Here is a 71,896-nt window from a genome sequence, read left to right as displayed (position 1 = left end):
TTTCCAGAGAGTGTTGAACGCAGAAACCCGTAACGTGCATTTATGCGTGGTTCCAAAGACTTTTCGTTGAAAGTGGCTGCTTGAACGTGCTTTGCAAGAGGCCAGCGTGAACGTAGCTTTAGCTATAATTTACTGTACATTTACCACATGCACAAACGTGTTCGTGACATCCCTTTGGGGTGGGTGTATGAGCTTCCAGGGAGCAACAAGACACACCTGCATTGCTGCTCCAATTTACGACCCTCCACGGACCCAGACAACCCAAAAACCCACAGTACCCCTACGAATCAGCCCCCTGTGCAGGTGCATAAGACTAAGGCTTTAGATTCACTAATGAATTAAAAAAAGGTATTTTAATCATTGAGGAACAGCAGTCATGAAAAAGGATGTTTCTAGTTGTCAGCAGTGGATACAGTTGGCTTTCTTTCCAGCAGCTGTACGGATATTGTTTGTGCATTGTGAACCAAACTAACTGGTTCCACGTAGTTGCTTCCAAATTCAAGAAGAGTTGTCTTTATATCTTCACACAACTTTGCTGACTTGAACTTTCTTGTTTTATCTTCATAACTCAACCAAACATGCCATGGTGTCTGCCTCAGAAGAACATCCTGATAACAACTGTCTTTCCTGCTGCCTGAAACTGTTTCAGGTGTGGCTTCAGCGACAGAATGGCACCAGCCAGGCAGATCAGTGCTTTTGTGATTAACCATCTCCCCACACCTAAGAGGTTTTAGGTTCAAATCCCAGCTGGAGCTCTTTTGTGACTGGATGCTTCAGTGGTGATCATCCTCTGTGGTGCTCGTCTCGTTTGACTGTGCGTTTCCCTGCTATGGCGCAGTGACGATACAGAGAAACAGCATTCAGGACGCGATCACATGGGCTCTTTGGAGGCCAATTTGCAAACACATCAACTGCTAGCTGTTGGTTGATGTGTTTGTGAGGAAAAAAACTGGCAATAAACCTGGTAATTTGCTGAATGTACCATACACATTTCCACATCGGCATCACATTCTGATGTGACAGGCGTGGAGGAGTAATTGATTACATTAATAGCTAATTGCTGGCTTATAATTGGATCTGACTCAATTAAAAAAAACCTCTGGGTGATAGAAATGGTACAGCGGCTGAGCGGGTGGCGGCACTCGGTGCCACAGGCAGAAAGAGCGAGGGAGATACACCTGCAATGCTAAATCATAAGTGCTTCAGTAGATAGAGGCCGGCCTGGGAATGCTTTGTGCTGTTTTTGCACTTCCTCAATGTGGATTTATATCTTTTGCATTGGGAAAGGTTGTAATATTTCACTGAGGAAGTGCACACGGGAGGATTCGGAGTGGGGGAAGAGGAAGGGTTGCTGGAAATATGGTATCAGCATATATTGTAATTTCATTTTGATAAGGACATGCTTATAGCCCGGTATGGCCCATCTAGAGCAGAGTGAGGCAGTGTTATTTTACATATTCCCCCAGCTCAGTGACACTGAAGTGCAATCATTAGCAAAGCCGCACTAAAAGTGGATAGGATCTGCAAATTAGGACGGCTGCTCAGCTAGCTGGGCTAATGAAAGGTGCTGGAAGGCCGTGATAACACAAATCTGGACTGTAGATACTTTATTTCCCTAAATGCAGATTTTGATGATATTTATCAACAAACAGGTCGAGTTGGGTCTCTATGCAAATTGGTAGACATTAAAATTCATGCACAGGTATGTATCATGTGTCCTAATCTCCTGGCTGATTGCATATACGCATGCGGGTGTGTTTTACTGCACTTTTGGATCTCCACTCTGAAGGTCCATGAGTGTGTGTGGGGGAGTGATTCCCTACCTCCGCCGTCCTGTCAGAATTTCCCCTCGAAGCCGCCTGATCGGGTCGAGCCTCGTCAGCCTGTCAGGCAGGCCAGCGTTTCATTAGGGCTGCCGCTCTCCGTCCGTCCGCCCCGCCGAGCACAAGAGCTCCAACACATGCGCGAATTAAATCGACATCCAAACTCACTCCCATACACAAGGCAATTTAAATGATATTCATTAGAGCTATGACAAGTCCTGATGAGCCTTTCAGTGCCGCAGAAGGAGAGTGAGAGACGGAGGAATCCGTTCCTCGCGACTCTGTTTCACGGGCGCTCGGGCCGAAAGCCCATCAGCACGTCCCGTCGTGGAAAAAAAGAAGTTCTGGAAGTCTTCATATTCAGATGGAAGTCACAAAGGTTCAAATCAGCACCGCTCAGATGAGTCTGGATACCTTAAGTACTACCTGTTAAAGGTTTACCTGCAGTCTTTGCCTTACTTTAAAACATTTTCATGCATTTTTACTTTGCCAACATTAACATTTTTTCTCTGTACTGAATTTAACAGATGAAATGTGACAAAAAAGCTGCAATTTTTGTTCATTTAAATCCAGTCAAATATAAGTTTCAGGCTGGAGGTGCCATTCTAGGTTCATACAAGCTTCCACTGCACATCATACGCGTTTAAATCTGCATTTGACTTCCTTTTTAACCGACAGGGTCTGTTTGGGGAAGAGGGGACCTTTGAATAAATACAAATAAATCAAATTGTTTTTTTTACTTGTTTTGTTCAGCAGCTGAGCCAACAAAGAAAAGCTGAAGAGCAGATATTAGCGCTACAACAGGGGTTTATGCGTCTTTAGACACAAGGAGTTTATTTGTATAAACCCCTTTTGTATTTGCAAGTTCCTGCATCTAATTGAAACATCAATGTGTTTTAGAAAATATATTTGGTGAGATTGAGAGATTCTGCAATAAGGTCATTTTTGATCAAGAAGTGAAATACTAGAAAATAACTAAAGAAGAGAAAAAAATGTAATAGTTGCAGAGAATATTTGAGGGCAAACAGTGAAGAAAGTTGTGTATTTTCCTAAAGTTAACGTCAAACTAATGTCGGCTGAATTGGCTAATGATGCATTCAAAATTCAAATGTTGATCTATTTGACTTTGAATTGGTCCAAAGACTCGAGAAAAACATTTGGACTCTAATCCTTCACAGTAAGACGACTCAGAGTTTCAAAATAAGAGCTCAAACTTTGCACAAGTGGGAAAAAGAGTTTGAATTTCTTTGCACCAAGTGTTTTATTTATGTCTTTTATATTTTTATGCGCCGAGCGCATTATCAGCTTTCCTCTTTAAATGTGTTTTATCCTTTGAACGGGTTTGTCAACATTGTCAGGAAATTCAAACATCACAGCAATTCTCTCCTCTTCAGTGACTTTCTCTGCATCTTAAGGCAGGAGCCAATTAATGCAGGTCTCTCTTCACCGCCGTTAATTAACCCCTTCAGGACTGGATTCATGTCTCAGGATGGTTATTGATGCTGAGCCTAAAATTAGCCTTTGTGCTCTGTCACACTGAAAAGATTTTTAATCCCCAATTTGGATGTTGTGTGTGTGCACGTGTGCATGTGTGTGTTCAGCCATGCAGACACTTATCTTTCTTTCCTGTGTTTGTACTCAGCACCTCATGTCGCTCACATTTGCTTCCCCTCACAGACGCGCTGAACTCAATTCTTTTCTCTTCAAGTTAAACATTTTCAGCATTGCTAGAAAAATGTAAAATTTGCTCTTCGTCTCCACAAGCCTGCAGGCCCACTACACACACAGGCGCACTTACGTGCACACACACACACTGCAGTTGTAATCAATTTGTGTGGCCAGACGTTGTCTGGACGTGTGTGTTAATTAACGTTCTTGTGGGAGGAAATAATTTAACTCTGATAATGAGCTTGAAGAGAAGCAGCGAGAAGGGTGTGATCTCCGAAATATCAGCACACCTCGCCCTCCTCCTGCATATTTCCTCTGATGGTGAAGCTGAGACGAACAAAGGAATGGATCTGTACTGATTTAGGATGGAGAAGAGTTACCCTGTTCAGAGGTAAACTGCTTAAGAAAACTTTTGTTGCTTGTATTTAGTTTTAAAAAAAGCATCTACGTTCTAAAGTTTTGTTTTTAAGACATCCCATTTAGGTTTCATACTTTTATTTTGAAGAAATGTATCTCATAGTTAGGTAAGCAGCTGAGAACCCAGTTACAGGGAAGAACCTCAAAAAATATCTAAAAAAGTCCCAAGAACTTAAGGAAAAAAACAAAAACAAAACAGATAAAGTAGAATGACACAAGGAACCAGGCATGAAACAAGCAAACACTGAAGACTCAGAGAGAGGTCCTTAAATGCAGTGTGGCTGATTAGCAAAGTGCAGGCAGCTGTGACAGCTCCACAGGTTCCACAGGTGAGTGGGCGGAGTCACAGCCAGCCTGCACGGAAACTCAAGAAAAGACAAAAGTTTGAAATAAAACTAAGCAAGTAAATCCTAACAATGACACAAACTAACCCCAAACCATTGGATTCAGTACAGCAATTCCACTAAATCTGTTCAAGCGATCCATTTTAGTTGCAGAGAACTGAAGTTAGCAAACAACTTTATCCCTAAAGACAATAATTCAGATAATAATATGTAAACAAGCTCTTTATGATTGCAAACAGCTTTTTCATTTAAAGACTAGATTTCGATCGTTTCAAGACTTTTATGGAATGGGCCTTGAAGATGCTTGAGTGGACTTTTTTTAAAGGGCACATGTCATGCAAAATCTTTTTTTGAGGTTTTGAGTGGATCATAATGTCCATTTCTCATGAAAAAAAACCAAAACCTTAAGTGGTATTTTGATCCATCCACGCATTTCTATATTTTCCTAAAAGCCTGCTCTGAGCACCAGCCCCTTCCCATCCACAAAAACGACACAGATCCATGAGGAATCGCCTCCTCCAGGGAAAGTCTGTGCTGCCAGCCCCGCCCCCAGGCCAACGCACACGCCCACTTTTTCTGTGGAGCTAGCGATGTTTGGCAGAAATGTCTTTTTGTTTGCACTTTAGTTTTATGTCCACAAAATGCACATTCATCTTTGCAAAAGTTCAGATTGTTTGTTTTCATGGGGGAAACACGCTGCTGAGGCAGACTCTGGGTTGAAGTCATGAAATGGGCGGCGCCCACACCGAGCGAAAGGCGGAGCCTCAGAGAGCGAGTCGTTTTACCTCCGGGTTGGAAAAGAACTCAGGAAAATAACTAAGATTTCATAAAAAAACCTTTGTTTTGTGTGCTAACAATAATATATTATCATAAATGTAGAGATTGTTTACTATAAAAGGCTTAAGAAGAGCACAGTACAGGCCTTTTAAATCGACTGCCATTTATTTAAAACAAAAAGGCCTTGGACCAAAAGGCACAAGCTCTTCCTCGTCCACTAGCTTTTCATGTTGATCTTCAAGTCTGCTCAGATTCATGCCGTGGGCTCTTTTTTTCTTTTCTTCCATTTTTAGTGCTGACACAATTTGGTTTTTACTTTTTAGGATTCACTGAATTGCTACTCTGCATTCACACTGAAGGGAACCGCACCAATGTTCATTTGCAGGTGAAGAAAGACCCTTTCACAGAAGAGGAACAGGGTCAGCTGACCTTTTACCCCTAACAAAGTCGCCTGACCGTCAGACTGAACTCAAAAAACAGACCAAATGAATGTAGTTAAATCCCCCCCTCCAGATTTTTTTGCTCATTGCCGGACCGGATCAGCCTCAGAGTTCCCCGACCATGATGGTCCCTCTTGGTTTGACTCGCCTCTCTCAGCTGTCTCGGCTCGTTTCCCTCTGATGGGAGCATTTTCTCCAGACAAAGAACCGGTTTCTTCCACAAAATGTTGTTGTGACAAAATGACAGACGCTTGTTTGTCAAATAAAGCCGTTGATCGAATGCTTTCACTCCCATTCGTCTTTTTGATTTCAGCTCTGCACACACGTGCACACGCCAGCATTCAGATTGCACGCCTTTGTGCGGGGGACCGCCATCCCATTTGTGTCAGTGCGGTGGCTGAGCTGTGTTTGTAGTGTTTAGAGGAAATTACCCCACAAGCGAAGCCGCGGCCGCAGCAGATAGCGAGTCGACTCTCCAGGCTGCATGGCATATTGATTTCTTGTTGTGAGAAGTGCTGTTCAAGCCCCATTTACGATTTCCATCCAGCCCACAGCCCTGAGCGCGGCAGCCAGCCGTAAATTAGGGAAATTGCACATTCATCACATGCGTTATTTTAAGATACTTTATAAATGTGTGGTGTCAAAGTGAAACTACAGAGGTCCAGCTAACAAACACGGCTGATGAGCAGAACTGGAGTTCTGTAATTGATGGGTTGCTAACTTTTTATTTTTACCCTTGTAGCTGAAAAACCTCATATCTAAAAGAATGAAAACATCACATGGCTTCTTGGTTAGCCTCATTTTCATTTATAGATGGACGTTTGAGACGCCAACTATGACCTAGAACAGGACAGAGTCACACAGAAAAGCCAGAAATATTTCCATATTTTTAATCTAGGGGGATGTGGAACGGAACTATAGAGACACTGAAGAAAAATAAAGGAGTTGGCGCATGTCAGCAATCTTCAAATGATATTATTTGGTTGCAGATTTAAGACACATAATATAATAACAGATTTACGGCTGGTATTTTAGAACTTGTAAAACAAAAACAAAAATATTTGCGGCTTAGGAATGCTTATTCCTTACAAAACTCCAGTCTCAGATCAGTTCCCGAAAAGTTCTGTGACAAACTGGCAACCTGTCCAGGGTGTCCCCCAACAGCAGCCGGGACAGGCTACCCCCCCAAGGAATGTAGAGCGGGTTAAGAGAAGGAATGGATGGATGGTTCCGTCAATTCCAGCACAAATATTTGGGACAATGAGATCGCTGCTATCCGATCTTCATAAAAACAACGTTAGACTTCAAGTTTATTTGAACTAAACCTACACTACTATCAGCAGAAGCACATTTTAAAGTAAAATCATCACGTGTTTTTCGTAGATTAAAAAATGAGACGGAAGGTCAGTTTGAATGAATAAATTCTGATCAAATGATTTCATTTTAAAAATAGTCGACAATTCGAATAAAAAATGTTATGGAAATAAAATGATGAATATACAAAAGTTAGGTGATCTCTAATGACGTGGCGTGACTGTCTGGTGGTGAAGTCGTTCCGGAACGCGACTTTACAATGTTTACCCGAAGTGTCGGGACATTTTTGGAGATGAAAAGATAAAAGACTGTGAGTGTTTTCTAGTCGTTACAGAGACGTTTTTATCTAGGATTTTTCCGGATTTGTTGTGAAATGATCCACAACAACCTAAGTTTTGGTCTACTGGAGCAACAGGGCCACCGTAGCCGGTGGTCACGTGATGCAAATGGCTGAGGAATAAAGCAACTGAGGAGCCCTGGACAAAAGTAAAGCAACGATTGCTGTGATGTCATCCTAAAAGCTACCTTGCAGTTCCTTAACAGAATTCTCTTAAAGACAACGCCAAAACACCCCAAGGATGAGACACGGCAACTCTTTGAAATGTGGTCGGATGATTTCAGGCTGATCAAAACATCTGTCAACGTGACACACATTGCTTCCCACTGTTTTCCCGACAATCTATTTGTCGTAAACCTTCACAGCCGTCGTCTCCTCAGTAACTGCCCCGCATCAACAAAAAGTGTTGAGCCTGACGTTGTCACGTGATCAATTGATCAGTGAAATATAAAGTTGGAATCAGGGAATTATCCTGACATGGACTGCAGATACATTTCTGCCTCTAGATGCTTTGCCCCATCCTCGTAGGTCTTGGCCAATGACCACAGAGATCTTCAGTCATGTGGTTTTAGTTACACACTTTGGTGTGAAACAGGGAAGTCCGCGTGACGGCAGTCTGAATACAGACAGACAGCATGCAAGCTTCAGGACTCGATGGTCTTTCCTGTCTTGTGCTTTTGTCTGTGATGTTTAATTATTTTGAACTGTAAAGCGCTTTGGCCTGCATGGCATGAAAAGAGCTTTTTTTATAAATAAAGCTTGATTTGATTTGGTTTGATATGATTGGTTCTGATCTTCTGATGCAAATAAGGGTTTAAATACATAGTATTTCAATTTCTAGACATCCAGTAAAAAGAGATACTTATAACAACCATTAAAACAATATATTGAACATTAAGAATCGTGGTTTGATCTGTGAATTGTTGTCTTTTAATTTGTGAATCAAATCACCAACTAAGTAACAATCCACAGCCCAGTTTTGACCTGCAGATCACCATTACTGTGTTGATGTTAACGAAATGCTTGTTCATCTCGCTCCTGTTAGCTTACTTTTGGAGCCAGCTCTGTGGGCGGGGCTTAACATCAAAGGTGCAATAACTTTTTAACTGCGAATACCTGCACGTTAGTTTTAAAGAAGCATCTTTTCAGCCAACATCAGACCGTCCTGACCCTTCTGTGCAGTGCTACTCTGTGCATGACTCTGGGTTATGTATAATAAGTGAACCCCTGACTGTTTAAATAGATAAGTGTCTGTCTTCCTCCCACAGGCACCAAAAATAAGACTCCGAGCACAACTAGAATATGAAAGTTATCCCTTGTAAGAATTCCTTAAATATTTTATTAAAAAAAGCAAATAAATGTCACCGTTCTACCTCCGAGCTGCTTCTGATGTACGACTTTGATGTGAAACTTCCTGGTCTCTCCGCACTCGCACTCCTCATCGCCGTCTTGAGGAGTGAAGCCTAAGAAGCCGACCCAAACAGAATTTACATATGTCATTCCTATGATCTGAGACATCAGTGGCTGTACCAATGAATAACTCTCTGTAAATCAAGATATTAGCAAATCAATGCCGCGGTAATGTTACCAGAAGACTTTCTGTGGTGAATTAATGACTAAGAGGCTCGAAGACAGAGAAACCCAGAGAGAGAGCCATCTTTAGCAGCACCGCTTTGATGTTTTACATCCAAAGAAGTTCAGTTTAGTTCTTCACTGTAGAGCAAATGCTAATGCTGTGTTCAGTGAAAACTGTATTTTGTTGCTGCAGGTAAAGATACTGATCAGGAGGTTGTTATTCCACTTTTAAACCAACCTCAAACGAACACAAGCAGATTTGTTTCTGTGGGACTGGAGTCGGATTTTCTGCCAACAGCCTTGCTTTGAGGAATCCCGTCGCTCCGAAATTAAAATGAATCACTGACCATTAAAGTATTTCCACGTGTCACAATTTAACAGAGAAGCTGAACTGAAACTCTTCCCCAGTTTTCACCTCAGATGTGGACCATTTTAGATGGGATTTAACTCTGACACCAGAGATGTCACCGGCGACAGCAGAATTCCTCTTTGACTGTTTATGCAATTAACTCATTCCGACATTTTTTAACGTTACTAAAGTGTTGCAAATCAGTGTCTTCTTCTCCTTTTTTCTCTACAGTTTAACGTTCGCCACATGCAGTTTGAAGATGCTTATGGTGTGAAATGCCAAGCGGTGCTAATCTGGGGAATCTTGCTCTACGGCCTCTTCCGATATACGGTATGGAAGACTTGGTGTCATCATCCCGTCAAATTTTCAAACAGTTTGCACTTCCAAGGATTAAAGTGGACGCCATCCGTTTGTCACCACCAAATCAGAGCGCCCGATTGGTCAAAGGTCGACCCGATCTAACTTTCAGTGGTTTTGTAGGTAGAGCCTGAAAACGTAGAAACTTGCGTAGCGGCATGTAAATGGGAAAGGTTTGAACGCAGAAGCCTGAAGGACGTATTTCTGCGCGTTTGTCTAGACTTTTCATTGGAAGCGGTTGCTTGAATGCCTGGTTCTGCACATCATATGTTGCTGCGTTTCCGTTGGCTATGAAATTGAACAAATTGTATTTGCGATAATACATTTATAGAAACAGGATAATTACGAAAAAACTTGGATTTATTGAAAAAAACAATTTTTTCGCTTAAGCCATGTGACCAACATTTGGATGGCAATTCACTTCTTGGTGGGAACTGGTTGTCTCGGGTGCTTTACGACGGCGTCACACAGCTCATCAAAAGTTGACCGTGTCGTGTGGAATTGTTGGATCCACTGCTCCTCTGGAAAACCACCATTTCCTGAAATGGTTTCATCTGTAGCTGCTCTCATGTGTAAGGACCACGCCGCTCCACGGCCTGAAGAAGACGCCAACGTCTCCTTTGAAAGACGCTACCGCCACGGCAGAAATTTGAATGTATCTGCTGTAAATTAAAGTATTGTTCACATCCGTCACCATGTTTTTGAACAGCTTCTCGCGTGAGTTGGTTTGTGTTTATTCACACAGTTAGGATTTAATAGAAAGAATGTAATTACCAAAGTGTTTTTTTTTAACTTCTCTAGAATTTCGGTAAATTTAAATGCATATTATGGAAAAGCAGCTTGTGTCAAACTAAAGTCACACCGCCCTCGGCAACGCACCTTCAAGCAGCCACTTCCAGGTGGCCGCTTAGGCTAGAGCTCAAAACTCTCATGTTCACTCATAGCTATGCACGTTTTTTTGACGGTAAAATTTGAATGTGCGTTGCCGGCTTTGACCGATCAGGAATTGGTAGTGATGCAGTAGATCTAACCAAACTTAAAGTGTAGCTGGTTTATCTGGTGAACCCAGACACGGCGACGCACCTGACGGCGTCTATTTGCTTGTCAAGGTAAAGATGAATCAAGTATTTCATGTTTGCCATTGCAAGGACGTTAGCAAAGCACCAAACCGGTTCCATTCCATGACCAAATGTAGTGATTTGCTTCCCAATCCCATGATTCCTGGTTCTTCAGATCCTCAGAATGAAGACGGCTCTGACGTTTTACCGGATCTGATGGTCCATCTGCATCTCTGCAGCTTTCAGACGCGTCCAGCTGCACGTGGAGCTGCAGCTCAGACTACGGTCAGAGGCAGAGGAGCAGTAAATAAATGCAGGTCGGAGGCAGCCGCCTGGCAGAGAAAAGACTGTAATGTCTGTGTGACGCAGGCTTTGTGTTCCTGCATGGAAAAGCAGAATGGGAACAGGAACAGAGAGAAATAAAGAGAAGCCGAGGTGGTGGACAGCACGACGTGTGTGTGAAAAACGGGTTTGCTTGTACTTTGGCTCCATTCGTGTTCTGCTTTGTGATTCCATTGTGAGGAGTGGATCCTCTGAGCCTGTATTCCCACCCTCCCACCAGTCTCCTATTTTAGATAAAGCTATCTGAATCAGCAGCACACCTTCCACAAACGCCTGTGAGCGGCTTACGGCGCCGGAGGCTCTCGCCGCGCTCCTCCGGGACTCTGACGGCTGCATTGTGTGGGCTACAATGAGGGTGTGGTGTGTCGACAGCGCAGCCGCTCCTGGAGGAGTGTTGAGATGTTACAGCTTCCCGCTAAAGTCGGGTTCACGCTGTCGTCCCTTTTCATTTCAGGAAGTGAATTAAAATCCACAAAGCCAAGCTTCAGCTTCATCGCAGCAGACACTTTAAAAAAAAAAACCTTTATTACTTTAGGCTTAGATTTTCTGTGGATTTATTGTTTTATATTTAAAATCTTTTCATAATGTTTACATTTTGATTTTAATTTAACATTTTTTATGGCACTCCCATTCAGTTTCTTATTAGATTGTCATCTATAAATCCCTCCAAAAGGGAAATCTTTGTTGAAAGTTTTCATCTTTCTGCAGGTTCTTTCCTCTCACCTGTTGGCAGCCTGCACACCTGCAGCTGTTTTGTTATTGCTCAGCATTTAAATTCAGCCCAGTTTTTGGTTCTGTTTGGTTCCGTCAGACCCACTCTGTGAAGTGTGTCCCTTTTGATCAACTTCTGACTTTATTTTGAGGTGAAAATTGTTTTTGAACCTGCTAACAGGATATTTGATGACATTTATAAAACATCGGCTGGACTGAGATCTTTAAAACAAAAACTTGGAAGACGATTCCTGATGTCTGACATGTTTTTGCAGAAGTTTTGCCTTGAGATCACAGGAGTTTGATCAGTTTCAGTTCACATGAGAATTTTGCAGATTCAGTTTTTAGCAATTATAGAGGCCCACAATGATGCTGAAAGGCGCGATCATTCTTTTTATTTTAGAAAATGTCAAGATGACAAAATGGAGAGCTTAAAATGAGATTTTGTTTTAACTGCAGGTCAAAGTAGCTGTATCTGTTTTTACGGGTGTTGACCTACAACTCTATAAAATTGTTCTGATCTGTAATGATGCTCTGAGAATTATTTTAGTGTTTGTTCATTTATGATTTGGTTTTGTGTCAAATCCTGGAAGTTTTCTGACTAACTTGTAATGTTAAAGTCCTTCTCCGATCCTCTTTTCATCTATTTTCATAGCGTCCGTCGTGGTCTTTTAATCATGATGATGTTGTTTTTACCAAAACAAAAAAAGAGTTTCTACAGAGCAGCAAGAGTTCCTTAGTTGTCCTGCAGGGTTGGTGCGGAGCAACTCCTCCCTCCTTTCCCTCACCCATATCTTTACATACAATCCCACCAGCTTACAGCCCCTCACAACCCCAACCTACCATTACCGGTGCAGCAAAAATGGCAGCAATATTGGAGCCGTCCAGCCGAAGAGTTCTGATTCCAGCTCAGACGAGGAAAACAAAAACTATTTCTCTACAGGTCGATGCGTCGGAATGGAGCGGAGCAGGAAGCTTGTGGGTCGCCCAGAGTATTTTCTACGTCACAAATACGACGATTTGAAGAAGGAAATAGTCCTTAAAGCAAATTTAAGTTTAATTTTCCTAATGTCTGCGCTTCATCATCAGAAAAATGCCAAAAGAAACTGTTAAAAATACAGAAAACACCATTTGGATCAGAGTGGGTCTTTAAGAGTAGATGTTTTTGTTCCACATTACTAACTCAGAGCACTATTATTGCTAAGTTATTGACAGATATATGACAAAAGGGAGTTTAAAGTAATTTTTTTTTATTTCTTTAATTTGTTTTAATTGATGCAATTTGCTAGCAAATTGTTTAAAAAATGCAATTTTCTTCCCTGTTTGCTCTACAGTGTTTGCTTTAAATTTTTTCCAGGAAACCTATATTCTTATTGTTTGATTCAAGAACTGGTAACATCTCTTTCATTAGATTATTAGCTGTCTTTTATCTGGAGCAGATCAGGTAATCAGAACTGCTGTTACCTCCAGCTCCAGAACTCAAAGGTTTCCAGAATTTTGCTCACCTGATGAGAGGACAGGAAGACAGAAAATGGCTTTTTTTACACTTCAGCTCCATGCATATTTTCTTGGAGGCTAATGAGAGTCTTAAACACAGCGCCAGACGGGAGGCTTCACAGCTGAAGGCTGACATTTTCACAGACAGCGGCACCTTGTCACTGCATGTGGTAGACAGGCGGAAGTCCGTCTACCTGTCTGCTGCTTCTTGAATGCTTTGTGTGTTCAGTCATGAACAAAGACCTGCTCAGCTTCTCTGGCAATAATTTTTCTCCTCCGATCTTGTCAAAGCAAAGAAAAGTGTCGAGAGAAAAAAAATGAGGAGAAATTAACATTTGGTGCAGGAAACCACAAAATTTTCTAGAATCTAATTATTTCTCGTGAATTATTTTTCTGTAAAATAAAGAAGAAACTTTTACAAAAAGTAAGGATCAAATGTTTTGTTATTGAAGTCTCTTTTCTCTGCATTTATTTTAGACTCCTTTAAATATAATTTGAAGAGGCGGCGCTTGAGTTTCAGGTGAATAATTTATGCCTGAAGCAAACAATCCACCCCAAATAAAAAAAAAATCACTACAACCTTTTTTATTTACAAAAGCTCAGAGAAGAGAGTCAGAGCGGACATTTGGACGAATGCCAACTGTTGAGCACGGTGGTGGAGGGTTCATGATGTGGGATTGTTTTGCAGATGTCTCACTCAAAAACATCCAGGGTTAAACTTCTTTGAGAGTTGAAGATTAAAGTGAGCGCAGATGCTCACAAGTCCCTTTTAGCAAGTCCAAGTCAATTGCACACCTGCACAGCAAGCACACCGTTTTACCTGTCTGATGTGGAGCATCAAGGAGTCTTAACTTCTTCAGACCTGGCGTCCACATGTGTGTTTTGTTACCACAGTAGTTAATTCTGCTCAGCTGGAGCCCTGTGACTAGGTGTTTAGCTTCCATTTTACCTTAAGAGGTTAAAGCTGCAGCTTCTGATGTTCCACAGTCCACCAGCTAATCAGACAGAAACCTGCACAGATGGACGTGCAGCACCTCTTGGTCTGGTTGCTATTTGCACGACTCAGCAGAAAAAGTCAGGAAAACCTTTTTCATGCAACTTCCTTGATGCAAAGTTGCGCCTCTGATACTGCAGGCAATATCTTCTCTGAGCCTCACCTGCAGCTTCCTGCTCACCTGCGACTTATGCCATGTTCACACTGACTGAAAGGTTCAAGCAACCATTTTCAATTAAAAATCTATGCAGATGTGCGTATACGCGTGTTTTGGGCGTCTGCGTCCAAAACTTTAGCATCCATGCGCCGGTCTTTGGCTGTACAAAACGCACAGCCAGTAAACAGGCGCTGAAGGTAGAAGCAGTTGAACTTTGACCAATCAGGGACTCGGATTGGGAGGAACATTCACCAGATATGCACCAAGCCTCTTCCAGTCCAGAGTGAACACTGTGTCCCAAAAAAGCTGCTCCTGTTTGATTGAACTGCTGCATTTCTCATCACAGATTCTGCAGGAGAAACAGCCTTTTTTCTGTAGAAGCAAACCGTACCTGCGTCATCAGCCAACGGTACGGCCCAGCCCAGCCTGTCATCTTCAAACACCTTGTTAAAGCAAAACAAACTGGATTGGTTTGTGTTGTTGCTGCTTCTGAGGCAGAATGATTCAGCACAGCCTGGAATCTTCTTCGGCCTGAAGCTGCAGGGAGGCTGCGCTTTTGGCCCCGTGAGCGTTTGCATGTCTGAGCACCTGCCAGCAGGTGTGTGTTTGTGTTCCAGGCAGCCGTGCCGCTGCCACTCACTGGAAGCTGGTCTGCAGCTCGTCACCGCCAGCCGCTGACACTCTCCTCTGCTCCTAATGTGCTCGTTAGCGACTGCACAGCGCTCGGGTAATTGATGGCCGTGATGCACAGAAAACGCACACATATACGTTGCTGCGAAAAACCAAACCGTTTCCGTCTCTTTAATGCTGCAGTAGAAAAAAAAGGTTATACCAAGTCATATAATGGGGATTCATTGTCAAGAACAACAACAGAAAACCAAAGAACCCAAAAAAAACAAACAAACAAAAAAAAACACTAACAGCACAGAACACATAACCGGATCTGTGCTGTTTACATGCCGTTATTTTACACATAACTTTTATTTTTTCTCTTTTAATGCTATTTCTCTACACTGGCAGATGTCAGTTACTTCAGCAAATTAACTGCCAGAAACGTAGCTGAACTTGTCAGTCAAGAAGCCACTGTAACCATGGTTACCTTTCATATCCCAAAAAGATAAAGCTGCAGTGTGGAGTCATGGCAGAGTAATTAAACAGACCGAGAACAAAAAAAAAAGGAAAAAGATTCAGCATCTTTAAAAACAACTTATAAATAACAGTTTACAGGTGAATAATTTCATAAAGTAGCATCTTTTTGTACAACTTTTAATATCTTTTTAATATTTTAGTGTTCATACAGGGGCACAGGTATAGTAGTTGCTGATTGAAGGAAAAAAAAAACTCTTTAACCCTTTGAGCACGACTTGGAAATACATGGAGTTTAGTCTTTTTGTTTCACATCCTGTTGATAACACATTTATAAAACTTTTGTGCAAAACAAGTTTATTTGTTTTCATATACTGTTTAACCAGCATATAGTCAGGACATTTTTTAAATTAAAAATATAAAAATGATGCATAATTTAGACAGCAATTAGTTCTATTTACATATTTTACACAGACCTGAATTAATATAGGCCCCTGATCAACCAAAGTCCAATATTGTGTCCTTTTTTAAATCCTGCTTTGTTTCCACGCTTTTATTTTGTCAACAATTTTTCCAAATAATGTGATGGAGATTCTCCTCTATAAAATGTGTGTGGAAACAAGCAGTTCAGCCTCCCAATGGTAAACCTGGAGGTTCAGGGCTGCTCGGATGTAGAAATGCCTCGAGGTACCCAGAGGGTTAAACCTTCCAATGCCGATTCCAGCATAAAAATACTTTATCTTAAACAAAACAAACAAACAAAGAATATAGAACAATCAGAAGAAAACAATGTAAACCATGGAAAGTGCACCAGATTTAGTTATAAAATGTTTAACTAAACTGTTTTTTTATTAATGCATGCAGCTTATCACACCTTAGAGATGCCAAAATAGAAAACAGCGTAAATCCTTTTAACACAGAAAATGTCAGAATGTCTCAGAAGTTTTGTTCCTTTTGAGGAAAACGTCCAGTTTCAGTCAAAAGACTTGAGGGTGGAGTGAGACCGCCTCACCTTTAAAATAAAACTGCTACAAGACTGAATGTGAAACCATGTGCCCACACCCTTAGCCGTAGTTTTGTGGAATTATTGTGCGGTTCCATCGTAATCCTCTCTTTTGTTTTAAATGTCGGAGCGCTAGAAGAGTCGCGCTGAAAAGTGCTACTGTTTATCCAGTTCACACACGTACATGAGGTGGTCTTCGGGGGATTTTCCGTGAGTCTTGCTTAGGTGAAGCTTCACCGCGTGCTTGCTCGCAAAAGTCCGGTTGCAGAGCTTGCACTGGTAGATGGCCCCGCTGTCGTCGTCCTCGGGGGACGGCGGCGGGGACTTGGTCGAGGCCAAAGACGTGGTCAAGGACGAGGTCATGGAGATGGGTAAAGAGGAGGGCAGGGACGTGGCCAAAGAGGACGGTAAAGGGTGGCTGGTTGGGTGAAGGTTTGCAAAAAGTTTCTCAGTGAGTCCTTTTGTGTGACGTTGGTGGTGGTGATGCTGGGATATCTGGGTGAGCAGCTGCTCCCCCGAAAGCTTGGCCAGGTCCCGCAGACGAAAGCCTAGATGGGACTCCAGGTGGCTGACGTAAGTGGAAGGGGAGCGAATCTGTGAGGCGCAGTCGCTGCAGAAGAACACCGGGTGACCAGAATCCAGGTTCTTCAGGAACTTGGTGCCACCGGTTCTTCTCAGCTGGTACTTCACATTGGCCAACCAGTGTGAAATAGTAGTCATTGAAAGGCCAGTGAAGCGGGAGATGTGCATTCTTTCCTGTGGGCTCAAGTCGGACATCATGTACTTGCCATCATTGGTTTGTCTTAAACTAGAAGCAAACTGTGCTTGTAATATAAGGAGATGCTGGGGGTTCCAGTTAGACTGGCGACCTTTTCGTTTTTGGGCAGGAGAGATGTCTTCAGTCTCCTCCTGTGTGGCCCCTTCAATGTCGGAGCGCTCGCACTGACTGGTGGGCGTGGAGGATTTGGACGTGGCCTGGCTCTCGGTCAGGTTTCTGAGCATGTCAGAGATATCGGACAGGGCATTTTCTCTCAAAGGGGAGGTGGACATGAAGGAAGCGACAGCGGCTGAGGCTTTCGTCATTGCTACAGCAGAGGAGGGGGACACAGACGGTGTGGAGGTGGTAGAAGATAGCGCAGTGGAGCCCAAAGAGCCTCCGTTGCTGCTTTTATCGGCTACTTTTCCCTTGGTGAGATCAATGGGTTGGTCGTTGCTTATGTGCTGCTGGTAAAAGTAGTGGTCCAAGTGGTCATTGTTAGTCTTTTTGGCGTGCGCTGGTGGGGTGGAAGAAGCCACGGCGGCTTTCTCTGCTAGGCTGTTGCTCATCTTGAACAGCATGCTCATTGGGTCAAGGGAAGGCAAGGCAGGCTTGGCAGCCTTCCCCAAGTGTACGTTCATCACTGACTGTAGAGCACTCAGAGGGTTGACGAAGGGCTGTTCTGGAGGCGGATGGTCGGTGATGATGGTTGTACTGCTACCCAGAGTGGCAGGAAGGGGGGATGTTATGGCCGGGGATTCCACTCCGTTCTCTACTGGTTCCTTCATGGTTATGCTACCATTTGAATCTCTGTGGTCGGTTCCATCGTTTCCGTCTTTTCCTTGACCCCCACCGCTTCCCTTGTTGGGGGTTTCACAGTTTGCTCTGTTTTCTTTGGGCGACTCGCCTTGGGCTGCGTTCTCCGTCTCACTGTTGCAGGGCGAAGGCGTAGCGTGTCTCTGAGGAAGATCCTTCACGGCAGCACTGGCTTCTCTAGTTTTCTCTTCCACCTTGACCGCTTTCTCCGTCACCTTTTTTACCAGCTCCTCCATGGCATGGAAGTTATTTTTAGGAAGTGGAGACGTCTGGCGGCTGGGAGGTGAAAGCAGGGCTTGACTCTTCCCAGTGGGGGAGAGAATTTCAGCTCCGGGGAACATGTATTTGAGGGGGGAGCTCTTCCCGGAGTTCCCCAGAGAGAGTTTCATTATGTTTGGGAGCTGGTAGGCGGCATGAATGCTGGGATACCCACCCCAACTTGGAGCTCCATTCTGAGCTTTATTGATGGCTGACGTCACTGTGTTCTCCAAAGACTTAAGAATATCTAGACCCCCTTTTGGACTTTCGTCCAGGTCCTCCTCTGTTAGATAGGTGTACTTTGAAGAAATATCAAACTTTTCCTCAGTGTCCTCCTCCCCTCCTTCCCTCTTGTCTTTGAGTGTGTTGTTGATGATGGGTTCCTCAGTGCACCCCTCTTCCTTCTCTTCCTTCTTTATCTCCACAACCATTGCAGTGGGAGACAAGCTGGTTGGAGGAGGCACTGGGGCAGGGGGAGGGGAGAAAGTAGTGGCAGCCAGGGGAACAGACTGCACCTTCTCCTCAGTTGTTGAGTTGGACATGGGGGCCTGGGGCGACGACTCGATGACGGGTTTACCTTTCTTTATAGCAGAGTTTGTGACTTTGATAAAGTGTCCCGTCACCATCATGTGTGCAGTGAGCTCCTGCAGCGTGTCATGGGAGCTGCCACACTCCATGCACTTCAGGATTTGCGACTTCCTGGATTCAAACTGCCAGGCGTAGCTGGCGCCATTCTGGTGTCCGTAGCGGTTGTTAGGGGTGATGTAGGGGTTGTTGATCTTCTGAAGGATGTCATCATTGAGGGAAATGGGCTTGGGGGTGGTGCCTCCTGTGGAGTCAGGCGAGCTTGGGATGTCCAGGTCGATGGGGACTCTTTTTCGGGCGGAGGAGATGATCTTAGCTGCCACCGGCGTCACGGGTTCCTTCAGAGGCACTTTCTGATAGTGTTTTGTCTTGATCATGTGGACGCTCAGGTCCTGGAGAGACTCGAAGGAGTGTCCGCAGTACATGCACTTCAGAACTTTTTGTGCATCCTCCTTGCCCTCCATCTCCAGCAAGGAACGCTTCCTGGGCTTGGACCAGCGTTTGGTGCCCTCACTGTCTGTCTCATGGTTATCGTCGCGGTAGTGTCCGGTCTCATTCATGTGTACCGTGAGCTCCACGAGAGTGTCATATGCGGCGCTGCAGTCCTTGCAGCGAAACTTGCTGGCACCGGTAAATATGGAGCCGTACAGCTTGGAGCTCTGCCGGTAGAGCTGAACAGTACTAAAGAGGTTGGGCTCCGTGGACGCCGTGGAGACGGCCACCGTGGGGTGTTGAGCCATGCTCAGTCTGTTGTGGTGGTTCTGGGAGGCCTGCTGCAGAGTTTTAGCCATAGCGGTTTGATGCCAGTCATAACCTCCACTCCCACAGCTGCTGCTGCTGCTGCTACTGCTGCTGCTGCTGTGACTGCGAGGCAGCTTCTCTGCAGGCGGCTGACTCATGTTCAAGTTCAGAGTCGACCAATAGGAATTGGTCAGGAAGGAGGTGTAAATGGCCTTCATCTTCTCGAGGCTGTCGGCCACAGACCCGGTCGCAGGTATCATGGCCTCGTCACCACTCAGCGAGGTAGGAGCCGTGGCCATCATGGCAGAAGCGGACGGTGACAGCCCGTTGGAAGGTTCTTTAGAGAGGACATCTTCCTCATTTTTGATAGAGGAGCTGTCAAAGTCGGACATTCTGTCGCTGGACTCACTCAGGTGAGACTCGCTGTCCATCTCCTGACCGGAGAAATCTGCAGCGTTGGGGGAGTCGTGGATGCCGGTGGATCCTGGTCTGTCCTTGAAGAGGAAGTTCTTGACTGTCGCTTCCTCGCCTTCTTGGGCCGAGTCTTCTCCGTCGCGTTCTTCATCCAACAGGGCTGCCTCTTTCTCATCCTCGGGGACGTAAGCTGCCCAGACGGAAACAGAAAAGCACATATTAGTTATTAATTCATCCACAAGATCTTTATCATCCGTTCTTACTTTGATCTTTTACAGAAGCATTTTTTTTACTCCTGAAAGGACCCCCCCCCCCCCCCCCCGCCTGCCATTTGTTCAATACTGCAAAACGTCAGGCAACGAGAGGGAAACGGAGGGATGAAAACAGAAGGATGAAGTGAAAGAGGAAAAAAAAAGTCTCCTCAAAGAGAACTTGCCACCTTATTCTTCTCAAGGGGCAACAGCTTGAAATTAAAGCTAAATTTGAAATTAATGAAGCACATTCTGGCGGTGGCATTCGTTTCTGAAGTAATAAATTACTTGTATCAACCTCGGAGACAGCGGTTCCTGTCTGTCAATTAATATGTCTTACGCTTCTTCTGCAGACTCTAATGCATTCACTAACAGACACACTCACCATTTAAATCAAGCATGCATTTTCACTCATTACACTGCTCAGCCCTCGCCTCCGCATAAATAAAAACACGAAAAAACGCGTGTACGTTTGCATGCCACGAATCTCTCTCTGCAAAACCCATTTGCTTCAATTACCAAAGATTAGAAAAAAAATTTAAAGTTATTATTTACACTTTAGCTGCAGGGAGAAGGCTTGCAACTTTTAATTTATATTCAAATCCGTCTAGTTTAAGAAAAATAACACTGGAAATCATACAGAAGAGACGCATCAAGACGAATTGCAAGCCTGACTTCTAAATCTAAATGTTTTCTTTTGTTAAAAAGCTGTTTCACTTGAAATGATTTCCGCTCACTTTGTGATTTGGATTGCACGCACCACGGCTGAACAAATGAGTAAAATTATACAATTCTGCTTTTTTAGTGTTTATCTGCATCTGTTTGTAAAATTCTATTGACTGAAAAAGAAAACATCATCAACATGTCATATTTCACAGAACATTTATCATATTCTGCTGGTTCTGTATTGAAATTTGGGGAAACACTTGTAAAACAGACTTAAATCCATTTTTTATACACTACAAAATAGGAAATAGGAATTATCTGTGACAGTCATTACAGATTTCCATCTGATGCAATCAGTAAAAAGATACTGAAATTCATGGATTTATCAAAGTATTCTAAAATTAATGCGTAGAAATGTCTGCCACACAACATACAAAGAAGATTTAAAACAAAGGAAAAGTTGTTTTGAAGGAAGTTGAGGTTTCCTCTACCAACTTTCAGAGCAAAAACTAAAAAAAAGGCATCCAAGACACTCAATGAAAGAAACCAAATTACCTTCAAACAACGTATTCAAAAATAAAATCAAAGAACTGTGTTGCCTTATTCCAGGTACGAAATTCTTAGTCTGGGAAATTTCAAGCAAAATACTTTGATGTAAACCACAAACATACTTATATGCTATCTTGCAGAAATGTAGTCATAGGCTTAGTTAAAGTACTTTTTAAAATACCTTTATTAAAGTTATTAAAGATGCATAGGCTAAGAAAGACTATTCATTCTGAACATTTTACAAAGACTATTTATGAATTCACTTTAAAAAACATTTTTTCAAATAAGAATTAGTTCGAATGCAATGCATTGTGGTCTATTTTTGTCAATCTACTAAGCATCGATTCACTGGTTTTTCGCAGAGAATTCTCTGGAAATTTCCAGGGTACTGGATTTTGGAATTGTAGCTTCGGACACACTTAAAGTTTTTTTTAGATATAGTGTGGTGAGTATTGAGGGAATTCCTACACAACCATGGTGTTTTGTGTCACCTGAACATTGTATGTCCTGAAAAAATGCACTCATGCTAAAGCTATGACGAGCTACAAACACTGACAGAAATAAAAAAAAAGTCTGAAATGAGGGATGAAGACTTTATAGTTACTTTAAAGTAACTTCATAAACACTAAACAAGCAAAAGCAGTAGAACAAGATGTGTAAGCAAATCCTAACACTAACGGAAAAAAATCAAGGAGCTCCATCACCAAATTTATGGTGAAATGAGCTACAACTACTATTGCACTACTGAAAATAGTGCATAATAGCTTTGTAAACTATTGGTTTGACTTTTCTTAGTGCGATACTGCACTTTTTTTTTGTTTTTTTTTACAGTCGACTGTGTTCTGCATCCTGATTAGCTGTAGATCTTGTAAATGAATCTCCTTGTTGGTTGTGTAGAGAATGAGTGACGTTCAACAAATCTACAGAAATCTTTGATCGCAATCAGAGCTTTGTTTTCATTCTATAAAGTTTGAACTTTGATAGTTTATACAAGAGAGAAAATGTTTGTGTCTGTCCGATAAAAGCGTAGAAAGTGTGCAGTGAGGAGATTTATTAACCCTTGTGCTATCTTAGATGACCCCCCCCTTACATTGACATGTTCTCCCTATCATGACAAAGGTGGATGAAGGTGGAAAGATTTCATGTAATCCATAGACACCAGTGAAGATCACAAATCATTGTAGAAAAAAGGTTCAGAGCACTGTCTAGTGGGTCTAAATGACCCAACTCCCAATGTTAAAGTGCCTAGGATAGCACAAGGGTTAAAAAACCTAGACATATTGTAAAACAACAACAACAAAGGTTAGATGATGTCTAAAATAGTTTTTCTGGAGTCATGGAGTTGCCGGAGCCTATCAAACCTACAGTTGGGACACAGGTCCACACAACCACATGCACTCTAAAATCACTAATTAACGCGTGAAGTATGTTTTGGACTCTCTGGAGAAAACTCTACACAGAAATGACCCAGCTGGGATTCAAACCAGGTTCCTGTCCCTGAGAGTGCTAACCATTACGCCACAGTGCAGCCCACAAGGGGAAATGCTTGATTCCAAATCATAAATCTGAAAATCACTGCTGAATTGCCTGATTTGAGACCTTTGCTCTGGAAGTGCACAACGTTTTTAAGAATTGGAACATCCTCGATTTGAACAAAAAGCACTGTGAGCCAAAAAAGTGCGAGAATGAATCTGCTGCAGAAAAAGAGTCATCTAAACCGACAAATCCACGGCTAACATCAGTGGCTTTGATGAGGCAACACAATTCCCCTGTTCCTGTTCACTAAAAACATTTTTTTTATGTTCCATTTTGTGATAATCCTGCAGGAACCTGCCAGCCGGGTGTGTGCAGACACATGCACGCGTGTGCACGCACATGCACGCGTGTGCACGCACATGCACGCGTGTGCAGAGCATCAGCAGCAGAACAGAGAGGAGTCTTTGTCAATGTCAGGCCGTTCGTTGCCACCGGTGACGATACAACACCGCCGCAGGATAAACAGATGCAGAGAGACGCAGATATCCCAGAGCACTTTGCACGTCGCTCTGTATCGCACACACACACACAGACACACACATGGAATCAAAGTGGTGTTGTGCAGAAACTGTTTGCCACTGGAGTTCCTCTGCTGAAAGTGCAATCTGTTCCTGCTATCAGTCCACCGACAGGGTTACTGCTGAAACGCTGCGAACACGCCAGGAAAGAAAAAAAACAAAGCGTTTTTTTTCTGTAACAGACTCAAAAGCTGGCTGGATCCGTTTCTGCTGTTGGTTCTAACTGGAGATTTATCACCACGCTGCACCCCAGAGCTTCCTCGCCACCCCCTCCCCTGCTGTCTCAGACGCATCTACTGCCTGCACATACGTGCAGCTGAGTAGCCCCGTATGTACACGCCATCTGTTCTGCATCATGCCAAAGCAACAGCTGTTTAAGAGAACAATGCTGTGGGCGAGGCGCTCCATCATGGCCGACCATCGGCGGGAAATCACCTTTAGCTGAGTTTGGGTGACAGCATCGGCGTCTGAAATGCAGAGGAGCCCGGCAGGCAGGCAGACGTCCACCTACATGCAGCAGGAAGCACGTGCGCTTTTTCAGTAAGATGATGGAGAAATCTGAAGCCTAAATGTTACAGTATTGTCTGGTTTTAGAAAACATGCTTTGAATCTTATCAAACAATGCTCTCTGATTATCTTCTGATCTATTTTCAAAGCGTTCCCAGTGGTCTTTTGATTATGATCGTGCCTTTTTTTCGAGGACATAGTTTCTGCAGAGCGGCAGGAGTTCATTAGAATTTCCCCTCTAGAGTTGTGGGCAGCACAAAGCAACCCCGCCCCCCTTCCCTTTAAAATTGCCGAGAGCTCGGAGCAGGGAGCTGTCGCAAAAACAAACTTTTTTCAAACAGCATTTTTCTCATCTGCTTCTGATCAACAATGATTTGAATAAAAATAATACTATCATATGACATTTTAGGCTTAATTTTCTTAATATATGTCCTCCATCATCAGAAAAATGCAACAAGAAAATGTTAAAAACAACCAACACACCATTTTCATCTGAGTGGGTCTTTACCAGGTGATAAATTTATTCATTTACAAACTGATTGAAAAATTCATTCATGCCACCATATGTGTAGTTTTTTTTTTTTTTTTTAGAAGCATTCATCAAATGTTTTGGTCTGTAACCCACCAAACAGCCCCCCCCCCCCACACACACACACACCTCCTTATTAATCTTTCCAGCATCTGAATTTAAGAAACTAATGAAATGGATCAAGAAACGTTCAGAAATGTAAACATTTGATTAAAAAATAGGAAAACTTTCTGAACTCAAATCTTAAACTTCTGCTTAATAATATTTGTTGTAAAGGTAACATTTTTTTTGCAATGTAACTCTTTATTTTTACAATTTATTTAAGAGTCAATTCTTCCCTTTTGCCAGATGACTTAAAGTGACGTGAAGAGAAAATGTTGAGTACTGGTTTAGAATTATGTTTATGTAAACAAAAACAAAATGAACAAATGGTTTTATTCAGCAATGCTGATGTTGATCAGTATATAAAACTGTCAATAATTAAACACAAGACTGCAGCTTCGCACACATGGAAAGCTGCCCTTAACGGGGGGGGGGGGCAGACATGTTGGCGTTGGTTTCCGGGGTGCTGATGCGTTCATGGCCATCCTGGAGTTTGTCTACGAGAAATATAATCATTATTATTGTTGCCTTTTTTGTGTGAGCTCAGTTTTCCAGCCGGTGGAACCGTTGTGACCCGAAGAACCGGCGTCTGAGTTCATTCATCATTTATTCTGCATTTATTACAGCAGAAACTGCAGTGAAGCTGCGGCAGAATCCACGATGTTAGGAGAGCCAAGGAGGACTAAAGAGACACGGATTGATGTGTTATAGTGGGGGGGGGGATTCTGGAAAGAATTTAACACTGAGGCCACACGCAGACCAACACGCACACGTGCACACGTGCACACGTGCTGCTGGCTTTGGCCCAGACTCGGGGGTTCACAGCGGAGACGCAGAAACTCTGACATGAACCGGAGAAACAACAAAACTGCAGGAGCGGCGCCGGCGCCAAACACAGCGGTGATGCAGGTGCGCCTTTAATTACTGAGGAGAGAGACGGCGGAGGTTCCAGGTGAGACTGAGATGACGTGTCAGCAGGTGAGAGGAGGCGGAGCCTGAATCTGATTGGAATGATCAGAGATGGGGGATGCAAACCAGGAAGTTTTTTTTTAAACAAAATTCCTTGACGTGAAATCAACCAAGGATGACTGCAGCAGCAGCAGCAGCAGCAGCAGCAGCAGCAGCAGCAGCAGCAGCAGCAGCAGCAGCAGCAGCGATGCAGAAGTGCAAACACAGAGTTAGTCAAATACCTGAGAAGAAAAGGAAGCTGAAGCATCTCTACAGAGAAAGTGAGGAAATCCTCCTGCAACCTGCAGATGTTCTGATGTGAGGAAACAGTCTATTACGCTTATATAACCACTTTACAGACAGGCAGGCACGCCAGCGCCGTCTGTTTACACTCTGCCTCAGACTGTGTGTGTGTGGGGGGGGGGGGTGCTCTGTCCACTCCAGACTCTGCAGGCCTTTTTTCCCTGAGACTCATCTGACACGAAAAGAAAACTTCCTTCTCCAGGTTTTTTGTGCGGTCCTTGAAGGCAGCCTGAGCTGAGGGGGGATAATCTCCACGCTCGCTCCTCGCCACCGTTTGCCGTCTTTTTCCAATCAAGGGTGAAACCTGCATTTAATGAACTTAATTGAATCTTAGATCGATGCTGCTTAATTATTGTGATCTGACATGCACAGACAAATTGGTTGGATCACCTGTGTGTGTGTGTGCGCGTTTGGCGTGAATCCATCGAGCGCAGTGAGTCAGGAGGCGTGTCATTCATCCCAGAAGATGTTGGATTGATCTGGAAGGCTTCGCCAAACATGCAGAAGATGACGCCTCTTCCTCCTGCTTTGGGGAACCGTGATGTCACAAACGACCCTCATGTCTGAGCGGGATGTTTGGCTGAGTTTCTCCGCCGCTCAAACGTTTATTTTCTGCTTTATACGTCGGTAAGATTTCAGGGAAAAGGAAAGAGAAGTTCCTCTAACTTAACACAAGAAAAAGTTTCATTTTGCACGGGCGAGATCATTTTGATTGAGTTCTGTCATGTGATGATGGCAACAATGAGTATAAAGAGGCCAGAAACCAATGTTGTTCATAAAAACTATAAAGTGTAATAACACTATTAAAGTCATTCCTTCTCCTCTTTCCTGATATTTCCAGCATTAACTGCTAACAAGTGGTTGATTCACTACAGGTTTACTCAGCTTTAGACTTTTGTACTTTTGCAGCTAGTGTTGCCTCGTTAATCTGGGGAGTGGCGTCATAAACATAACGAGAGAGTATTGTTAAGTCCCACCCCCACCTGCCATTTAAAAAAAAACACGCCACTTCTATGGCACAAATTTGAACTCCAAGGACAGCAGATGACCGTTAACCCCTCCCCACACATGCTTCTCAATAAAGATATAAAACACAAACATTTTTTTTAATTCAAAGTTGGACTTTATAATGTGGGAGTCAGCTGGAAACTGCTCCTCTCTGAAAATAATGACAAATATATACATAGATAGTGAAATGACTACCATACCTGAACAAAGGTGAAACTTGGTGTCTTATGAATTAGTTCAACCGTTTACGTCATTAATGTACAGCGATTGTTTATCGCAAGAATTTTGTTCTAAAACTAACTTGTGGTAGGAAAAATCTGCAAAGTAGTTTGCTTTACAATAGTTATAGATGTTTTCAGGCATTAAAACTCCTCACTACATACTTCCTATACTGTACTTTTCTCAGACAGACATGAATATTTTCACCCTTTTCTCTCTTGCTTAAATTCTCAAAGTTAAAACCTACAAAGGAAAATAAGTCCATTTATTTATTTACTGGCTTTTTGCTTTGGTCCACAAAATAGTAAAACTGGAACATCTTCATCCAGAAGTTCCAAAGTGTCTGCAGGAAGTGTGTTTAAATTACATAAAAGTTCAGTTAAAGTAACGATAAATGTAGAATATAGGGCTAAAAGCGAAGCCGCTTCTCCTGGAGGATCACTGGATCCAGTGGGTTCTATGTGCGGTAAAATCGGTTCTATGTGCGCTAATGTCTGCCTGAGCAACTGGCGGGATTCTCCGACGTCCGCCAGGAGAAAGGTTTCTGATGGAACCAAAATCATCTGTCAATAACTGCTCTTTGTTGTATTAACTCCATTTGTTTTGGGGGGGTTTCTCGTAACATTTTGGACATTTAGCCACTTTGACGGACTACTAAACATGAAGTCTTAATCCTTTCTTTCCTGCACATATTTCCATTCTTGTTTCCTGTTAATTATTTTTTCTTCTTGAAGGTTATTTTCACATTAAAACTCATCCTGACCTGCGTGACAAAGAACAAGGTCACACCTGGAGATCCTCACCAGAGTCTGTTCATTTCTCCCACAGGCCAACAGAGACCACGAATGCGTTTGTTTCTGCTGTCATTTGTGTTACATTTTATAGAAATCCTTCAGAATTTGGAGGGAACAAGAAGAGCTGCTCGTCTACATTTGCCTTTCATGCTTCCTGTTGATCGCTTTGGATCACAGCGTTAACCTCAGGAACTGATCATGCCTGCCTGACTCTGATTAACAGATTAGATGAGATTCTGAAACCATGTGAACAAACTACAGCGTGCAAACATGAGTTACAGGAAAAATGAGTCAAAATTCAAGCTGCATTCAGAGAATCGAGAATGTTTACAATTTAAAAAAGTAATAATAAGAAAAAAGCATCCCAAATGTTCATGTTTATCAGAAATCTTGCAGAAACTAAGTTTGCAGACTTAAAAAAAATATATATATATGAATATTTTTCCCCCCACTAAACCTGACTTTTAAGTCACTTTGTAAGATCTTGGCACCAAGTTTTTAGATAATTTACTTCTTCCTTTACAAAATTTCACACACAAAAAAAAGGTTAATGAACAAAAACAGGAGGGATGAAATCTAAACCGTAGTCATCCACATCGGTCACCTCCTGGTATCGTTTGGTTATAGACGTTGGATGAGTTTGGTAAATGTGAAGCTGCTGGTCTGTGTCAAACGTATGAGCTTGTTGCATCTTAAGCTAGTGTTGGTGTGAGAATGTCCACATCCACTCACATCTCTGCAGTGTCAGTAAACTGTCCTCTGGCCGTTCTTTGTTATTCAGATGGCTGACACTGGCGCACGCCCAGAGGGCAGCCTGGAGTCATGAGCGCCGCTCTCCGGAGACGCCAGGACGCTCAGGTGTGGGGGGTTAGCCGAGCAGGGCCGAACAAGATCCATCACTCCCACTGTCTCCCATTTGTTCCTCCTCTCTCCAACAGCTCTGCCTCCTGCCTTCCAAACCCTTCGTCTCCTCGCTCCTCCTCCTCCTCAGACCTGCTCCTCACGCTTCACATGAGCGGCCTCTCCAATACCAGCCCTTTATTTTTTTCCTCATTTCCTTGATATTTTCCACATCGGTCCACAGATGCGACTCGCTAAAAGGCGGAACACAAATGGAGTTCATCGCCGCACAACAACCAGAAAACTGGGATGCATAAAACATGAAAAAGTGAGGGCAGGAATGTTTTCGGGTTCCCACACACACACACACACACACACACGCGCGTGAGCGTGCACGGAAACACACACACAGACTCAGCACCGCAGTCTGGTTAGTTGCCGGGTATCTATTACTTGCCAGTCTGCTTTGATCTCTTTGGACAGCTCTGATCAAAAGATGTCATCCAACCTACCCGAGCAGGCTCGCTGGGGAAGTTAGGACGTGTTTGTGTGTGCATGCCAGTGCATTTCAGAGTAAATCACACACTGGTCTGGGTGTAAATAAAACGACAGGATCACTTTAAGGTCCTGTCAAGTAGGCAGCAGGCGATTATGATAACGCCCGGTCTGTTCCAACGCAAACGGACACCCTTAAATTTACTGGCCGGAGGATAATATACATGATATAGCTTTTTTCCCTGTGTCTTCCTGCCTGCCTCATCCTCCTTTTGCTTTATTCTCTACCCCCATCTCCTGAGCTGGGGGGGGGGCTAGACAGGCCAAAAACAATTTCAGACGTACAAAAAGAGAGCTTGTCCTCGCTGCATTAACGCCAACATTTTGACAAAAGAAAAGCCTGAATTGGGGGGGGGGGTTAAAAGCAGAAGGGGGGTGTGGATGTAAAAGAGCCGTGGCAGAGCTCCATCCAGGCAGTAAAAGGTGTAAAATGTGAGGGCTTTTGGGAGGAAAGAAAAACGGCTTGTAATAAAGCCGGAAAATAGCACTGCTCCCAGGCAATTTAGACTGCAAAACACAAACCATTAAGTTTGTGCATTATCTTTTAATTTAATCTTGAATGATTTATAATCCATCACGCAAGGCTTCAACCATATCCAATTATTCTCTGCGGCTTGATTGACAACAAAGGTGATTTATTAAGCTAATAAAAACTGATGTGCTCTTCTTTTGCTCTGAAAATAACCAGCCGGGCGAGCATGAAGACACGCTTCACCCCGAGAGGGGGCAGGTCGATGCTCCGAATGCATTTTTAGCTCTAATTTTTGTAGGTGTAACTCTTTGGAGGAGGAGGAGGAGGGGGGCTCCACCCGGCCCTTCCTGGACGGTCGGCCCGGCGGTGCCGCCATGGCTTCTTTCTGGAGCGGGCTGAGTGATGGCATTAGGCTTTTATTCCTGCATGTACGGCTTCTGTGTCGTCTTAGTCTCAGCTTTATCTGCTAATGTTCCGCTCAATCACTTGATATTAATGAAAAACCAGGGAGCTGGCGGGCTCGGGAACGGTGGCGGCGCCGCCGACGACTGAGCGGATGAGCAGCTGGGCGGGTGGAACCCACAGTTCACACGCATATCAATGCAGGAGTGCGCCATTAAGAAATATTAGCATGTTTACAGCAGCGAGCCGTGTTTGAGGCTCGTGTAATGAGGCTTTCACGCCGCCCGTGCACGGCGCGCGCGTGAACACGAGCTGCATGCAGGAAGGCCGATCTTTTGGACAGTTGCAGCGTAAGTCCTGATCGGAAACAGATGCGCTCGCAAACGAGAGGAAGCGAATGGTTAAGAGGTCAAAGGTTAAACAATACACCTCTTCATGAACACAAACTTTAGGGATAGAAGTGAAAATAAAGCAGCGAGGAGGCGTTTATTATTATTATCATTTTTTAGATCATTTTCATTCAAATATCAAACATGTTTGGGGTTTTTCTGTACTTTCATGGTTTCTTATAACTTACTGAGAATAAACAATGTTTTTAATGTAAAGGCAGAAAATTTTTTTACCTGCTGTGAGAAACAATAAATAAAAAACTGAATCTCCAAATTGGAGAAGGGGGAGGGGGGGGTTGTTTTTTTAATGAAATTGCACACAAGATAAAAAACAGGATAAAAAAAAGATTTAAAGAAGTGAGAAAAAAAGGGTGTATACAAACATTAGTTTTAATAAAACCCTATTATGGATCATCTGCAGTATTTTGGAAATATAACAGGAGAGCTTCACATGTTTGAGTGAAACCGGGCCTGTGCGGTTCCATCCGGACTCAATCGGTTCTGCTGTTGGGAATAAAGGGACCGGATTCGAAGGTTTGGAAAAGCTTTTCAAAGTCACGCTCTGTGAAAAAATACGAGTGTTTTTTAGTACTCCAAGAAGTATTTTCTCTACTTTAAAAAAATAGATAAAAAAGAAAAAATCTGTTACTTCCAGATATATAAAAAAATAAATAAAAAATAAGGTCATAAAGGGGAAATTCCTTTTGATGGTTGAAAACTTCACACAGAAAAACTATCAAAATGCTTCTGTCCCAACCAATGTGTTGATGTGTGTACATTTACACACATTGTATACAAATACACACACACACACATTCATGTTCATCAAGTACAAGAAACACACGCGTGTATATCTGCTTAAACACACACATTCCTTCAACCGTGTGCAAATATGTTTGCATGTGAATCGGTTCCGTTGCTTGTTTAACCCTTGTGCTATCCTATGGGGTCAAGATGACCCCCCCTTCCATTGACGTGTTCTCCCTACCATGACAAAGGTGGATAAAGGTGGAAAGATTTCATATAATCCATGTACACCAGTGAAGATCACAAATCATTGAAGAAAAAAGGTTCAGAGCACTGTCTAGTGGGTCTAGATGACCCAACTCACAAGGAATTGGGTCATCTAGACCCTAGGATAGCACAGGGGTAAGGTTTTTGCTTCCAGATAAAAACAAAATAGTCAAGTAAGACTATTTTAAATGAAACACAAAGCAAAAAAAAACACATTCATGCTGATTTTTTGGTTCTTATATTGAGTTGACTTAGTCGGCTGGTTTAGCAGCCTGTCAGTTTTTTTTATTTTTAATCTTTTTTTCAAAGCACCACCTCTCTCACTTCAGAACAGTTCCAGGGAGGCCCAGACCTAAGTCTATCCAAAAGGTTCTGGTGATCTACTGCGTCAAAAGCGGCACCAGCAGAACAGAACCAGAACAGCGGTGTGTTGGTGTAAACCGCATCCCTTCATTCCCAGGGGAATTCTCCAAAACCAGGCATAAATGTCTCTTTGGATTCATTTGAATACTTTCAAATAACATGAATAGCTTTTCATTGGTGGAATGGAATTATTTGTAGTGAACAGAACATTTTAAAAAGTGACACAAAAGATTTTCAGTTTTCACGATGAAATTTGAATTTTTTATATTTTTTCAGGAAAAACTAAAATAATGACGCCAAAATATTTTTGTAAAAAGTCAGTAAATGAAATCAAATATAATCGATTTATGGCATAAAAATTTAGGTTGAGTTTAAAAATATATTAAAATAAAAACTTTCCTTGTTAAAAGGGCTTTTATTGTGAAAATTTATATTCATCAAATGTAGAGATCAAACGGTTTAGAACGGGGGTGTTCAGCCCCCGTCTTGGAACTATCCTGACCCCCCCCCCCCCATCTCCTTCCATCTGGCTCAGCAGGTGGAGCAGAAACTAGCTCCGCCCCCAGGACCCCCCCCCCCCCACACACACACAGGTTAAAAGTTTCCACATAGACGCTGCTTTTCACTACAGAAACTCTGCATTAATGCAGAACTTTGCTCTGAGAGAGAAACTCTGCTCAGTTACATATAATACCCCCCCCCCTTAGAAAAAAAAAAAAAGTTTAGCACTAACATGATACATGGAGTAACCGTGTCGTAACCAGACTTCTGTGATCTGGAACAGCTGTGAGCACCCCACCATGTGACAGCTGCACACATGTGCCCCCCCCCCCCCCCCCACACACACACACACACATACAACACGTCTGGTTGCACCAGAGAAACTGCAGCAGCGATGCAGCAAAACCAGGATGTTTGTAAAATAAATAGATAAAGAATCTGATTCACTTTGTGCCCCCCCCCCCCCAGACAGCTGAACTTCATATACTGACATGCTCTCTACCTTTTAAAGACTTCTAGAAGTATTTTCAATTTTATGCTTTGTGCACGAGCAAACAAACGCTCTCACAGGCGACGCTCATTAATTTTAATATACAAATGTTTACTTCCTGGGAGAAGTCACCTCGCAGCTGTAATTTCACAAACGCTTTCACTCTGTGTCCAGCACCCCCCCCCCCCCCCCCCCCCGTTCCCCATATTGCTTTTGTCGGGGGGGGGGGGGGGGAGGCCTCTCTCGCCAGAATCCATCAACCCGCAACAGCTGACATTCTTCACCCGCGGCGTCATGACCAAAGCGGCGAAATGGTTCCTGCAGGGGGGGTCATGTCAAATGTGGGTCAGATGACATGGGGGGAGGGGGTGGGGTTAAACTTTTAATTTAATTATTAGAACTGATAAAACGGTCTCTTATGTCTGACTTACACGTTTAAAAACGTTTCAGACTCAGAAAATCCTTTCAATAGTCAATCAATTCCATGTTAACCTGACAACAGATCATCGATTAGATCGTCACGGAAACCGACGCTGCAGCATGTCTTCTGCCGTTTGCTTCACTTCCAAGTTGCTGGATTGTGTGTGTGTGTGCACGTGTGTGCGTGTGTCAGGCAGCAGTAGTTGCTGAGTGAGACTGACTATAACCTGGAGACAGCCCGGAGGCTAAATCACTCCTGGAGGAGTGACAGAAAATGTAGAAAGCAAAATGTTAAATGCTGACTGATGCTGTGTCTGCTGCATCCATCTCCTCCGTCTCTGTTTTCTCCTTTTTTTTTCTGTCTACCTTCCTGAGGAAACACCTGCCACTCATCCGTCTCCCTCCCTGCATCTTTATCGCAGCCGCACACGTGACGGCGTCTCGCAGCGTTGAGCGCTGGCGCCTGGCCGTGCGGCCTCGGCCTGTTGCCGCGGCGAGCGAACGGTAAAGCTGCAGAGCTCAGCGTGGACCAGAACTTTGATGTTCCGACTCATCTTTGAGGACCTGAACACCAGCCGCTGAGGTTCAGCTCAGGGAAACGGATAAAAGCATCTTTTTAGAAGTCCCTCTTATTCTTTAGCGTTCATCTGCAGCTAAATAAAGAATCCTTCAAAGCTGTTTTTTTATGCACTTCCTGAATGTCAAATCAAAGCAGACGCAGCTCAAAATGAAATAAATCCACCGCTCAATGAAAAAACGGGAGTTCAGGTCCATCTTCTGTGTCATAAATGTCAGAAAAAAAGATGAGAGAACTTCAGAGGCTTGTGTCCTCACATCACACAAAAGGAACCGTGGAGATGCAGCACCTGATCGGAAAAACCAGCAAAGAGGTCAGGAGAAAAGGCAAAAGCGGTTTGATGTTCTGCAGGTGTTCATGGAAAATCTTACATGAAAACAAGCAACATAATGTGAAAATCTGAGAGTTTCAGCGGATTCACTGCTCTGCTGGTAAACTTCACACCAGGGTTCACTTGTCAGCTGTGTCGTTTTGATCCGTTCTGTTTCTCCTTGTTTTAGATTCTTCTAGGTTCAGATAGATGTAGATGCCTCTACCATCTGCTGGATCTGCTGTGCCGGGCTCTTCCAGACACGATCAGCAGGAAAGTTTACCTCATTTTTTCAGAGTTTCATTAAATATAAAGTCTGGTTTTCCAGAAACGTCAGCTGATCTGTAAGCCTGTGACTGATCAGACAAAAGTTGAGAATCTGACGCCGAATCGTCCAGAATTTTTTTAAAGTTCGACCAAATGATTCTAATTTAGCGTCAAAATGATCATCGGTTTTCCCCTCCAGCTTGAGCATTCAGGCCCATCACTTTGCTCCACAGAGCTGAGGCTGGTGATGTTCTCCTAAAACATCAGAGGGACCCTCAGCTGCTGAGCTTCCAGGCTCTCTGCAGCTGCAGGAAACGGCGTGTGACCTTCAGCGAACGCGACCTTTGCTGCTCCCAATCCAAACAAAACAAAAAAAATCGTCCTCTTCATCTGGCTGCCTCCCATGCAGCTGCTGCGTCTCTCTAAACCAGTGTTTTTCAACCAGTGTGCCGCGGCACAATAGTGTGCCGTGGGAGATGGTCAAGTGCGCCGTGGGAAATTGCCCTCATTCACTGATCTAAAAACATTTTCCATCTCCAAGAAATCAGCTCTCTGTGTATCCCAAAAAGCCCTGATAAAACACTGAGTAGTTAGGAATATAAAAGATCTTAAAATTACTTTTTCTTTGTGTTTATTTAATTCTATTAAAGACATTTTGATAAGAATCATGGTGCCGCGATTTAGCTGCAGCTATAACTGTGTAAGGAAAAGTCCCCCCCCTTTTAACTGTCTCCGCCAATCATTCTTGTAATCTTAATCACATGTCATCAGTCTGACCAATCAGAAGTGGTTAAAGTCTTCACTTCCTTGTTCTTAACTCTGCTGATAAAGATGCTCAGTTCTAACAAAAATACCAGCTAGAGCTCGTCTTTAGCTGGTGGTTCATCTCTTAGAAAAAAACAGCCGCAATTTCCTGCTTTTTCTGCCACAATTATCACAAAAATCCACGTGAGATTGCGGGGGGGGGGGGGGGGGGGGGAGCTGTCGATCAATACAGACCATGAATTTTTGCTTTTTTTTTTTTTTTTTGGGATGCTGGTGTGCCGCGGGATTTTTGTCAGGGATAAAGTGTGCCGTGGCTCAAGAAAGGTTGAAAAACACTGCTCTAAACGATCTGCTTTGGATCATGAGCTTCTGCAACTTTGCAGAAAGTCCAGATAAGGGAGAAGTGTGACGCCGGGAAACTGGCGAGGAGCAGGGAGGAGGAGGAGCCTCCAACTCCCACCAACCGAGTCAGAAAACAAACAGAAACACAAAGAGAATCGTAGAAAAAGAACTTCATTCAATGAAGTGTTGAAATTCTGATTTGTGCTCATGTAAATGTTTTCATTTGAACATTTGGATTGTTTACTTAAAATTACTTCTCAAACTTTAATGGTTTGCTCAAAAGTCGTAAAACTGTAAAGAAAAAAAAAGCGTTTTAATGACACAAAGCTGCAGTCCAGCTTTACATCAGACCGTGTCGTGTTTTATCACGGAAAAGCAACTTTCTTAAAACAAAAAGCTCAGAAAAAATCATTTATTCAAAGACTTGTTGATTTGGGAAAAGTGCTGCATTGTTTTAAAATGATGCATTGTGGGAAATCTTACCGGTAAGCAGCTTAGTGTCTGATTTTCAGACGTTTTTATGGTGGTATTTTTATAAAAACTTTAAAAAGTCCTTATTTTTACAATAATGGACCTATTTTGTTATAATTTTTGGAGGCTGTTATTCACATTTGCACCAGTATTTTGGATAAACTTAAATGTACAACTTCTAAAAAACGAATCTGACACTATTGGTCAAGTTGGAACAGTTTTAGATTAAAACAGCCTCAAAATAATCATGTTGTTGTTTATTAAAGTCCAGCTAAAAACAGTTATATAACTATAAATATATAGTTGTATAAAAATGATCATTGAGAAAAAAATCTGCGGCAGCATTTTGTAATTCAGGAAAATGACCCATGAGAGGAAATCCTGCTCAGTGATGTCTTTTTAACCTTTAACTGATGGAACATAAACTATTCCACATTTTTAAAGTGGAACCACAAGACGATTATGTTTCAGATTTATAATATTTTAGTAAAAATGTGAGTAAATTGAAAACAGAAGAACATGACAGACTAAAGATCTGTTGAGAAATGACAGCCTGTTTATCCAAAAAAGTTTCCAATTTCAGAGTTTGGAGGATAAAAAAACAAAGTGAATCTCCGATGCGGCCCGTTGATGGACAGCGATGCTGTCAAAGAAACCCAAACATCCCATAATAATGGAGACCGGGTGATTTTATTGCACCTTCATCCCTTTTCCCTCCTCAGCCCCTGCTCTGTGGGTCAGTATCAGCGTGGGGGTCGTATCTTTTTAATTATCTTTGATGAATTCATCGGCATGACAACGACTTGTTGGTAATGCCTCTCACCTGCCGCCACTGACTGACGGCCCCTCTGTCCAGCTCCAAAGCAAACAGCTGCTGCCTAGCAACCGGCCGGTGATGGATGAGCGAGAGAGATGGATGGCCGCAATAAATCACCGCGGCAGCACGAGCCACGCCGATCCGGGAGGCGGGCGGAGGAGAGGGACTTGAGTTTCACAGGCGAGTTCGGATAAAGTTCGACAAACCGGACTCATCAGGACTTCCCAGAGATTTATGTGACGTTTGAAAGGAGTTTCCCTTTCAGGAGATCTGGTCTGAAGGACGTCATGCCAACAGAAAGAGCAGAACATCTTTGGACTCACATAAACAGATTTTTTCATAATTCTGATCTCAGGAAGTCCTGTTGTTCTCTCTCACCTTTTACAAACGGAGCCCGCAGATATCAGACGTCTTTCTGTTTATGTTGGCATAAACCTGGACTGTATTTACAGAGTTAAAGGTCAAGTTTTCCTAAACCAACAGATTACTTTAGTGTGTTTTTCTGAAGCAGGAGGAGCTGTAAACCCAAACTTCTGCAATTATTCTGCCTTACAGAACATCCCATAACTTGTTTTCCTTCAAGACAAAGAAGAAAAACAAGAAAGATGAGAAAACCCTTCTGTTTTCCTCTAATCTGACTCTTCAGCTCCAAACGATCCTCTTCTGCCATCATCTTCAACATTTCGGTTTCCTAAAATCGGACCAAATGATCCTCTCCAGACGGATGTATATCTACACATCTGTGAAAAGGTCAGTTATGATCCTGATCATCTTCTGATGATGCTGATCTTTCTGGCAGATGTTTTCTCATTCAGATGTTTCAAGGATCTTCATTTCTCATTTCAACGCAGCAAAGTTTCTTCCTCTTGTCGCGGGTCGACCAAATAAGCGAGCAAACAACATTGGAGCTAAAAGAATTAAAAAGTTAGACTGTGCTCAAGAAAAAGAGATGAGATGACCACAGCTCTGATTTGAGGAGCAGCAGAGAGGATGATGGGAAAAACGAGCGCTCCCTGGTGGAGTGTTGGTAGACACTTTAAAAGGAAACGGAAAGTTCTGACAAAGACTTGAAATATTATCACAGAGAACCTTTTGCTTTAAATTCGTGGGAACTTTGACTGAACTCGATCAACTCGTGACGTTCCTGAAAGAGCGGCTCTGTTTCACCGAGAAGGAAAACTGCGTCAGGTTTGAATGAGACTTGGAGTCCAAAAATGCATCTGCAGGACGCCACGGTTCATGTCTTTCTGCAGCGGCACGTCCTCTGGAGCCGACCCGGTTCTGCGCTGTCTGTCCTCTGATCACTCTGATTTCTTCTGCTTCCGACAACAAACTCGTCAGCCATCGCAAACGTGGTCGTCCTGCCGACGTCGACCTGTACTTTTGGTGACTGGAACCCTTTGGGTCATGGAAGCTGCAGGAAATGCAGCCTCCATCCCCGAAGAGCCCAACCTTCATGCAGCTCCTTTCCTCCAGGAGGAAAGATGATCAACCTGAATCCACATCCAGGTTACTATAGCGACAAAAACTTCTCCTCGGCTGAACAACATCAACGAACGCCTCCATCCAAAAGCAGAAATATAAAAGAAAAACTAAAAAACATCACAGATGAATAGTCAGAAGAAAGGACAGAAAGGGTTTAGGGTTGGTCTGTGTGGAAACCTGCATCAGCATCACTAAAAAAGTGGACGTTTATCCTAAAGTGCATTTCTAATGCAGTAAGAAAAGCTGAGAAACCTTTAAGCTTCATCTTCTGATGTTTCTTTTTGCAGATTTACTACGAGTTCTTTGTTTGACTAATAAAGTTGTGTTTATTAAGTATTCCTCTTCGGTAAAAGGTCGTTCCAGTTCAACCTTCCCCCAAAAGTCATTGTCTTAAATGTACAAAGCTAAGAACTATGAATATTTACTGATATGAACGAAAAAGTGATGCATAAAAGATATTTATGTAATGCATAACTTCCATGCAAACTCCTGCTTTTCCCCTCTTTGAAACTCCATTCTCCAACGCTTCCTCCCTCCACCTGCCATGCCCCCCCCCCATCCGCACACACACAGCTGTGGCTCAGGTTACAGCTCTGTAGCCATGCAGTCTAAATAAAATAGCAGTGATGAATGGGGGGGCCGGATTTGTATCCATCAACGGCCTCTTTTTTTTTTTTGAGGAGCATCCATCTTCCATAAAGCCTTCCTCTGAAAGACGGGAAAGTGAGGAGAGTCCCAGAGCCCCGGCCTGAGTTTGTGCGTGTTAGATAAGACATCATGACGGATACACGCCTGTGAACGCCCCCCCTCCCCAACAGAAACCGGCTCCGAGGGGGTCGTTATTGACGGCTGATCCGAGGGGTGAAGGCTTCTCGTCTTCTGCAGTCTTTGTGTGTTTTTTTCAGCTGAATCGGGGCAGCTGATCGCTCGCTCACCCAAACCATCATCATCCTCCTCTTCCTGCCGCCTTCGTCCCCCGAGAGGGGAGGAAGAAGCGCACATATGTGCACGCCAGCACGTGCACATGTGAGGCCCTGGCAAGGCCCTGTTTGATAAATGACAGGCGTCCCGGCGTCAGAGGAGAAGGGCGGCGGCGTGATGGATGGTCAGGACGGCGAGGAGAAGGAAATCGACTGTTTGGCAGAGAGTCTGCTCCACTGCAAAGATCCCAGCGTCCGCGAACGCCCCGGGCCGGGGCTGGACGGGAAAGATCCAGATTGTTTCACAACATATTCAATTTTTTTTGTTTTTGCATCCCTTCACTTGACTGTAACTGATCCTGACTTTGCAGGAAGTGGTTTGTTGCTCCACGTCTGAAGTCACGAAACCGAACCACCTCCAAGTTACTGAAGAAACTGTTCCTGTTTGGGATCCAGTTCCTCTCTGCCCGTCGCCATCTTAACGTGGGTGGGATGCGAGAGACGGGCGGGGCTAACCTTACGGGCAACGGAAGCCCAAAAGAGCAGAAGGCCGTGAAAGAAAATTCCAGAATTTCCCAAAAATAGATCTTCCTAAATGGCAAATTCAAAAAAATCCAGTTACCACGCAGTCCTCAGCCTGGTCTGATGCAGTTGAACGTTGTGTTTTTGACTGTTTTTATTTGATTTATTTAATAACTTATTAATTTATTTTTTAAAAAACTGACCTATCAGGGGAATGCAGACGGAAATCAGCCTGTGGTTCAAATCTGGCATCTTTATATTTTAAATGTTCATTATTATGCAACATCCCTTTCCTTAATAAACATTTATTTATTTGGGGACGGGGGAGGGGGCTAGATACCTTGACCCCCACTGGGCAACACTTTTACGCTTCTGCAGGAAAACAGGACCGTCCCATGATTAAAGCAGCCAATCAGGTTCTGGTTCAGCCCAGTCCAGAAAGGCGAATATTTGAAAAGGAATCTGCAGAGCAGTTCTGAGCGATTTGTCCACGAGGACCCGGCTGTGCGGAACCAGAAGTCCTCGACCGGAACTGGAATTTCCTCAAGTTGCTCGGAAAAACGTGTATTTTAAGTAGCAACTCTAACAGTTACTTTTTTCCCTATTTAGGCTTAGGATAAATTGTATAATTTTCATTGGTTGGCCTTCTTTTCCGCATCCAGGTCCCTCTGGATTTGGCACACATGAGCCGTGCCAGAAAACACTGAAACATTGGTAGAAATCACTTTCTGACACCTTGAGAGGCTCGACTGCTCCCCCTGCTGTCCATGCTTGGAAACAGCAAAGGCTGGAAATTTTTCGGGTACAGCCGACAGTAGCGACGACGCAACGATACACTTTCCCCTCCATGCAGTTTTCTTTCGGTTCGATATTTGATTTGTGTTTGACAAAAACAAAACAACAAAGGAGTAAAAAGGGAGAAGATTCTTTGTTTTCAAATTAACAATGAAAAAAAAACTTTCGGCTGGCTTACTAAGGCTCGTGTAACGTAAAAAAAAACAACTAAAAACAATGAAATATATTTAAAAACACTTAAGAAGACATATGCAGACACATGCACACACTTTACCCACAATTTGGTAACGTACGGTGCGGATTTGAACCCAGAATTGTGAGGTCTTTAGTCGACTGTTAGTTCAGGGTTATAAAAATGGAATAAAACTTTCTTTCAGTTAAACTTCCTCGTTGCTAAAACCAAAGAATCGTTACCGTCCTTAACGGTTACGACCCAGAAACCTGGTGGAGTAAAGATCCAAACATTCATCGTGCCGCAGATGGTTTGATTCTCCGACAATAAAACCCTTTTGGTGCAAAAACAATTGTTTGTGTGGGGAGCTGTGAAGCTCCTGGTTTCATAAAGTTCACTGATGAGAAGAAAAAAAAAAAGGCAGAAGCTTCTGCTGCTGCTGCTGCTCGGTGTGGGCAGGCAGGCAATCGGCGAGGGGAGTGCGGCGGTATCCATCACAGTCCCGTTTGGCAACACTGATGCTAGTATTTCAAATAAAACAGCCAAACCTAGACAAATAGCTTTAGCATGGGGCTGTAACTTGAGCCCCTCCCCTCCCCACCACCACCACCACCACTCAAACTTCTCATACGGTGGAGAGACGGAGTGAAGCCGCCTTTCTATTTCCTCCTTTTTTTTCTTTTTTCCTCCCATCTGCCTCTTTTTCTCTCTTTGTCGCTACCAGGCGAGGTGGCTGACATCTGCAGAGTGCATTTACGGGGGGAAAAAAATGTGTCAGAGGAGTGTGATGCACTCTTTTGCACGCATGCACACACAAACACCCCCCCCCCCCACACACACACACACACGCACCCCCCCTTGCTCGGTTTCATTAGCTCACTGGCAGGGTGGCACTTCTCAAGCTCATTACCGAGGAAGGATTTATGGCGCGGCAGCCAGTGGCGGAGAAAAGGCATCTGTCAATAATTGCAGGGAGCAGCAACTCCCATCTCCACCAGCTTTGAAATCTCATTAGGTATGCAGTTATCAGGCATAAAGATCAAAAACATTACTCAGCTCCGACAGAAACCGACCAAGAAACATTAATTAGCAACAGGCCCTCACAGTATAAAATAAAACAGCCTTCTTCCCCTCTCCTCTCATCTCTCACATCTTTTTTTTCTTTCCCTCCTCCTGCTTTTCAGCACGGGCGACTCCCCCTCCCCGTCACCTGCCTCCTCGCTCCTAAAGCTCTTTGAGAACACAAACCAGACGGAAAGGGAACGTTTGCTGGTTCAAACGCACTAATTCTGCCACAACCGGACCGGAACCGGGACTCTCCGAGAGCAGAGAGAGGCTGGAAGATCCATTTACTGCAGCTTATGTCCATTTGTGTGAATCTACACAAACATGTGTGTGTGTGTGTGTGTGTGTACAAGCATGCGCATGTGTGTTAATGTTGAATCTGTCAGCTTGAGAAGGATGTCAGTCGAGGCCTGCCCTGATTACCAGGACCTCAGCCAGGTCCCCTGCCTTTCATCACAGCTGCACACACACACACACACACACACACGCACACGCACACACACACACACACCCACACCCACACCCACACACACACACACACACACACACACACACAGGACTGATGGCTGCCAGTCTGGTCTGGGCTCAGCCAAAGCCGCCGTGGGAATGGCGGGCGGAGGCTCGTCTGATTGTCTGAGCGCGTGCACAAACCTCCCAAATGCGCATTTCTCTGCACACACAAAGGAAACCCCCACCGGGAGGGTAAGAAGAGACCCGGATCTGGGGCCCAGCCCAGATGACACTCAGAGATGCACGCGCTCGAGCGCTCGACGCACACTGGTGTGCAGCGTCACAGTGCGCTCCTTCAGCACTCGGACATGCAGAACGCAGACGTGCTGAACACAGACGTGCAGAACGCAGACGTGCAGAACGCAGACGTGCAGAACGCAGACGTGCTGAACGCAGACGTGCAGAACGCAGACGTGCTGAACGCAGACGTGCAGAACTCAGACGTGCAGGCGCAGCTGCACGAACGCTGGAAACTAACTGAGAAAAAGGCGTCCCGCTGCACCACAGGACTCCCGAAGGTCACAAACACCTGCACGTCTGCAGTGCCTGTGTTTTTCCTGGTCCTGCTTCTTTCCCAGGGTGCCCCTGGGTGAACCCATCGCCCAATCAGATGCCAGAGTTGCAGACATGGATTCAGTGCAGAGCTTTGACACATGCATCTCCACATTTAGGTCTTCATCAAAGATATTTTTAGCTTTTCCGTTAAACTCTTGTTTTGCTTTTACAGTAAAAACTAAAATACGGGCAGATTCTAACTGCACCAGGCATCCAGACTGTAGCTGGAGAACCTGCCCATTTATAACCTACATTTAAAGCTGACGGAGGGAAATGTTCTAAAGCGGCGGTCCCTAACCTTTTATTGGCGACTGACCGGTTAAATATCAACCAATATTTTCCCTAACCATTTTTTTTGGCTTCCAGATTCCAGGAAATCTGTTTTTCATGCTCCAACATGAAGTCGAGTGTCATAAGATATTTTATAGAAAATGCTGATTTAATTAAGCAAAGTTGTTGATTTGCAAAAGTTGTTTTTGGATTTGTGAAAATGTGTTTGTTTGTTGTTGTCATTTAGTGTCATTCCAGCATTTTGACACCTTAATTCAGGTTTAGACTAACGTTCAGGGTAAAAGAATTATTCATAGTTTGTTTTTTTTGTTTGTTTTTTATCTTTAAGCCAGAGGAGAATTTTCTGTGCGAATGTTTTAGAATTTAGCTTTTCTGTTTTATTAATTCTTAACTTTCACCAATTTTCACCAATCAGAAAATTTGTTTTGTTCATTTTCTATAAAACATCAACTTTATTTGAACTCTAGATTGAAATATGAATTAGATTTTCCTTTAATGGTTAAAGCGTAAGCTAATAATCGGTCGCCGACTTCCGCTGTGGCGGATAAATCCAGAAAAAAACAGATGAAACCATCACAAAAACTGTTTTCTCTAAGTAAAATAATCAACATTTTCCATTAAACATGCATCTTTATTAGCAACGTGGCATTTTAGAGTTGCTATGGGAGCGGCTGCTTCAAGAAAGTAGCAAATGTTTTTACGACACGTGATCGAGGCGACAAGGGAGCCACGCTTGGAGGTGGTGGAGGGTTTTCCAAAATAAAACTTCCTTTAGAATAAGATCAGAAAAACAGTGAGTTTAGTCCTTCTTTCTTTATCAGAACAGAGACTATGGAGCTTCTCCGTGTGGAGGCGTGCACGGGAGACACTCAGGATGGAGATCCGTGGGAGGACAACACTGAGGCTGACGGCAGGTCCACGCTCCACTGGAAGAGTGACCACTTACTGCACAGCGACAGCTGATGTCACTTCCTGTCTCTGGTTGTGTCCACTGATTGGTTCGTAGCTTAAATGATGTAGAAAAAATATCAGTCTGAAGAACACTCCAACCATAAAAAAAGACAGAAAAAGTCTGTTTGATGTTGTCACTGTCAAATTCCCATAATGCCTAGAGCCTGTGAGTGTGACACCAAGTCTGACATTTCAACCTCCTGCTTTCTTTGCCGCTAATCAGAGTCTGACGCCGCTGTCAGTCACAGATCCAACTTTCGTCAGGCAAAGTCCAACCTTCTCGCATGCAACACCACCTGAAACGTCAAACTCCACCCACTTCCACACACCTGGGTGTCAAACATTACCCCTCCAATCGAAGCTGTGATGGTTAGAGACCCAGTCCAATCAACTTTTGATCCATTTCATAGCATTCCCAGTGGTCTTTACATTACGATTTGGCTGTTTTAGCCAAAAATGAAACAAGACGTGTCCCGCCTTTTTGGACATAGTTTCTGCAGAGCGGCAGGAGTTCATTAGAAATTCGCCTCTGAGTTGTGGGCGGGGCCGTGGGCCATTGAGAGCCAGGAGCAGGGAGCTAGTGTTTTTTGAATTTTTGTCAGAAATACTCAAAATGGTTTTGTTTTTTTTCTGCTTCAGATTCACAACGGATCACAAGTTATTTTGTAGGCTTCAATTTCTGAAAAAATTGTCCTCCATCATCAGAAAAATGCCACAAGAACATAAAAAACACCTTTTTTTTTTAATCGTAGGGGGTCGTTAAAGTCGGGCAGGAAGCACCGTCTTCAAACCCACAACCTCCCGCGTGATGACGGTTCTTCAGCCATTCAGACAGTCTGTTGCTTCCATGTTTTTCCCAACGTACGGCACACGTGCTCCCCCCCCCCCCCCCTCCACCTCCACAGGCACATGCGTGGCTCTGTCTTCAAAAAAAGGAAGAAAAAAAATCAAAAAATTATCTTTGGGAGGAAAGTGAGGAGACAGACAGAGGAGAGGGAAGAGTGTGTGTGTGTGTGTGGGGGGGGGGGGGGCAGCCTTGTGAGCCAATTTAAGAAATAACTGCTGATGCATCAGCTATTGACTGTTTGAGCGCTCGTGATAACGCTCAAGGCGAAACTGGGAGCGAAATGACAGCATCAACTGCCTGCAATAAAGTGCAGCGCGCCAGACCAAGGGAGCCCTAATTGACAGCTGTCAACCTAATGGGAGCCATGACGGAAGATTCTGGGAGAGGGAGGAAAAGAAACACTGTTTAGAAAGCATCAGCCACTTATCCTCCAGGAATGGAGGGGGTGGGGGGGGCTGCCTCCTCCTCCTCCTCCTCCATGATTGCCGTTTGTCTACTTGCTTGCTTTTTCATTCACTCCTCTTAGCCGTGCACATAATCTTTTTTACAATCTCATTCCCTTTCTGTCTTTTCCTATGATAGAATATTTAACCATGCCAGTGCCCCCCCCCCATCCACCCCCCCACCAGGTTTCATTGTGGCACAGTGGGCCAGAACAGGCAGAGGAGGGCCATAACAAATCATGATGTCAGTTGGCTGCCTGGGAAAAAACTCACTCCGCTCAGCGAGGAGGCGGTAGGGAGGAAGGAAGGAGGACCCTGGAGGAGGGAGAGCCAGGAGTTTGGAGGCTGGCCGTCTGCAGAGGTCGTGTCAAATGTGGCACCTCTCCGGGCGGGGGAGGAGGCTCCTAAAGAGGGGGGGGTTGGATCTGCTTCCACATTTACTGGCCACGCAGGCTCTAAAGTGACGACGGTGACTTTAAATTCCAACTGCTCACCGCCACACGAGCGGAAAAAGACCACGGACGGCGGTAGAGCCGCCGGCCTCTGGTTGACCGATCACAGGTTTAAGTCCCACTCTGCACCCCCATGTGTCAAAGTGTCCTAGAGCAAGACGCTGAACCACATGGTGAGTATAGGATGACGCTTTCAAGGAAGGTAGTAAAGCGCTATAGAAGCACACGCCGTTTACCTGCAGAACTGGTTACATCCCTGAAAAATAAAAGGTTTTATCTGTGTCTCGCATCCTATAAATGACGGAAAGTCCTTGCAAACCGTAAATATGAGCCAAACACCTGAGCAGAAGACATGCTCTCTGCTCATGGAGGCCAAAACACAAAAACGAAGAAAACGAGCAAAAGATGGGCTCAAGCTGAGCTTAAAACGTGTGTTTACGTCTAAAGTCTTGATGCACTTTGACTCTGTGATGCTGCAGAAAAACTCAAACGAGCAGATAACGTGTGTTTGAATGCTGACAGGTTAAGAAGGAAAATCAGTCAACTCTTTTCTTCATGCTACACGAGCTAAAGATGCTAAACTAAAACAATGAGGAGAGGACTTTGCTCCAAAGTAAAGGTTATGTCCAAACTAGATGGGATAATTAGCAACAATCCCACAAGAAATGATCAGAGAAACGCAAAATGTGATGAAAACACGACAATGTTGTTTTAAAAGATCAGAAGTGAGCAAAAAGGTGAAAATGTCCACATTACAAGTACAAAAAGACGAGTAAAATGTTTTGTCAAACATGTAAATGTTCTGTTTCCATGAAGGTTCTGCTGAGCAGTGAGAAGCTCTGCTGAAGTTCTTTGCTTCCAAAAAACAGAACGTTAACAATTTGAATGACTGTAATATTTTTTTAAAAAGAGTAAAACTGGACTAGATAAAAGTGGGAGCTGGAGGTTTGGAGCTGCGTGAAGAGCGCTCACATCCTTCCTGTTCAGGATCTTAGCAGCTCAGTGGCATTGTGGTAGAGTGTCCGACCTGTGACTGGAAGGCACTCAGCATTAAGGGGTTGGATTGGGGGGTTTAAACCACAGCTCAACGCTCCCCCAGGGGAGGGGTCAGATGTGAAGAACAAATGTCCCCCACCTGGGTGATGCAAGGTGCAAAAAGACTAAAGATGCAAAAGACGCTAAAAAATAACAACGAATTTCTATTGACAGTTGCTATTTTCAGAAAACGGCGTGAAAATAGATAAAAAAAAGCGTCTAAACAAACGTCTAAACGTTCTCCTGCAGCTGGACTGAACACAGAAAGTGACCTTTGTCTGTCTGGTTCCGCTGCAGCTTTTCTGTTGAGGCCCGTCAAATGTCGCCGCAGAAGATGACCAGCATCCTCGGCGTCCTCCTCTTTTTCCGAACGGCCGCTTGTGGAGCAAAAACGCACCACAAACGGCCTCTGAGACCCATGATATTAAAAAAAAAACACAGAGAAAGCCAAAACAAACATTTTTCATTTTATATCTAAAAAAAAAACAAAAACACTCAACGTGAAAATGTTCGTTTTTGAGTTCCTGCACAAACTTCTGACAGATGAAAGTGTCCTCCAGCAGGTCGGGACTTTGTCCTACTGAGAGTCTAACTAGGTGAAATTATACCCCCCCACCACCACCAACATGTGTGCAGGACATGCACCCCCACCTCCTCTGAATCTGAGAGCCGGTTCATTTAAATGGGACACTGCATCTCCACTTAGATCCACCGCGAGAGCAACGTTAACACACATCAAGTGTGATTAATCTCCCACTCTCGTCTGCAATCCATCTCACATGCGCACACTTACATGCGCATGCACATGCACACAGATGCAGAGGAATCCCAGAAATCAGCTACTGCCCCCCCCCCCCCCCCCCCCCCTGCGGCCATCCATCTCCTGCTGGACAGAAGCAGATCCGTCCTGATGTTAATATTTACATACATCCTGCTTAGCCTCTCTGGACGGCGAGCTCCTGAAAGGCGCTCCTCAGAAAAAACTCCTTCCGACTGCAGGACGGCCCAGACCCGGAACGTCTACCTGAGCTCCACCTCCACCTTTAATGCCACACCTGAACGCTCGTCTCAGCCTGATTTCAAAATAAAGCTAATCGTTTGTTCTACAAAGTCCGGGCTTTTTTTTGGGAGCATTTTCATAATTTGCTCTGATCATTTGAAAAAAAAGAATGTCTACAACAAATCATAAAAAAGAGCTCAAACAGTTTTTCTATTTTATAAAGAAAGGCAAAACATGTAGAGGCAGACAAAAATGTATAAATCTAAAAAAAAAAGCAACGATCAAGTCAAAACAATGTAAACAAACTGCAGCTCCACCAAAATGTCTCAATGAGTTTTTCCACGAGGAATCACAATTATTTGTCTTGTTATGTTTGTTTTAAACTAAAAATGTCGAAACTACAAACTTTTTCTTAAAATATGAAGGAAAACTAAACTAATGACGTAATAATGAGAAGAATAAAGTGGGGGGGGGGCAGTACTGCAGAGCATTAAATTACAGATGCAGTTCAAGACATTTAGCTTTTCTTGGTGAAAACATGTTATGATGGAAGCATTCAGACAATAAATGCAGAAGGTTTACTGTAGTGAGAGAGAGGAACAGCAAGAGATGACCCCCCCCCCCACCCCCCCATCAGTGTATGGTTTGAGACGGCAGGTTGACGAAATAATTCTGTCATAAAAGCAGGACTCCGTCATGTGACCTCACCTTTTAGAGGTGTGAAGCTGATCCAGGTCGGACAAAAAAACAACAACCCAGAACGTCCAGATGAAGAGGTCGTGCAGGACGACCTGATCAAAAGACGGCCCCTTTGACCGACGGGGGGAACATCTCTACGGGGGTTACGGGGGTAACAGTGCGGCTGGGGGCTTTAGAAAAACTTTGCACAGGTGAAAGCAAACGTCCTGGTTGTCAGAAGTTCCACCTTCCTGTCCAGAAACAATCGTGTTTGCTCAGGACTTCAGCTTTGAAGAACTCAGACAAAAGCCCAGCAGCTGCCCCAGTCTTTGTCTCTTTCTGTCAGGACCACTGAGCAAATAACCCCCCCATCATAAACACTGACTGCTTATTTAACCCATGCAGATCAAACCCTGAAAACTACGCACCAACACTGGTTTCCTTCCTGCACTTCCCTGCTGGGCCCAACCCTCACCTGTACGAGGGGGGGGTTGCAAGGGCCAAATGAGGACGATGTTAGATCAGGTTGATTACATGGAGCGGCGCTCCAGGCCTAATTGGCGAGCGTGGCAGTGTGCGGAGCTTGTCATCTCCAATCATTAACCCTGTCAGAGATCCATCAGATGCTCGGCTAATTAGCAGAACGCTAATGAAGCTGGCAAAACAAGTCCTTTTTTCCAGTTGGCTGAGTGCGTGCTGACACCAGAGTGGGAGGAGACAAGGAGGAGAAGGGGGAGGAGGAGATGGAGAACGAGGAAGCCACCTTGGAAAGGTGGAGGTTTTTTTTTGGTAAAAGGAAATTCCAGAATTTTCCATCAGATCGAGAGGACCGACGTGTGGCCAGAAACCTGATCAGTGCTGCATGAAGACATGGGTGTAGTTACCCCCACCCCCACCCCCAAAGCTCTTCATCTCCACCTCTGATTCCTCATCTTGACCAATCATCTTCAAGCATTCTCTAAGAACTGCAGCGAGGGAGAAGAAGGTGAAGATCCTCTTCCTCTGCGCACATCACTCTGCTCATTTCAGCTGGATGAGAATCCATCCATCCACCCATCCATCCATCCATCCATCCATCCATCCATCCATCCATCCATCCATCCATCCATCCATCGTGTCCATTAGAGCTAAAACGTTCAGTCGGGCTGTGAGTGTCTCCCTGCCAGCCTCTGACCGGCCATTAGAGCCACTGATGAATGTGGCTGTCAGAGGGCAGACAATTAAATCAGATCTGAAACAAAGTCTCTCTGACGGACCCGACCGGCCTCCCAACAAAGCTAATAGTTACATTTTCTACCGCCGAGGTGCAGGATCCTCTCGGCACAGAGGACTGAAATGTGCCACAAAGATGCGTCTGAACAGGCTCAGGGTCAGGCCAGTCCGCCGTGGAGGGCAGGCGGGCGGGAGCCTTGATTTATTGGCGCTCATTGGGAATAGAACAGATCAAAGGCTCGGCCGGATGACAGGCGATCAATCAGGCGTCAAATCAAAGATGGCAATAGTACATTAAAGCCCTCCCTTCCAGGGCAGCCTGGTAAAGCGGAGAGAAAAATCTGTTTTTCCCGGAAACAACAAATCCTCAAGGAATGGAGAGAGTCGGATGAACTGATGTCCCACTTCAACCAAATTTACCGGCAGAAGAAAAGCGACGCAGGAGGAAAGTATGAAAAGACAAAAAAAACCCAGAAACACTCAGCTCGTGTCTGACCTTTGACCTTACAGAGGAGCAGGGCGACCTTAAAGATCCTTAAAAAACAAAAGCTCTATTGTTTAAAACATATGTTTTTTTTTATTATTGAAAATGTTGGTGGCTTGTTTCCAGATCCGGTCTGACATCTGCACTGGTTTGAGGAAATCTGATCCAGGTCCCAGCAAACAACAACCCCCCCAAAGTGAAAGCCACTCACTTTGAATTTCTGACAACTTCCTACAGAAATAAAACGATACAAATAAAGGTTTTTCCTAAATGTGGATGAAAAGAGTTGCAGCTGAGAGGAATGTTCTGCTGCCTGAAAGAAGCTGCGACGCAGTTCTGCTCCAGCAGAACCGGATCCACAAAATTTGCTTTCGGGTCGGAAAAATAGGAATTAAAAGTAAGTGAGTGACGGGAGTGGGAGGGGGGCAAACAGTGGAAGAGAGGAGGGGGAGTCGGGGGTAAAAAAGGAAGAGTACCTGCGGCGCGCCGCGGCGCTTGCTGCTTCCTCCGCGGCATGACGGCTTCTGGGGCCCGGCAGGGAGTTTGTCTGTGGCCACGGTGATCCGAGGCTGCGTGGGGGATCCGCGGGGCTTTGATACAGTTTCCCCCCCCTGGGTGCGCTCTCAGGGCTCCCACATAGATCGACGTGGGAGTGTGTGAGGAGGGGGCACGCCGTTAGAACGGAGAAAAATGAAAATAAAGACAGAAAAATCAGAGGGAAGCCAGCGGCGCGCGGCTCGGAGCGGTGCGCCTCCCGCGGTCGCCTCGGCTCGGATGGGAGCTGGACCAGGCGGGAGGAGGAGGATCCGAGGCGGAAAACCGGTCTGGAGAAAAGCCACCGCGCGTCTTCTCGTGTTCCTCGGGGCTACTTCTTGGTGTCGGAGGCGGCAACAGGCGAGCTGCGGGATCAGAGCAAATGATTGCGTCAGTCAAAAGCCCGCAAACGAGGGACACACATCAGAGCTGACACGACTGAAGCCTGCGCCTCTTCTACGGCTCAACCTCTCCGCCGCTGATAGGCGTCACGTAGCTCCCCCTCTCACTCCCTCCGCCGCCCCCTCCTGTCTTTAGTGCCCCTCTCACTCTCTTCCTGACATCCACGCGCTTCCTCCAGCCTCGACCGCTTCAAGCGCGTGCGTAATGTCGCGCGCAGCTCCGGGAAACACGCGCAAACATGCGGGTCTGGCAACAAGGCATAACCCCCCCCCCCCCCCCCCCTCCAAAACAAAAACACGCAGAGACAAACACGCACTCACTTCACGCGCTGATCGTCCACATCCGAGGGATCCTTGCCTCTTCCTCCCGGTGCTCACGCGCACTTCAGAGCCAGCAGCCAAGCAGGAGAAAAGCCATTGTGGAGTCAGACATGAAAAAATAAAAACACTTTCTTTCTTGGGAGGAGGAGAAGGAGGAAGACGAGGAGGTGACTGATTGCGCTGCCCTGCAGGCGGCGGCGGGTTTTCCTCCGAAAGCCTTGAAAGATCCGCAAGTCCTTCGTTCAGGGTGTATGCGCGCAAGCGCGTGCACGCAGTGCTATATCATCTCTGTGCGTGCGCAAATCGATGAGATGCGCGCTTGATTGGGTCCCCCTTGTTGTAATAATGCAGACTAGGAGGAGGAGGCGGAGGAGGAGGAGGAGGTGCTGGAGCGGGCTGCAGGAGCGCGCGGATCGGCACAGTTCCTTCCCGCTTCCAAACCCAGAGCAGACCACCGAAAACACCAACTCCTCTTTTTCTTTTCCTTTTTTCTCTTCTTAACGCGGAGCTATTTAACTCGCGCGTGCAGCTAACAGAACTCCCAGCTCCGCGCACATGCAGGCGCGCCCTCCCTGCTCGACTTTGAACTCAACCAAGTTCTGGTTTCTTTCGAGGTAAGCCCCAAAACCTCCTCGGGCCAGATTTGGAGACTTCAGCTGGATGTGGAGGAGCTCCTCTGCTAGGACCAAACTTTGAGTTGAGTTTGAAAAAAAAAAGCCTCGTGTCTCGCGTTTTTTCAGGAAATCCTCGCAGCGTGGAAACGGTGGATGAGCTCTTCCGGTGAAGGATCAGAGGATGGCGGGGTAAGTCATCAGAGGCTCTCCTCCGTTCTCTGCTCTGAGCCAGATGTGCCGCCGTGGAGGCGCGTCTGTCACTTTGGACTCGGATCTGACCGGGTTTCCGTTCGTCCCGGACGCACCGGGTTTCGTGTCCGCCGCTCGCCGCGTGTCTCCGTGCGTGGCTCCTCTGCGGGTGTTTTCGCCCGAAACTCGCCGCGTCTGTGCGCGCCGCTCCGCCGCGCCGCCGTTAGATCCGCCCAAACATCTGTCCGTCTTTCCATTGGTGCATCCATCAGTGTCACACACACAAACGCGCGCGCTACTACAGCACCCCTCCCACACAGTGTTCAGCCACACGCGCGTGCACGCTGGCCGTACAGGTTTCTCACCCACTCCGCGTGTGACTGACGCACACCTCCCTCAGGTTCGAATCCTTCACATCAAACGGTTGCGCTCCTGAGCCACAAAGCAGAAGGAAGGCGCGCGCCCAACTTTTCATTCAAACTATTTCATTGTTTTATCCGCTCTCGCGGAAAGAAAATTTATAAATTATGACAACTTATATACCATCAAAAACACAATTTAAAGAAGTGAAATACCAGATTTTTGTCATCAATTGTGGCAAAAACGCACCACACTGACATTTCTGCAGCTTTTCAGAAAACATTTTATGACTTTGTTCACAAACCCGCGTGCGTTGGTCAGTGAGGAGTTCCCAGTAGAAGGAGGTGTGTGGGGATTCTTATCCACAAAGGTTAGAAACTAAAACAAACTAATGTTTTATCTGCTGAAGTGGCTAAGAATCCTCTTGCGCGTGCGTGAGTAGCAGGTAAAATGTGCAGCAGATGTTTGCGCATCTGTGCGCCGCGGATTCCCTGCAGAAGCGTCAGTCTGGAGAAGTTGGCAGCATTTACAAGAAAATCCTCTTCCCATTTTGTATGATTCACAGAAAGCCGCAGTGTTTATTGAAACAGTGCAGCGCGCGCGCGCGTGATGAAGGAGATGAGATTTATTTAGACTCTATCATGCCTTAAACTTTTCTCTTTTAGAAATTCTTCAGCTCAAATTTTTTTTTCGAGAGACAAAAAAAGAAAAAAAACAGTTAAAACAATTGATTCATGTTCCAAAATTTTGAGTTTTGAAAAAAGCTCAAGTTTGGAAATGTTTCCCTGCGAAACGTCTCGTCTTTTGTTTTTCCGGGATTGTTTTGTGGTCACTTTTGTTCCATTTCAGGTTTTCTTCTCTTGCAATAACATAACAAATTGACAAACGTAGCGAGAGTGAATGAGAGTCTCCTTTTGAACTTTCTTGTTTCCTTTAAATGTGTTCGTTTCGCGAGAGATTCCTGTGTTTGTTTCTCTCTTTTCTGAGAGGCGAGTCCGCGCGCGCACGAAGATTTGTTTCATGAAAGCAGTAGGAACGCTGTAAAAGTTAGCGCGAACAGAGCTTGAACACATCAGACAACACGCACGCGCACCCACACTCCGTAGGGGTGCGCGTCTGCGTGTGCACAGAGGAAGCCTGCAGCAGGGGAGCCTCGCCTCCTCTTCCTCCCGCTGCTGCTTTACGCACGAGCGGCGCATCTGCGGACACGCAGTTCTGCTGAAGCAAAAGCGCAAAATGACGCACAGGTGCGGCGTGCGCAAACACACAAGAGCAACTGTGCGCCACAAAGAATCCCCATTGTCTCACATGAACGAAACTAACCACCTTTACTTAGATTTAGCGGAGGATGGAAAGATTCTCCGTCGTTGTCTTCTGATGCATCACTTTCGTTTTTTTAATATTTTACTTTTTATTTTTTAATCGTAATGACTTCTAAGAGGCGCGTGACTGGATCCCGAAGATGTTTGCGCCAAAACTTGCTGAACACCAGGAATGAGGCGCAGAAAAAAGGCCAGAAATAAAACAAAAAATAGAAATTAAGAGAAAAACAACGAGCAGATTATAAACGTAAAATGTTAAAATTATTAGTTATATTTGCTGCAAAAGATTACGTAGTTAATGCAAATTCTTCCATGGCTAAAATTAAAATAGAATAAATAAAGCAGATGCATTCATCTGGAGTTTAAAAGTGTCAAATAAGTAAACATTTAACAATTTAGCAAGTTATAGAGGAGTGGGATTATCCTGAATGAAAAAAAGACTCCAAACCCCTTTAATCCTGACTGCCTTTCTGCCTTTGCGAAGGCCTCCTTTGGCTGCTTGGCACATCTACTTCTGTTTTACCTGAAAAAAGGTGTTGCTGTTAAAGTGCGGCTCAGGTCTGACCGCCCCCCCCCCCCCCCCCCCCCCAAACGGATTATTTCAGCACAAATGATAAAGGGATGCAGCAAGACTCATAAGAAATCAGTGCAACTTCCACCCAAAACAAGGCGCTGGCATAAGAGGCATGAAACAGACAGAGGACAGACCCCCCCCCCCCCCCACACACACACACACACACACACCCCTCCACCAGCAGCCTCCATCCCTCCCCACTGTCCTCCCTGGCTGGATGTGCTGCGGAGCAAGCAGGGTTGAGAGGCCAAGTGCTGACCAGCCCTCTTTCTTCCCTTGTCTGCTGTTACTAGGTCACAGCACACACACACACATGCACACACACACACTACTCGTGCACGCACTTCTCCTTGTGGTCAGCGTGGCCACCAGGGACAGGGGTAATTTAAGCCCTCCTTGATGTAGCCTATTCATCACTGTCCCGCCGCCGCGCTTCAAAATTAAAGTGCGATCTACAAAGTTGGACTGAAATGAGATAAAAATTGGCAGAGGTCACCGAGGGCCGGCCCACTCAAAAACACACAGCTGGGTCACGGTGAGGGGTGGTGGTGGTGGGGGGGTTGATTTCTGTTTACATTTTTCGCATTATTGCTTTGAATTTGACATTCTTTAAGGAGTAGAAGGATCAGTGACACAGAACTCGGACAGATGTGGAGCTCAACAGTGAGCCGAACTTTGGTTTGAGATTTACTGAAACTGATGCAGATTTCCAAGTGCTATCATTAAAAGTGTACTTGTTTCGAGTTTTTAAGGAACAAGCCCTTCCTCTGCTCTGCAATAAAATATCCTAACAACTCTACGAGGATGACTGTGACAACAAAAATCAAAAATCCTGTAAAAAAAGAAGCAAAAAGGCTCCCAGAAACGGGATACGTTTTAATCCGTTTGGAACGTTTTTGTTTGGTTTTCTGGCGAAAAGGAGCCACACTCGCCCCAGCGGCTGCAGCGAACACAGGTGAGCGTCAGCGGCTGCACGCTCTTCGTCTTTGCTGTCCCACTTCTGTCTGCGCCTGCAGCGGCGCTCTCCCAACTCCTCCCCCTGTTTGTCAGAGGTCTTGGGGAGACGCTGCATCATAGAGAAATGCAGCTGCCAGCCAGACTCCTCCTCACTAAACAGCTGAAAAAACCGTGAAAATACAAATGCTTTCTCAGATATTTTCTCAGGAATCTTTCACACATTATTAATAAACTTTAAAAAACTATCTGAACTCACAAACTAACAGTTTTCCTGATTTGAAAGCCAAAAGAAGGGTAGGTGAGGCTCTGAAAGGCATCAAATGTTTGCTCATTTTCATGACAAGTAATATCTAAGAAGAAATGATGATTTCAGTTTTAACCTGGAATTTAAAACTCAGAGTTTAAAAGGTGCAAATCCATCAAACATGTGGGATCCGCTGTAGGTTTTTTTAAGTTCAGCAAATGTTTGCGTTTCTGCAGAAAATGAATCCCAGCTTAAATGATCAGCAGGTCTTTCCTTTGAGGAGCGGTTCTGAACCTGACAAACCTGCAGCTTCGGTACCCAGAGGACCGGACACCTCAGTGGTGTGATGTTCTGCTGCTTTTTTACAAGAAAAGGTTCATTACTTTCCTGTAGGGGACTGTTTTTCTGACGGTGTAGTCATAAATGGGTCACAAATTAGTCTGTTAAATCTAAATAAACGGTCAGTCAGGACTTTGAGTTTTACCAATAAAATAGAGGATTTCCCTACCTAACAGTTTGCAATAAATAAACTTCCTCTTTTCCTTTCAGATTAACTTAAACTAAACTGGTTCCGATCTTTTAAATCCAGTTTCCAGATTCTGCAGAACATACTGTCTCTGTAAACTGCAGGTAAAGGTGGTCTGTATTTGGAAACCACAGATCGATCGCTGGGAGTTTTCTGGACTTTTTGATCAGTGAGCCTGAAATGCATTATGATATTAATATCTGATCTTGTTTTTCTGAGCAGATCTGAGTGACAAACGAATCTAAAAATTGGTCAGAATAACCAAACGTTTGTGAAAAAGAAGGACTTCTTCTCTAAATGAGCAGTGACAAACCGTTTTAGCCGACAAGTCTCAGATTTAAGCAGATTTCATGTCCAAACAAGTAGAAATTCAAATTTCTGATGGTTAGCAGATGGTTTTAAGTCCTGTTCAGCGGTCCGAGCCTTCTGCAGGACAGCAACGATTTTAAAGATGGTGGCTTAAGCAAAGATGGAGTCTGAGAGATTTAGAGGAGGAGGAAGACGAGGAGGAAGGTGAGAAAGAGGCGTAAACTCGGCTGAAGTTTTCCTCGACCACAAACCCCCTAAACTAACCTCACAGACATGTTTTGGAGCGGCTCTTTCTGAGGAAGCGCTGATGAAGAGCCTGACGAGTGGCTGTGTTTATCTGCGTACAGTATGACGGCACTCTGCAGAGTGAGTCACTGCTTCCTCCATGGCTGTGTGTGTGTGTGTGTGTGTGTGTGTGTGTGTGTGGAAACCACACTGACAGCTGCAGCTCATTACAAGCACGATTACTGATGTGGAGTGCTGGGGGAAATTCCTTCTTCCTCAGAGAGAACCATCCTGTTTACGCCACACAAACGCACCGTCGCCACATCGGCACCTGAAACAAAGCAAAGGGGGAGCGAACGTTGGTCCCGCACCCTCTGTGCAGGTGAGAGGCCTGGAGGGGGGCAGTTCAGGCGCTGAGGAGCCCTGCTGGGAAAAGGGGAAGCTTCCCCTGTGTGTTCTTTCACAAAGGTCCTGCGGGGGGGTTGTGAGCACAGCCACGGGGGGAGCGCTCTTCACAGGAGATGAGATCACCGGAGCAGTGGGAGCTCTGCTGCAGACACACACCTTCACACAGCCGCACAGTGTCCGGCGGGGAGCAGACGCACATGTGCTGGAGTCATTAGAGAGGACTCCATGGCTGCACCGCCCTGACTTCACTTCCCAAAATAGAAGTTCGTCAAAGTTAAGAGACCACCGGGGGCTTTAACGGCAAGTGAAAAATATTTCATTTCAGCCGTCAGACTGCAGACTTTTGACAGCAATGCCAATCTGAAAAACAACTTCTTTGTATTCACGTCTGGCTTTATTCTTTATCATTTACATTTCAGTTAATTTATTTAGATCCATTTAGGTCACAACTATTTTAATCTTTTCTTTTTCTCCCCCTCCCTAATGACCAAAAGTTAAGGTTCCGGTTCTAGTACAAAGTTGCCATGGCAACTGTGCCAATTAGAGAACATAAGAAAATATTAAGCAAAGCCAAAATCCCGGCTGGACATACCAGGATATAAAAAAAAAAGAGTTTGATTTGATTTGATTTATGAAACAGGTAAATATATATATTTTTTAAAAAGCTGTTTTTCTGCAGGTTCCTGCATAAAACTCAGACGCGCAACACGCGTGACATGACAAGACATAGAAAAAAAACCACACACAGACGAGATGTTTGTGTGTGTTTTTCTGCTTCCTCATCGTCTTCCTCCTCCTCTAAACTTCTCAGAGTCCGTCTTTTCTGCATCCTATTTGGTCTGGATTCTCCTCATTTCCTTTTTCTGACGCTCACAGCTGTTTCTGTCTCTGCTGTCCGAACATGAGTCCGTCTTCTCCACCTTTTCTGTGTTCTCCACGGTTCTCAGCTTTGGTCTGGTTCTGGTTCTGCGCCTCGGCTTCCAGATTATTCGGTCACTTCTTCTTTCTGCAGCGTCTGAAGCTGCTTTCTCCTCTGAAAACCCGTTATTTGGTCAAATTTCATTACAAAATATAGAATATATATATATATATCTTTAAAGTCTTGATTACTAAAAAGCTTAGTTAGAAGGACGCACATAAAAATGTTCCAAAAACATCACTGTGTGCATGTGGAAATGTTTGGGAAACAAATATTCTGCATTAAGAATCCCCAAAAACTTGATATTTGACTTTTAAGGTAAAAAAACTGAACATGAAAGCTGAATCACATGAAGTCTCACCTTTGTGTTGGCGTTTTATGTCGCCACATCCTCTTTGAAATGTTTTTTTTTAATTGAAATCAAATTGTCTCCCTTCCCCTCATGCGTTTTCACAGACAGAAGGTGGGAAATTCAGCATATTTTGGGTTGCTTCACTTTTTCGTGTGTAAATCCTATTCGTATTTTTGTTAAAACCCAGTTGTAAAGCGATCCAAACATAAAGAGACCCCTCCTTTGTTCCAGATCAGGTGGAGAGGCTCCAGAAGCTGCCACGCTTCACCTCAGGCTCGGTGAAACCAGCCTCTTTCCGTCAGCCTCTCTGCTCCGCCTCCGTTTGTCCCGCTGAGCTGCTCCACATGAAACGAGGCGCCGCTGTCTTCGCCTCAAGACGCAGCTTTTCGGCACCAGGTCCCACCGAGAAACTAAACGGAATCGTTCGTTTCCCGTCTGTCAGTCTTTTCTTCCAGCATTAGTCTGCAGAGACAGATTTCAGCTGCTCAGGATCTAATTTTAGCTCTGTCGCACTCTGTTTGTGCCTCTCAGTCAAGTGGGTCCGCGATCTTATTTGAAACGGATCGTCCCCAAACACCAACAGATCCTCAGAGCCTCTGCACGTCTGCATCGATGATGGACAAAGTGAAAAAAGGGTTCTGCTGGGGTTTGCAGCCAACAGAATCGGTTCTTCGGGTTGTGATCACATGACTGGAGCTAGTTGAGTTTAGGAACGACAGGATGATTTAACGCCACCAGTAAGGATGGGCATGGAGAAAACTTTGGAAATATACACCCACTCAAACTCTGAATATAAAAAATAATCATCTTTTTTACCCATATTTGATGCATGGCTGCAACATTTTTCAGTTAGGGCAACTGTGAGAGAACTTTGTGGACATTCTCAAATCTTTAGTCTCCATATGTGTTCCTTTGCGTTTGACGTGAACTTTTGACGTAATCTACAGATTTTTAATCTGTTAAACTACATTTGATCAGGATTGATTTCCTCTTGAGGGATCTCACTCTCAAACATATAAGTCGTGCATAAAGCCTAACGTATATTTATTCTGACTCGACGCTGAACCGATCTCCATATGCCTCTGCGCTCAGAACGGATGAGACGCCTGTTAAACGCAGCGGCCCGAGTATCTCCCTTACCGACTGGCAGCTCGGCGCCCTTAAGCCGTGCTCAGACGCTAAGCGAGCTGACATCCTCGCTGGAATCATGTCTGCTCCACGCCTGTCTGAATTAGCGCTCCGCTGCCGGGCTGCAGCGGCCAACAGCCGGCCCTGCCTGGCAGAGGGGGGGGGGGGGTCAATATGCTCACATGATTTTCCACTTCTGCAGAGCGCCGGGCGCTTGTAGCTTTAGGATGTTTAGTGACACAAATGACGGTTTGCCTGCGCGATTTTCTCAATATGTCTGCTGCTCCTCAAATCTTTGAGGTGTCTCCTGTGAGCTGGAGATGAGTGATGCTGCAGGAAATTGGAAGCGGTTTTCCTGACAGCTAGCAGATGCTGACCAGCGGATCAGCTTGATCACGCCCCGAGGTCTCGGACTCACACCGGGTTTATGTGTGTGAAGTCCGAGGGAGTTTGTAGAGGCTTTCCCTCTGAAGCGTCAGCCTCCCAGAGAGAGGATCAAGTGCTAAGCCGGGAATCAGAGGCTCAGCGTCTGCCGTGTGGTGGTGCAGGGACGGGGAAGTGATGCTTCCTTTTATCTGTTGCTGGGGACGACCACGAGCCTGACCGGAGCTAAATCCACACTCTGGAGGGGAGAGGGGGGGGCGTTAGTGTGTGCTGAGACGTCCAGAGGTGTGAGCAAAGAGTTGAAAGGTCAAATACACCAGGGGAGGGGGTTCAGTGAGCAGCCTTGCAAGCGGAACATCCACAAAGAAACACACTGTCTGTGTGCGTTTGTGTATGTCTGAGCGAGCCTGCACATGTGGGGGCTAGTGAAGGGGTTCAAACCTTCCACCTGTGTTATCTTCTCTGAAGTGCCCATTCTCATTTTGGTTATCCACTACTTAGAAATCAAGGCGCACGCCTCAGCTCAGGTGGGTTTCAAAATCCACACCAGTCACGCGTTACGGAGCGGCAGGACAGTCTCTGACAGCTGAGATCCAAAGTAGATCCCGGTCCTGCTGAAGCAGAACCCGTCCAACCCGATCTGACCTACATTTTAGATTTGTGACACTCTTTGACCTTTCACCCCAGAGATTTTGCTGCTGATGTCCTTTAAATTACTAAAACCTTTTACACAATTAATGAAACTCCAACGGATTCTAGGAAAAGCAGCTTGGAGATATTATACAACACTTCAGGGTAGTAAAGTGTTGCACACTTTACCATAAGAAATTACTACAATTTGCTATAGTAAAAATGTTGTATTGTTCAACACTTTACGGTAGTAAATTGTTTCAAATTCCACTAGTGAAGTACCACAGTATGGCAGTAAGGCAATCCATAATGCAACACTTTACAATAGTAATGTACAACACTGCACATTAGTGAAGTGTTTTACTATTGTAAAGTGTTATAAATGCAATAATAATTACCGCAGTAATTTATTATGGTATAGTGTGCGATAATGAACTTTTTACTACTGTAAAGTGTAGTATTTTACTAGTGTAAAGTGCTGCAATATAAACACGTCACTTAAAATTAGCAAAAGCTTTGTGAATTGCAACACTTTACAATTGTAAATTACTTCACTTCGGATTAGTAAAGTGTTTTATATTGCAGCACTAGTAAAATACTACACTTTACAGTAGTAAAAAGTTGAAAAAGGTTTACAGCAGTTGCATTTGTTTTTATTATGTTGAGCTTTTAACGTACAGCGCTTTCTTATTTGTGTTAAAGCGCCTTATAAATAAACGTGATGATGGTATCGCAAGACTTTACTACAGCATAGTAAAGTATTTTACTACTGTAAAGTGTTGCGATATCAAACAGTATAGCAAGGAATGGAGCCAATACTGTAAGTGTTGCATAATACAACGCTTAAAGCGTTAAACTCATGTATAGATGAGAACCTAAAAACTAAAACAACCTGGAAGATTGTTGGCCAGAACAACCTTTTTGGACCCGATATCCGTCATGGTTAATCCAGTTAAATACATGTATGTGTGTGTGTGTTTGTGTGTGTGTGTACCTGATTTTGCCATCTCCATGGAAACACGGTCGGCGTTTCTTTGGTCTCAGTTTGGGTCACACCTTCATCTCCTGCTTCTTCCAGGTTCACCTGAAGAAGGGCGGGGAACCGGCGACCCGGAACGCTCGACCTCGACTGGAAGCGGCCCACCCAGTGCGCGTTTGCCCCCCCCCGCCACATCAGCCGAGGCTTTGTCTGACGAACACCGAAATGCACCTCTTGGTTCTCTGACTGAACCTTCAGGTCTCACATCAGATTAACCCAGATTCACACACAAAGGCGCAGGTGGTCGCTGCGCATCCGTTACACCTTTGAAGCCGAAGGGGGGATCCTGCTGGCGTGAAAGCCTTGACAGGAGAGCAGGGCGACTACACAGGAACTACATTAGATTTCACTCCTGAGTCTTCACCACCTCCTCATGTCAGAGCCCGGACGATGCTCCGAACACACAGCGCCAGGGATGGAGACGCTGCCAGATGAAATATTTAAATGAAAAGTGGCAGCGTGGAGGAGCACCAGAGGAGTGACAGTGTTCAGACGAGGCAATGAAAGCACCAAAGTTCAGCCCAGAGCGACACTCACAGCACTTCACGGGTTCGTGAAGACAAAAACGACATTTACCTCATGGCAGCTCACTTTTCTGCTATTTCAACCAACAGCAATAAGATTTTAGTTTGCCTTTTATCGTTCCTGCGATGCCACTTTTCTTCAAGGATAGTTGGAATGCTTGGAAATATTTTGAAAAAAAAATGCAACAAAATAAAGGTTTTATTTATGACTCTATGATAATAAAATCAGACTAATAGGACCTTTTGGGTTCTTACACATCATCTGATGATTAGAAATAAAAATGTCTTTTCTCCTCTCAGCAGATCAGGAAAAAAATGTTTCTTTATAAATTTTTATTTATTAATTTAACCCCTCTATGCCTATTGATGCAAATATGCATCCAACCACTTTGGCTCCAAAATTGCCTTAATTTATAATTCATGAAAACAGTTTTTTTCTTTCCTGGAAATAAATTCAGGCGTCAAGGGGTTAACATCATAACATTACAATTTACACATTTTTCTTTAAAATATTTAGTTTTGTAAAAAAAAAAAAATCTATATCTATATCTATCTATATATATATATATATATTTATATATATTTATAAATAACGATCTTTACAAAATGTAAAAAAAAAAAAAAGACATTTTAAAGGGAAAAAAGAAAAGTAAAAATCCGGGTTCATTTTTCGTAAATCTTACTCAGAATTAAATAAATTAATTTAGGTTATTTCGTTATTTTGCACAAATAATTTCCAAATTTATAAAAACTAAAAATGTGCAGAATGTGTTTTATATTTGGAATTTTATCGCTTAAAATTAGCGAAGCTATGAAGGATGTCGTCATGGTTCCCACTTTTGTTTTGTTTGCAGGAAACTTCATAAACTGAGGGGAAAAAATTCTCTGTTTTATTTTTCTCTGGTCATTATTTTAGGAGTAAAGGAGGAGAATAGCACTTTCTGTTTTCTGCTGACAGTCTGTTCATGTGTGAGAAAAAGGCTTCCTATCAGTTCTTCATTACATGATGATGAATAAAAAGTAAGACTGAATAGGCTAGCTAGCGTGATGTCGTCTGTATCATTCCATGTTACGGTTTTTCAGCTGAGCTTTCCTCTCTTTTACTGAATTTGTTGAACCAACATTTTGGTTTGGAGGAACGACTCCGGTTCTCGTTTGAGCGACCTTTACAGAAGCAGGGCGCAGAAAAAAGATGCTTACATCCAAATTAACACTTTCAGGGTCATATTTGTGGGTCGTCGTTTGTTTTCCTCCCAGTAGTTGAGAGGAAAGTATTACTCCAAATAAACATGGAGTTTCCTGGTGGCGCTCTGCGTGAGCGAACGAGGCGGGAAGGGGGGGGGGGGGGGGGGGGGCTTTCGGCCGTGATTGGGTGCAGATGTCTGGCTTCGGTTAATGTCCCACTGCTCCGAATATTTGCCGCAATTCAATAAATAGAGCCGTTAGGAGCCAGGCGTTTCCCCCGTCAGCACGCCAGGCGTTTGCCGAGGAAGTCTCACTTTTTTGGGTGAAGGGAAAAACCAGAAGAATGCCACCTAATTTATTATCTCATTTCAGAAGTTTGCAGGACGTAGAAGGAAGGTGGAGACACTGACCTCATCCTCCAGCCTCCCCCTTTCTCCTGCTCCTTCCTCCTCCTCCCCAGTGCCCGTCTGCGATCAAATCATCGTACGGAGAAATCCTGCGGATCCGATTCCGGCAGAAAGGTCACGCAGAGAGTCCGTAAAATGGATGAAGCCTAATGATTAGCTCAACCTTTACCTAATCAATAATCATTTATCCAACAGTATCCCCGGCAGCCACAGCCCCATTCGCCATTAACCTCTGTGGCGAGGAGAGAGGCAGTATTGTTTCCTCTGGCAGCTTTATGGCGCTCCGATGAGTGGTAGGCCGGTGAGGAGCCTAAGCCCAGATCTTGATGGCTGCCATCCTATTAAGGGACTGCAGGTATTTGAGCTTGGCGCTGTCACGTAATCGCCCCTCCGAGTGATTGACTGGGACACTCGGCGTGCTCTCCAATGGGCAGGAAAGTAAAATAATCGAGTTTCTCTTGTGTACTTTGGAGCTAAAGGATGTTCCTGCTTTGGAAGCCTCACATGAACACCTTCCTTTAGCCCGCGTCACGTTTTGACACTGAACACCGGAAATATGGCGGAATATTTGGCGACACGGGTAAACGTCCCAGCCCGCGCTCCCCCTTCGCCTCCAGCGCCTGTCTCCTCGGAGTCTCTCCATGATGCCATCTTCATCATAACCTCTCCCTTTTTATTGCCTTTAATGACTCCTTCTCTCTTTTCATTAATTCTTTATCGATTTTTTTCCCCGACGTCGCCTGAATTATTTTCCAATTAAGGGCAAACAAAAGGAAAATGATTGTGTATGGACGCCCGTGTTTGGCTGTAATATCTGGAGTATCAGAATGCAGTTTTTTTTTTGTTTTTTTGCAGGAGTGGTAAAGGTCACCGGGAGCCAACGGCTCTTCCTCTCCTCAGCCGGGCTGGTGAGCGTGCAAAAACGTACACGAGCGTGTAAAAACCGCTGCATTCTGCACCAACAAAACGCTTTTAATTTGACGCTTTCAGACAGTGATGGAGGGGCTCAATAGCAGAAAGATTCGGCGGCAAAATTAGCCTCAGAGGTCCATCAGACGGTGTAGTTAATACCCACAGGTCATTAATTACAACAATTATTCAAACTCATATCACAGACACGTATTGACTTCTGTTTCTATTTTTCTTTTTTCTTTGGGCTTCTACTTTTCTGATGAAGCCCCTTAAGGCCTAATAGGAAGTGTGTATGTTAAGCATGTGTGCGCTCCTGTGACTGGACTGGGGAATGGAAATGGATTTTTCTCTGCATTTGAATCATAAGCTGTTTATTACAGTACGCAGGCGACCGTGCACAGCGGCCGTCCCTCTGTTGTCCAATTAGATCCCATTACTATGAAGCTGCGTCGGGCAAAGTGACGGCTAATTATGTGGGATGTCACTCATCAGCCTGACGCAAACACACACAGAGGTGAAGCTTCTCTGTCAGGCTGCAAGTCACAAACATGACTTGAATTTAAAAACACGCTCATTTAATAAAAAAGAGGAAGAAATTAACAAATGCAGGGACAAATTTTTGGAAAAATTTGACCATAAACAGAATCAAGTTTTATCATTTATTGCTTTTTTAAGTTCATTAATCATCTATTGCAGAGTAGCTGGAGGGTTCTGGAGGGTTGAATTTTAATGGTAATGATAAAAATCAGGTTTGGTATAAATAAGTTTCATTTGTGCATTTTTTTATTTTTTATTTTTGGTTTTAAAATCATCTGCATCCTTTCAGAGGTTCAAAATCCACTTCCTTTAGTTTTAAATGTCAACCAAAAACCTTTTTAGAATGGCTTTTAATGCTGTAGGTGGCATTTTAATAATCTTTTATTCAATTACATTATTATTAATCTTATCGCTCTTTGTATTTTTATGTTGATTTTTTAAATTTTGCTCATTTTAAACTTTCTTCTGTCTTTCTTTTATTGTGAAGCCATTTGATATCTTGAAGGTGTTGCGTTGGGCTAAATGGATCCAAATGAATTTGTTCCTCTACAATGCTGCTTGTATTGTTTGAAACCTTGATGCTTTTTTACCTAAAGACCCCCTCTGATGACAAAAATGTGTTTTGGGTGTTTTTAACACGCTCTTGTGGCATTTTTCATGTGATGTAATGAAACAAAAAATGTAAATTTAAGCTTAAACTTGCCTTTCTGAGCATTTCTCTACTTAAATGGATGTGAATCAGGAGCAGTTGTGACAGAAAGTACTCTGGGCGGCCTGTTCTGCTCCATTCTGATAGATCCACCTGCAGACAAATAGATCCATAAACGCCTTTGTTTTCCTCGTCCGAGCTGGAATCTGGATCAGAACTGTGTGGCTGGACAGCTCTGGGATTGCCCCACCCTTTTTGTTGCATCGGCAGTGATAGGTTGGGGGTGGGAGGGGCTGTAAGCCAGCAGGAGAATGTGTTAACAGAGAGCCCTCAACAACAGGCACAGGAAAAGGGGCCCGCTGACATCTCAGAGGTGAATTTTCAACGTTGTCTTAGAACAGCAGAGTCATCATTGAAAGTCCTCTGGGAACGCTTATAGTGCACAATAATGACTCCGGATTATAAGACAGACTTTCAATGAATGGTCCATCTTTAAAATGATGTTGTAGATGAGGCGTGACGAACTCTAAAGCGCTGTAACCCTTGTGCTATCCTAGGCACTTTAAGGTTGGGAGTGGGGTCATCTAGACCCACTAGACAGAGTTCTTCAATGATTTGTGATCTTCACTGGTGTCCATGGATTACATGAAATCTTTCCACCTTTGTCCACCTTTGTCATGGTAGGAGAACACGTCAATGGAAGGATCGGGTCATCTGGACCCCATAGGATAGCACAAGGGATAAACAAGACAACAGAGTCAAATATAACTCGATCAGTCAGTCGGACTATGACTAACTGCGTTCAGAAAGACTTTGTAGGACTGGTTCATAACATGTTACACATACATGTTACACAACATTTTCCAACACGGAATGACTTTTTTTAAAGGAAATGAACTGAAGCAGGGGCCTCCTGGAGACCAGGGTCTGATGTCACTGGGATCAAAAGGAGGCAGTGAAAATCAGGCGTCATGCCTACTTCCAATATTCCTACCACATGTTGAGTCATTGTTTTTTTTTATTTTTTATAATTCATTTATTTTTAACTATTGTAATCTTAACTTGAGTATTCTTGAAATTGTGCATTTTTAATGTAGTGGGTTTGCGTACCTCTATTTTATTGATTGGAATACATTTTATCCATCCATCCATCCATCCATCCATCCATCCACATTAGTCGTGTTAGCATATTTACAATATCTTTAACACCCAATATGCAAAAACAATGACTCTTATTGCTAAAACAAACATCCCTGTGGCTACGCTAACTCCTAAAGTTGTTAGTTACATGTAAAAACTATAGTCTGACACGTTACATGTTAGTCACTTTAGCATATTCACAATAACACACAACCTTGTGTGCAACTGGTACAAAAAAACAGACTGATGTGTCGAAAGAGAGTACCTCTCAAAATCGCTTCGACATCAGTAAGGACAACCAAGATTAATCCAGAATTGAAGTGCTCCAGATTAAGACGCACTGTTGCGTGTTTGAAAAAGGTCAAGGCTTTTTATTGACTTTATTTTTTGTTTTTTTTTCTCCTTTGGATTTTTTTATTGACTTTATTTTTTGTTTTGTTTTTATCCTTTGTATTTTTTTTATTCACTTTATTTTTGTTTGTTTTTTCTCCTCAGGATTTTTTTTAATTCGCTTTATTTAAAAAAAAAAATTCGCCTCCTGGATTTTTTTCATTGACTTTATTTTTAGTTTTTCTTCTCTGGGCTGAATTTCCCTTTATCTTCTGATTTCGGGTCCAGCATGTTCTGGTCGGTCGTTGCGGTGTTTTTGTGCGTGAGCGCTGACCTCATCCCATAAAGCAGCGTATTTACAGTGCGCCTGCCACTGGAAGTGTGTGCTGGTGTGTGTGCATTCGGGCCCCGCACATGTCCTGACCTCTGCCGGCCCCTCTCTGCCACCCCTCCTGTGAGAGTCGCTGTGATATACAGAGCTCTAATTGTCAGGTCTGGCCCCCACATTCTTCGCCCCGAACAGCCGACCAACACTGTGTCACTTTAACAACCGCAAATTATCACCGCCATGGGGATCTCGGGCTTCACTGTGGCTCAGCCAGAATATAGATACATTTCCCTCCATAAATTACAGCGACACACACACTCATTACCTGTCCGCTGCCCTCCTCTCTCGGCTTTGACTGACGCTTTTACCACAACATTATTGGGTCTTTCCGAGGATGAAGGAGCGTCTGCCTGAAAGAGGGTGAGGTGGATGTAACCCTTTGTATCGCCGGACCAGTCGTGGAAGAAAAGGCGGGAAAAGTTGTGCTGACGGTAGAAACTAAAATCCTGCATTTAGCCGTCCTGGACTTTGAGCGATGATTTCACCCCAGCCACATAACCAAAAAACGCATCAAAATATCCGATTAAATTGAATTTTGAGCGTAGTGAACGACCCCTCCCCCCGAAAAAAACGGATGACATCACAGCGGGCGAAAACATCAAAAAAAAGGAATGAGGCAAAAACGTCTTAAGGGGCAAGAAACAAACAAAGAAAAAAAATCCAAACCTTACTAAAAAAACCAAAACACACATATTGTAGATATCCAAAGTACATTATTATGGGATGGCCACATGACCTACAGCCATTTTGTGGCAAAGTGACATTTTGCAGTTTTCCCATTTTCCCGCAATTTTGGAAACAAAAACTTTTGTTCACGAAATTTTGCCAACATGCCACCAAATCTACTACCACAACTGAAGTTAAGTTGACCTTTGACCTTCAATTTTCCCCCATGTTTGGTACCAGCTGATGATACCAGCTCATCCTGAAGAAAACGATGTGACATACAGTATGAACATATTTGGAATGTGGGCGTGGCTAACAGAAAACCTCAGTCCAAGAGTTGACTTTAGCAGATTCTTCCTAAAATTTCGTAGACGTCTGCATCACCACCAGGCGACCAAAGACTAAGATGGTTGCTATGGAGATAAAACCAACCAAAAAGCATCCAGTTTGCAAAACGTGTTTTCTTCTTCTTCATGAATTTGTCTTGTGCGGCTCTGACCGAAGCAGCAGGTAAAATGGGGGTAACGGGGTTGGGGGCAGCGAGGGCGGTGGTGGGTAGTGGGCCATACTCGTTTTCCCCCTCATTTTTTCCAGGTTGCAGTTTGAGCGACTCAGACAAATCCACTTCCCTCGCACCCCAGACGGTTGTCCCGTAACCCAAACCGTGTCGCACGTTCTCGTGTCCTGCAGCAGATTGTAGAAAAAAAAAATCAAAAACGTTGACTTACCGCCTAGCAGACGCACGATGAAGTGTCAGGATCGCACCACACCACGAGATCCTGCCATGTGGTTCATTTTTATATCAGCCCTAAACAACAAAAATAATTCCAACCGCCTAATCGGATGCAGCCTAACTGCTTCAACATGGCCCTGAGAGGCAGAGCGGCCGTCGTCTCCAGCAGACGGGATGCCACGTAAGTGTTTCAGTCTGTCCTCATAGAAGTCCGGGCCAGCGCCGCTGCGGGCTCGGCCAAGACCCGGGGTTCTGCGTAATGAAAGGCAGACTCAAAGAGGCTCTTGATTGATTTCCTACATCTTGATTTGATATCCTGAATTAATTACTTGAAGATGAATAATATATAAAGGAAAAATAAATGCAGAACACTCAGGGGGAAAGGAGGGGAGCCCTTCGGTGCTGCAGCTGCCCAGTAAACGCTGCATCTCCTGCTCCATCTTATCCCCAATTACTCTGGAGGAATGTGAGCAGGTCTGGTGAGAGCTGGCTGTGCTGCAACATCTGAGGTGAACCCATGTGTCTGTCAACAACAACAAAAAAAACACACACACAACTTTTCTTTTCACACGCATTTCCTCCAAAAAACACAAAAAACAAGACCTTTTCACCAATAGAACCCACGGCGTTCTGGTATTCAGGCTGCAGAAAGAAAAGAAGTCAAGAATTTATGAAGTGAGTATGTAAGTAAGTATCTGTATTTCCTTGTTTTTTGATAAAAAGATGCTCTATTTAAAATATTTTGTCAATGCTGTTTCATCTGTTAGCAAAGCGCAGTTTAAAAGCCAAAATAAACCAGATTATGTCAACTTTCCTCATGGAGTTGAGGATGAACCAAATTAAAAACTCTAACTAATAACTCTGTATAGGTTAAACACAGTGAGAGTTTGCAGCATATACATGTATATCTGTCTTTAAAGAGTCTTTGTCCAAAATCTACAGAGAGCAGTGAGGGCAGGAAAAAAAACGTGGTGAAACAGACGGTTCATGGATAAGAGGCTGAAAGTTGCCGGCTCAAATTTTGATTTCAATATTTTAATATTGGACATTAAACCAGATTCAAACATTAAAAGTTGAACCCAGACTCTTCTCGGGTTTGTTCTTGTCTTGGTTGTCATGTTTCTTCCTGGAGGCGGTTCGGTTCCTCTGATGTCATCAGTTCTCAGGAAACAGGGCGAGGTGCAGCTAGGATTGGTTGTCTCACGTTTCTCATTATGATGGGATTTTTAGTGATGCTAAAAAAGCTCCAGAATTGTGTTTTTATTCGTGACTGACGACTGGATTTTAGTCCTAAATGAGCCTTCAAAGCAAATTCGACCAAAAAAAACCTGGAATTTTACAACCGACGCTAAACAGAAACGTAGTGTAAGTGCAATTAAATTAAGAAACTCTGAACAAATTTGTTGTTTTTTTTAAATATAAATTTAACAGGCATGTCCTGTTAACCAGCCTGTTCATGCCTCACCTATTGCTCTGCGTTGTGTTCAAGCGCGGGAATACCTTGATTTCATCAAAAGGTTTATTCTGACAGCAACGAAAAACAACCAATCAGTGACGGCTGGTCTCCAGAACGTTAAAGTCCCGCTCTGATCATCTTTTGATCTATTTTCAAAGAGTTCCAAATGGTCTTTTAATGATGATGATGCAGTTTGTGGCCAAAATATAAAGAAAACAAAACCTGTCTTGTTTTCTGGGACATAGTTGCTGCAGAGCGGCAGGTCATTAGAAATATGTGCTCGCGGGGCGGGGCGGGGCAGACCAGGGAGCTTGTGCAACGCTCATGCGCTACTGTGACAACACAACGGCTCAATAATTCAAAACAATTTGATTTACTGTGATTTAAAAGGAGAAATACTCAGAAATGCAAAAATGAAACGATTTTATTTGTTCTCTTTCATAAGAAAAATGCCAAACGTACCTGTCAAAAACATAAAAAAACAACGTGATTTTAACAGGGGGGGGGGGCTTTAAGCTTTTTCTCTCCGTCACACTGTGGCTGCTCCTCTTCTGTCTACACAACGTGAAGAATGGCGGACGGATGAAAGATCTCCCGGGAAGATGGGTGGAGGGCTATCAGGTTCGACTGAATGACTCCACCACCTATTGTGCTGCTGCACTTTGTGTGCTGACACACGTGTTGTTATGAAATAGGATGATGGCCGTGCAGATGCTGATGTAGAGGAAGCCTGAACTCATCAATCTCAAAAGTTGAGATGAAAGACTCTGAGCTGCCGCCCCGCTTTGTTTTGCCGTCCACGAGTCTCGCTCTGCGCCTTCAATAAAAATAAAAATATCAGATAGTGAGATTTCAATGCTCCTATAAAACTCTTATAAAGCAATATTTTTTTGTCTTTTTTTGTTTAATTTTGAACCTGAATTTCCATTTTTGACTGAAGTGTTTTGAGAAGTCATAGCGACGGCCACAATGCAAAACCTGCCATCTGCAAAGAATATTTACATTGCATTAGTTGAGTTTAACAAAGACAACATGAATACAGAGCAATTAAGATAGATTTTAATTGTTTTTTTTTAAGCTTTTTTAGTTTCACCTAAAAAAAAAAAGAAGGAAAGGTTGAATTTGGAATTTCTTCCCTGAATCTGCATTTGCTGATGCTTTAAAAGCCAGACTGGACGGGATCAGAGGCCACCGAGGCGGAGAACCACCGGCAGCTCATTTTCATGATCACCACTGACTAAAACGCTCAGCACATTATGCATTACCACTTTAAAAGCTGCTCTTTTCCTCGCCCTTCCTGTGAAAAAGAGCATGTCATCGTGGTCGAAGCGGCAAAAAGCCTCGTATCAACTCCATCAGTTCATCTGCACT

The 71,896-nt window shown here is 44.1% G+C and overlaps 1 protein-coding gene and 1 long non-coding RNA gene across 4 annotated transcripts; one reads left to right on the top strand and one right to left on the bottom strand.

Moving 5' to 3' along the window:
• Nucleotides 1–14,925: 14,925 nt before the first annotated feature.
• tshz3 (teashirt zinc finger homeobox 3) lies at nucleotides 14,926–51,553 on the bottom strand. Of its 2 annotated transcripts, XM_011494251.3 has the most exons (3): nucleotides 51,419–51,553; nucleotides 50,639–51,061; nucleotides 14,926–20,010 (listed from the first exon to the last, which is right to left on the bottom strand). In XM_011494251.3, the coding sequence occupies exons 2-3, from the start codon at nucleotides 50,676–50,678 to the stop codon at nucleotides 16,406–16,408; spliced, it is 3,645 nt and encodes a 1,214-aa protein (XP_011492553.1). In that variant the 5' UTR covers nucleotides 50,679–51,061; nucleotides 51,419–51,553; the 3' UTR covers nucleotides 14,926–16,405. The 2 variants fall into 2 exon arrangements, with proteins under 2 accessions (XP_011492553.1, XP_023809493.1); XM_023953725.1 differs by lacking the exon at nucleotides 51,419–51,553 and having other exon boundaries at nucleotides 50,639–51,223.
• A 302-nt stretch (nucleotides 51,554–51,855) lies between these two features.
• LOC105358580 lies at nucleotides 51,856–65,443 on the top strand. Of its 2 annotated transcripts, XR_002289340.2 has the most exons (4): nucleotides 51,856–52,032; nucleotides 52,159–52,221; nucleotides 61,638–62,147; nucleotides 63,680–65,443. It is a non-coding gene; the product is annotated as an uncharacterized LOC105358580 (long non-coding RNA). The 2 variants fall into 2 exon arrangements; XR_912176.3 differs by lacking the exon at nucleotides 63,680–65,443 and having other exon boundaries at nucleotides 61,638–62,308.
• The last annotated feature ends 6,453 nt before the right edge of the window (nucleotides 65,444–71,896 follow it).

The sequence above is a fragment of the Oryzias latipes genome, chromosome 3 (assembly GCF_002234675.1).
Source record: "Oryzias latipes chromosome 3, ASM223467v1".
Lineage (NCBI taxonomy): Eukaryota > Metazoa > Chordata > Actinopteri > Beloniformes > Adrianichthyidae > Oryzias > Oryzias latipes.
The sequence above is the reverse complement of the archived record's forward strand: the minus strand, read 5'-3'. Positions and strand labels throughout refer to the sequence as shown.

Bases quoted from the DNA above. Each gene is read 5' to 3' on its own strand.
- tshz3 (XM_011494251.3), bottom strand. From the start codon at position 50,678: ATGCCGCGGAGGAAGCAGCAAGCGCCGCGGCGCGCCGCAG. The intron at 20,011-50,638 runs GTACTCTTCCTT...CCGTCTGGGCAG, and splicing joins AGCGCCGCGGCGCGCCGCAG to CTTACGTCCCCGAGGATGAG.